The sequence below is a fragment of the Mauremys reevesii genome, linkage group 21 (genome assembly GCF_016161935.1).
Source record: "Mauremys reevesii isolate NIE-2019 linkage group 21, ASM1616193v1, whole genome shotgun sequence".
Lineage (NCBI taxonomy): Eukaryota > Metazoa > Chordata > Testudines > Geoemydidae > Mauremys > Mauremys reevesii.
Window position 1 is genome coordinate 10,236,776 of NC_052643.1, and position 50,574 is coordinate 10,287,349.

Sequence of the window (50,574 nt, forward strand, 5' to 3'; positions counted from 1 at the left end):
GCTCTCAAGTTAATTTCTAATAGATACCTGTCCACATGACAAAATCCCGATTCACAACCGACACCCTGATTGGTAGTCTCAATGGAAGAGAAAGAATTCAATGGCCAAGATGATTGAGTTTCCTACTCACCTTAAAGGCGATTCCCTCCAGGTCAGGGTTGCATCTCATTGGTGGGGAACTGCATGGGGGCAACTTGCATTGCCATGAGTTGTCTGCTAACTCTGTGTAGCTTTGAGATCACAGCTTGATTGCAAGCTACACATGCGCATACACCCACGGTCTCCCCCCCCCACGTGTGTATACACACACACACACACACACAAATAAAAGACACATTTAAGTGAGATTTATAATTTCAACTTTTTTTTTTTCATTTTGTTTTTTAAAGAAAAATAATCCTCTTTAAACACAGAGCATGAACTAAAAACCTCCTGGGGACAGAGTTCCCCGTAACTGGAGCACAGTGTAACTAAACTGTACAGCGTAAGAGCCCAAAACAAGCATACAGATAACATACAACATTTCTTTATAAGGAGATAAGGTTTAGGACTCCTCTTTATCATTTCTCCCCCCAAACTACCTACTTCTACCAGCAGGTATCTCAAACCCCTCCCCACCCATCGAAGGACACAGAGGATTTGATAGTCACTTCTGGAGGCAGCTTTTATGGAAACAGCTTCCTTGCACTGACCAAATAGGTGCTTTCTGACATTCTAACAGACATCTGGGATAGAAGTTAGGACTAGGAGGTTTCCAGGAAGGGTGGCTGGGAAATATAGCAGTATCCAGAGATATCCAGAGGCAGCACAGGCTCCCAGCTGCATCCCTTTAGAGACCCCCAATTAGTTCAGCAATGTTTCACAATGTTACTGTTACCCAGGAATAGAGAGTGGGATTTGGACATTCACAGGCCAAAATTTGCCACCGAATAAGCGGGCTGAACTGCAGCGAGTTCAGCCTGCTTATGTGCCAGGAATGCTTACGTCTAGGTCTGGGCTATTATAGGATATGACAACTTGTCCTTCAAACTCTCTCCACTCCCTTAACAATATACATCACACCCGCTGATACAGCCATGCTCTGGAAAAGTAGCATTAGGAATCCAAGATACTCTTAATTCAGAGCTGACAGAATCATGGGAAGACTCTCCAGAATCTTGGGATATGGATAATAAATCTGGGCACAGAGAGGAAGGATGTGGGCATCTTTAAGGGAGGATGGGGGATGAGAGAGGAAGATCATTCAGCAGCAAGGCTGAGGTTCCTTTTGGTAAGAGTTCATTTACGTCCCACCTCAAAGTCAACCTTGACCTTATTTAAATAAAGCTCAAATCTTGTTTAATGTACAGAAAGTTTACATCCATCCCCACTCCCACCCCTAAAAGGCTTCTACAGCAAAAACAATTAGAAAAATAAAATTCCATCCCTGAACAATATTGTACGAAGGCCCATGCCACCAGCAATTCATGCACAAAGATTTTGACCAGGGAACCAGATTTTTGATTCCTCCAAACCAGCATTATATAGAAACAGCAGCAGCAGCAAGATGGACACCGTGTCCGGTAGCTGGATTAAGGCTGACAATATAGTGACAAACATGGGCTCGGATCTTTCAAAATGAAGAAACTCTTCAAACATTTATATACACATGTACACACACATGCACACACACCAACAACAGAGAAGGCTTTGCATCAGCAATAGCACCGCTCCCACCTTGTTCTAGCACCAGATTGAAAGGGTTTGTGATGTTCCTCTTAAGTGATAACATCCAAAAAGTCTTTAAAACTGCTTCAGACAGGGTCACCTAAATGCTTGGCCAGGAGCCCAACCAGCAGCAGATTCAGAAATGGAATTAAGGAGTTTCTGAAACAAGAAATGTGCAAAAGGGAGAAAGGAGGGGCTGGGAGCGTACAGAGCCGTGGGTGCTGGGAACAAAGAAGAAATGCTAGAAAGGGGCAAATCCAGTACTGGAGTTTGGTGGGGACAAATAAAAGCCATGTGACGTGGGGCCGTATGCTAGATGTGGCAGTGGGTAAATGCAGCACAGACTGGGAGGTGAGAAGTGAAACGAATTTCGTGGCATAAGCAAAGTCACAGTGCACATCTATCATAATAAGACACCCAAGGCCACCGTAGTCTATGGCATGCAGTCTCTGCTTAGGAGCACGTGGGCATGCCGAAAGTCAGGACAAGCGGCCATGACCAGGATACCACGTGTTGTTGTGGGTCAGGAGTAAGTTACAGTGTCACAATGGTATGGAGAAGCTTGTGGAATGCTCACCAGCGCAGGGGCACTACCAGTTTTTTGCCTGTATGAACACTAAATACAATCCAAAGAAAGGTCAAAGGGAAACAAATCTCATCACAGTGAGGTTGTGGACTAGCCCAGCATGGGAAACCGTTAATGCAAGTTACAAAGAGTTCTAATCAGCATACTGCATGACCCACTATTTCTGATGCAGTTGCTAGTCTGAATCTAGGCCATTGTGAAGGAGTTGCCTTGTAGACAGCCAGGCCAGAACACCAAAGGAGGGTCCAGACAAAGCTGCAGAGTCAGAGATCCTGCTTCCACAATCTCTTGATAAAAGCCTGTGGCAGCCAGTCAGTCTTCTCCATGTAACGAGAGAGGGGGCTTCGCTGATCAATAGGGGCTGGACGAGGGTTGCGAAGAGAATGCAAGAATAGGTGCCAGACACACAGGGAGAGCAAGACTTGAATTTCTACAGCTCGAGCCACCAGCAAGGAAAAGCAGTTTCTTAAAGAACCTGATCCCCACGATGAGGTGAGATTTTCAGATTAATGGGGAAGTCTCTTATTGCCAGCAGACTACCATGGTGGTTGGGTGTGGAGGAATGCCTAAAGTAAACAGTAGCAGGGCATACAGTGGGTAAGAAACATGGCAAATGCAATTCAGTAGTTCCAGAACAGAAGATGGGGAGAGGTAAGAGGATTCAAGACCAGGACAACAGGAAAGTTCTGGGCAGAGTCCTGTCATGCTTCAGAGGCCTCACCCTTAGTGTTAGCTAGGTCTCCTTTGTGCCACGTGGTTGGGATATAGGAATTTAGACACTAGGGCCAAAATTTTCAGACATGCTTAGTGATTTTGGGTGCCCAACTTGACACCTTAAAGGGACCTGATTTCCAAGGATGCTAAACACTCACCCTCTGGAAAAAAATTACCTGGCTCCTTTAAGGCATTTCAAGTTGGACACCCAAAAAATTGAGACTCTCAAAATTAGAAACTATTTTTGAAAGTCTTGGGCTACCACCATGGATTTTAAAGGACATCCTGGATGCTTAGCTGGTCTGGTGCATCTCTAGCTGAGAGAGACTTGCAGTTTAGCCAAGAAGGCAATACCTTAAATAGTGAATGATACAGGCCTCAACCAACCACGAGGAGCCAGGCCTCTAGAGTTGGGCATGTTATCAGACTCCTCCCCGTTAGAAGTGCTTTTCACACAGTTTCCAAAACAGTAGGTTTATGTGGTTTACAGTAAGAACAAGCTGTGCAGCTCCTGATGTCAGCAAACACACCAGCAGTCAGAACTGCAGCCTGGAGCCCCTGAGGCATGATGCAAGTGCATCAGGGCACATCTTATGACAGTAGTATCGGCACCTCCCGGCAAGGCAAAAAACATGAGTTTGCTTTTCTGATGCAGATGTGCCCAGCTCTACAGCAGCTGTACTGGTTTGAGCAATGGACATGAACTGTTACCAGGAGCCAGAATTGCAGGAAGGCAACTGGCTAGAGAGACCTCAGACAGCATATCGGATGGATGTACACCCCCCCCCACACACACACATACCCCATCCACCATGCAAGAGAATCACAGAGCAGCTCAGGTCCCCGCCATGGGTTCTGGAAACCTTAAGGAGGACATAAAACCATTCATATAGAACGAACCAGGGAGAGTGAGAGGGAGGGAGAATAGGTGCCAACGAGGAAACCAGGCTGGGGAAACCATTTCAATAATAAAAGTCCAGGTCCCAACTTGTCTTGTCTCCAACTTATTTGTTCAATTTCTTCTTATTCCATCACCACCGTCCATCTGAGATTGGTTAATAGGTGGGAAAGATGGGATGAGACAAAGCCAACCAGGTCATTTACATCTTCTCCAGTTCATGCCACAGACTGATTCTTTAGAAAGAAGGTGCAAGGGACATTAGCTGACCTTGAGCCGGGTATTGCAAAGAGTCCCGCTGGCCACCTCCAGCATCACAACAGCCCTTCGATATGTTCTGCTCAGGAGGTGGCAGCAGCAGCTGTCTGGTTCTGTGTCACTGCAGCCTGGCAGGCAGTGGTTGATAAGCAGCATGCACCTGTGGCACGGCCATAAGACACCAAAGCTGTGGTTGAATTGTTCTTGTGTCAGAGTCTCTTGGGAAGTAGGTGATGCCACAGAGAGCCGGGGCAATGCAGGTCAGCGCAGGCTCTGGTAGAGGTAGGCTGATGTGAAGATCGCATTGGCTGTCAGGCTCATGGCAAGGAGACCTCGGATAACTGAGTTACCAACATGACCTTTGCAGGGGCGGGGAGGGGAGGGGAAAAAAAAAGATGCCAGAAAAAGCCGTTAAGCAACTTGATGAAATAACGAACACAGAAGTCTCCCTTCCCATGCCCAACATTTTTATTCGGCTCAGAAGTTGGTGAACCATGTTTCCAGCCGCAATCCAGGCAGGAAAGACTCTGATGTACTTCTCCATTCAACTCTCTCTCATTCCTTTCGAATCTCACCCACTGTTTCCTGACCCAGGAGAATATTGTAGTGCTCAGTGTTTCTCAGATGTTCTGAGGAATAAGGAGACCCTTGTAGTGAAGGCACAGAGGAGATCTGCTGCCTTCTCCCATCTCTGCCAATTCTTTTTGTTTGATTATTGCCAACAGTTCATTCTCTCTCTCTCACACACACACACACACACACACACACACACACACACACACACAGACTGCCACCCACCTCTCCAGCCTGCTAGGTCTTCTCCTTTGGTGGTCGTGTCCACCACACAGGTGGATGAATGTGACGAATTATCCTCTTTTTTGATGGAATTATTACTGCAAATACTCCCTCTTTCCATGACTGACCTCATATCTGTGAGAAGAGAGGAAGAGGCACCATCAGAAAAAAATAGATGCAATGGAAATTATAAGCCTGTCACCAGAAGTGGACAGTGAAACATTACAGAGCAACGCTGCACAACAGGTTAGGACTGGAAGCGAAGACAAAAGCCAAATCCAGGAGCTCTTTGGCATAAATCATCAGTGTGAAACAAACAATCCTCGCACAACTGCAATGGCTGGATGAATTTCGGAAGTCAGAACGTAATTATCCAAGCTAGAATGTGATCAGGACAATTGGTCGAACACCCGTAATCATATGAAAGCACCTACGGGGGGGAAGGGCTAGCTCAGTGGTTTGAGCATTGGCCTGCTAAACCCAGGGTTGTGAGTTCAATCCTTGAGGGGGCCACTTAGGGATCTGGGGCAAAAATCAATACTTGGTCCTGCTAGTGAAGGCAGGGGGCTGGACTCAATGACCTTCCAAGGTCCCTTCCAGTTCTAGGAGATAGGTATCTCCCCAATTAATTATTATTATGATAATCCAAATAATAATAATGGGATCTTAAATAACAAGTGGAGAGGATCTTGGTTTCACCTCTAATCTGAAGGACAGGGCCTCGAGCAGTACGGTGGCCCCCTAATGACACAAAGGATCCAATATGGACTCTCAGCTACTAAAAACCATCAGCACCACTTGGGTTTTCCTTGATGGGCTCCCCTCCCTTTGCCAACTGCTTAGCTTGCAAGCTGACCGACTGTGACTGGACTGGACTCTGGGGAAGAAGTCAGGAACGTACCATGCATTCCCCGCTCGTTGAGGTTCTTTTTCGGGAACGGGGTCAGCTCAGCAGCGAAGACGTTGCTGTCAGGGTGAGTGGGCTCATCCAAGCTGACCGACGTGTGCAGGGCGTCACTCTGGGATGGAAAAAGCAGCAGCTTCTGCCCTTTCAGGTTCAGGCGTGCAGGACTGATGAGGGGCCGGCGGTAACGCAAGGAGCCTGAGCTGGAGGTGATGGACCCAGCCACCGAAGGTGCTGGAGATGGGATTGGGGATGGGGCGCAGCTTCCAGACAGCAGAGAGTAGTACTCTGAAATGGAGACGCGCCGGGGCCGAGAAAGAGGATTTAGGTTGGGAAATGTGGTAGGTGTGTTCTCCCACGGGTCTGCGAGAGGAGGGTGTGTATGTGCCCCTATTCATTTCAGAAAGTCCTTGCCATGCTATGAGTGACAGGAGCACCTCCTATACAGGGGCGGCTCTAGGCACCAGCGGGCCAAGCGCCCGCTTGGGGCGGCATCCTGGGGAGGGCGTCATTTGGCTCCGGTGGAGCTCCCGCCGGCATGCCTGCGGCAGGTCCACCGGAGCCCGGGACGAGCGGACCTGCCGCAGTCATGCTTGCGGCGGGTCCCGTCTTCCCGCGGCTCCGGTTGAGCTCCCGCAGGCATGACTGCGGCAGGTCCGCTCGTCCCGGGCTCCGGTGGACCTGCTGCAGGCATGCCGGCGGGAGCTCCACCGGAGCCAAATGCCGCCCTCCCCAGGATTCCGGAGCCGCGGGAAGAGGGGACCCGCCGCGGGACTGGGGAAGGGCGGCGCAGCGCTCCGCGCTGCTTGGGGCAGCCTACTTTGTAGAGCCGCCCCTGCTCCTATACTACCATTCTTTACTCTGAGTACACACATTTGAAGATCGGGGCGGGGGGAATTCAAAAGTAATTCTCTGCAGTTCCCTAGGTTCAGAGCCAAAAACTATCTTTGCAAAGGAACTTGGGTAAACAAGGCATATCATAGTAGTCCTCAGTTAACTCCATTAAGGCTCTGTCTGTACACAAGTGTTGCAGCAATTGAACTAAGTTGATTTATAAAATGATGCGTTAGAGCTGTGCAACTTCTGTAGTTAGAAAAGGCACAAGACTTCGCTCCATTTAAATGGAGATGGTTTAAATTTACCATTGCCTAACAGAACAGGTTAGAAGGTCAACTCTCCTTTCACTGAACTTTTCACCTCATGCAGCCCAGGTTCAACACACTCCAATACCCCCATTCTTAATAGGTCCTGAAGCAGGCTGCCAGGCAGGCTTCAACCAACCAGACCCACAGCAGGGTGGGTTACCTGCTCCACTCCAGGGAACTTTCCAGGTTTTCCTCCCCCATTCCCAGATGCTTTGGAGAATACATGCAAAAAACCATGAGATTCCTCCAGCATTGTATCTGCCCCCGCCACCAACCAGGCTAACCAGCACAAACACTACTAGACTCTTACCCTTTCCATCCTTTAAGGTTCCCCAAGCCATAGATCAGCTACTTCTACTGCACCATCACCCCAGCATCTATCATGGAACTCAATGGAGTAGACTCAGCTGGGATTTCTGGTACTGTAACCGTGATGTCACATCATAGTTCATGCTGGTGCATCACAATGGGATAACTTGGGAGGGGAGGGGAGAAGAACACTTAGAACAGGGGAGAAAAGGCAAGTTTTTAATGGCCTGACACCCCCTTTGGGTCTGGTCGCTGGGCTCATTCAGTGGCGTTTACATTTTGCATGCAGCTTATTTTTAAATGAGTGACTCTGGCAGGTACTTTGAGACTATTTGTTTGAAGAGTACACCAGGAAAGTGGGGGCTGGGCAAGGACTTAACCCAGACTGCAGCTGCATTTTGATTGTTAAAACATGGGCAGTACAAACTGGATGCAGAGGCAAGGGATCTAGACGGAGACAGAAGTTCTGTCTGGGGTCAGAAGTGCAACAGACAGGTCACCGGTATGACGTGGCAGCAAAGGAGTTTGATAATCAGTTCCTTGGACAGGAAAAAAAAAACCTAAATAAAAGAGGAAAAGGGCTGCAGATGGAAAGCTTGAAATTATTCAGAGTGATCTCAACTTTTAAATGTTTTCCAATATTTTTGCAGCTAACAAAAGAAAGTGAAGCCTGGGGATACCCACAGTAGCTTTTACCCTTTACTCTTCAGTTCTTCCTCCTCTTCCCATGCCTGACTCATCCCCAGTGGCCCTACAGAACATTCACCTCTCTCCAAAGCCAGGTAACCACAACTGCATACACTTGTTGCAGGGATAAAGCACTCCAGCCCACACATGCACCCTCTTCCTGTTCTCCTCTGCCTCAAGGGTGGATGATGCTACTTCTGCAGCATTCCCCCTCCCTTTTGGCCCAAGAATGGAGACCCTTGTCTCTTACATGGCAGCATGCTACATTGCCACTGAGTGACTAAGCCAATTCAAGGTCCAGTTGTGCGTGTAACATCCCAAGCAAGAGCAGAAGTCTCAGACCACACCCCAGTGGGCAACCAAAGCCATTGGAACTGGCCAGTCTCTGAAGAGGCCAAGGACTGAACAGGCACGGAGAGTAAGTTTCCCTCTTAGCTTTGAGGTGTTGCCCACCAGATTAGGGTTGAACTGCAACATACTTGCACTGCTGCTTCCTAGAGCCAGCAGGGCTCTCTCTGGCACTAAATTTAGACTTTAAAAGGGGTGTGTGTATCTGAAATACTAGATTTTCCACCCCATTTTTTATTCCAATGGGATACTTGTTATGAAGCCATTTGCAATAAGGTTTTATAAAGGGCGATGAAGAAGACTCGTAGCTGTAGCACTGCTGATGCATCACTACACTAGCAAACTGTGATCCTAACTTTGGTGAGTGAGGGGAACGGTGAAGGACTTTAGCAGTGGAGTTGCACTGCAGAGACCTTTGGAGCGGTATGATCTGGAAAAATAATAGCGTTTGGAAGTCACTCTGACCCTCACCCACTCAATAGGCATCATGTTAATGTCAGGTCCAAACCCAAGGAAGGCTGGTCTTCTGTTTAAAGCACTGCACTGGACACTGGAGATTTGGGTTCAGTTCTTGATTCTATTGCAGATGCTGCAGCCCATTGGGTAAGCCACATAACGGCTCCAGGCCTGATCTACAGAATGGGGAAGTAACCCTTCCTAGGTCGGTCTTGTCTACTTAATTGTAAGCTTTTCCGGGCAGGGGTTGCCTTACTCTGTGGAAGTACAGTGTGATGAGGGTCTGAATCACAATTCAGGCTACCAGGCGCTACTGCAATCTTACTAACGATTATTCTGACCTTTCATTGGAAAGTGGGCAGGAGGGAAGAAATAGGGTTAACCTTCTACCGTATGTTTTAGCAAGTCATTTCAACCCCTGGGAGCCTCGGCACTGCATGTTCTCGCCCTTACCTGATGCAGGCGACTCCTTGGACTGAGATCCCTGGGACGTCGGGCGGCTCCCACTGAACAAGTAGCCAGAATCTAAAAAGCAAACCAAAGAAACTCAGCACAGGTGCTAAATACTGTGGCAAGCACCAAGAAAAGCACCTGTATTGTCCAGCCTCACTAACACAGGTGACAAGGGGAGGCTGCAGTAGAGGGTTAATGTACCAGCTCCAGCAGCTTCCTCCCAGGACTCGTGTGCTCTGCTAGAAGGGGCTCTTCATAACCCCTGCAACTCCTTAAATGCATTGCTGGCTCAGTGCTATTTTAGAAAGTATCAATACCAGCAATCGCTTGCATGTGGCTCCCTCACCAGGGAGCCAAGGGCCCTTAGGTTCGCATTTCCTGCCATGCATTTGCACCACCGGTTGGCTTGTCACTATCTTAAAGGATGGAAGGTAGAGAAAAGATTCCACCTTCTCCTGCACAACTGAGCATGCAACTCTCTCTCTCTATAGATTCACATTCTAGTGACAGAATCACATGCATTTCCATCTGTCTCTCTGGATGTGCAGCGAGGAACCTATGGTAAAGATCAGCTAAAGCAGCTAGAACCGAGAGAGCCGAGTGTTATACCCCAAACCTCAGTCCTTACATTGTCCTTTGGGACAAAGCTATTTAAATAAATATTGTCTGAGGTGCCAAATGGGTTTGGAGACTGAAAGCCCTGTTATGCGCAGAAGAGCTGCAGGGTAGACAGAGCAAGCTTCCACGCACTGCTCAGCCCTTGTGCCTCAGCCTGGTGCAAAGCCATGCACAAGTATGGACCACACAAGGATGGTGGAGCGGGATTGGGGGGCTGGGGTGGGGGGGAATATATCAGCTGCATGGCAGATTTGCACCTGCTGTCCCCGGTTGTAAAGGACTAGGAAGAAGGATGCTGTGCAAAAAGCCACTGTCCTGCGGAAAGGTTTTGCAGGGCTGTTCTTTCAGCTGCTCCTGACGGATCCAGGAGAGCTGCTAGTAGCACGAGCCAAACTGAACAAAAGCGGCTCGGCTGCTCTTACCACTGTGGTGTTATTCTAGAACCCATCAGTGGCTTGGCCTCTGACCCTTGATAATCACTCACTGACAGGGCACGGCAGAGCTTTCCTTAGATGGAGAGTGGCGTGTCCTTGCTGGTTTCAAGAACAATTTAGGCCAAGGTTTAATGCACTGGTGGGAGAGAATCTTTCAGCAGCCGTATAAATCTTCCCTGCACCGCACAGACCCCTGTCAGAGGCCCTCCCAGCCAAGCGGTAGAAAGCTGGGAGAGTTGGGGATTGCAGGGTTGTGGCTACGGCTGTGTTTGTGCACGATAAAACCAGACTTAAAAGATGGGCCAATCCTCTGCCCCATCAGTTTGTAGTGAGAAAAAGCAACTCTACCCGCATGCAGATGTACGCCAGTGAAAAACAGGTAAAATCAGGGTTAGTTTACACAACGAGTTACCGCTTAGCAAGCTGGTGCGCTGCAGATTCACGCCCGCCATGCCGTGCAGTAACTGGTCATGTAGACGAACCCTCAGTCTCGGACGAGGAGAAGCCTACTTAGTGACTTTTTTGTTCAGTTACTTTAAGACAAAGACAGCTCTACACGTCTTTCCACAACCACTATCGTAATTAGCTCACGCTCCCCCCCGGTCATTGGCCCAAGAACTGAACTCTTTCACGCTTAGAAGATACCACAATGGGTGAAGGTTGAGCACATTGGATGGGCAGCGTGCAGGGGAAATTTGCATCACTGCTGCCTGGGTTGCACTTATTTTAGACGTCTTCAAGCTCCAGAGCCAGCAAGTTTGTACCTTTGACTGGCACTGAATTCACATTAAAAAAAAAACCAACCAAAAAAACAGTGCAGCTTTGCAGCCTGGTTCTCCCCGAAATGAAGAGATTTAAACTGTAATTATTATTATTTAAACTCAGCAGCTCTTTTCACCTGCCTCGTCCAAACACGTTCCTTAAAAAAAAAAAAAAATACAAACCCTCCAGGAAAAAAGAGTGGGTGTGTTGGAAGCGTACACTTAAATTGAGACAGACCCGGATCTCAACAGTGAAATGGAGACCACAGGCTGGGGCACTTGTTAGGGTGTTTAAAAGACCTCAGAGACACTCAGAACTCCTACCAGAGTGAGTCTGGGACCGGGGTATGGAATACAAGACCCCGCTGATGGCTGTAAGTTCTCCCCAGACTCGTCTGGCTCCAGTTACAGCACACCGGTCCAGACAACAGATCTGAGCAGTGTGTTTTACGCTTCTGCTGCTAAGGAGGATGGGAATGCCCCACTCTAAGGGTCTGACTTTTATTAAGCTTCCTACCTCCTTCCCCCCTCCAAAAAATACTTCTAATGCATTGTACAACCACCTGTGGATGAAATATTTGCCTTCCCCCCTCCACCCTCGAACAAAGGCAATTTGATCTCCCATGACAGCTCAGATGGAACAGGGCTCCCACTGAGGGCAAGGACCCACACTACATTGATTGCCATCCAGCTCCCAAAGAAAAATCTCAATGATTGATCTTTCCTTCTCTTCACAAAATGTGGAAGAAAAACTTTTCTAAGCTGCCCTAAGAGACCTGGATGCCCCTTTTTTAGGGACTGGAGACCAGAGTCTCTGAGGAGGCTTTGAGGACAAGATCTAGCCCACCCAGACGTCTTGAGGCAGTGATTCTATAAGAGCACTATGTGTTAGGGGAGAGAGAAGTTAACAAGCTGGTTACTTCCTGGCTTACAGCCTTACATTTCACTGAGGTCTGAAGGGGCGAGCAAGACTCAGACCTGGTCTATACTAGGAAATTGGGTTGGTATAGCTACATCCCTCAGGGGTGTGAAAAATCCACACAGCTAAACGGACCTAACCCCCAGTGTAGACAACAGTAGTTGGACTGGAGAATGCTCCCATTGACCTAACTACTGCCTCTCGGGGAGGTGGATTACCCAGGTCGATGGGAGAACCCATGGTGCAGCTGGGCCACTACGGAATTTTTCGTGTAGATGAGCCCTGAGTCAGGGAAAGCTGGAGCTTTAAAAAAAAACCAGGAGATTGAAAAGTGACTCTTGCTTAACAAAGACAGGCTCAATCTGACAGCGCGTAACAAGTTAACATTGCAACGTTACTCTCTGCAACCTACCTCATACATCCTTTGGAGGGATGGTTCAATGGTCTACGGATCAGATCTGCAACAAACAATTCCCTGGGTCCACAGGTTCAAATCCCAGAAAGGTTGACTCTGCCATCCCGGCCTTTGCTACTGGCCTGTTACTGAGACAGACACTGACTATAAGGCAGGATCTTCTGTCCAAGGGAGGGTCCCAGCAATTGCAAAAGAGTTGGGAAGACTGACCTACTAGGGCCCCATAAGACTGATGGGTGACTCCTGGTATTTTTAAATGTATTTATTGTTTTTATAATGTTTTCTCAGTGATGCTTTTACTCTAGGAATAAATGTGCTTGCTCAGAACAGCAATTTATGTGACTGGTAAATCACACCTGTCATCGCCCTCGGAGAGAAAGCAAAGCATCAGCGCTGGCCACTCGGCAGTCTGGCTTGCTGGGGGTATTACAGTGTAAGGCAAGGGGCTGTGGAGCCTTAAAACCCCTGGTCAGAAGGCAGTGGAAACAGGGTCCCTACCCAGAGACAGGCGATGGCAGTTCTGAGTCCTGACTGGGCACTCCTGGAGTGGACCACGGAGGGAGGAATATGGGTGCAGTTATCCCCGATACTGGAATAGCCTGCTGTGGGGCTGAGACAAGCAAGCCCTGTGCCTGCAGCTCATGGAGAGCTTTGGGTTTAAAGACCCTAAAAGAGACACTTTTGAAATACAAATCTGAGTGACTGATCCTCTCCTCACATGATTTTTGTGATTACAGATACTGAGAACTAATAACTTTCAATCTAATCCACTGCTGGGGAATGGAACTCTCTGGAAAACACAAAGAGAACCTCTAACTAGAAACATTAAGCTGGTCAGTCAGTGGGGGTGGTGGTCTTTATTCCTGCTTCCCACACCTCCACGAACTCCACCCATAGCTACTCATCTACCAAACTAAGAGCTTCTTTGCTCTATCTAGGCGGTGATGATACTGAAGTTAGTTGTCTAGTATTAAAATCAACTGCTTGAGCAACAGCCATGGCAGAGCATTGTATGGTACTCTTCTGCACTACAGGGACTGCAACCATCCAAGGATCAATGAAAAGCATTTACGCATAACCCTTATCAATCGCTGCCACATGGGCATTAAGAATTAGCTTATGTGCACAAATGCTAGCTTACAGGCTCTCTGTTGCCCTTGAAGAATCAGTTGGATGGCAGGCTGACCATCTTAGAAGCAAGTACTATGCTATAAATGCTGTGCCTACGAATCTACGAAAATCTATGAGATACCTCATGTAAGACCTGCAAGGAGAGAGTGTGTATGCCCAATTCGTCACTGCCCACCAGCGCGCAGTTATTTATTCCGAACAACCAGCATTCATCACTGAAGCTAAGTCTACACTGTGTGTGTGTGTGTGTGTACACACGTACGTACACACACCTAAGATACACAACTTCAGCTATGCGAATAGCGTAGCTGAAGTTAGAGTATCTTAGGTCAATTTACCTGGCCGTGAGGATGGCGGCGAGTCAACCGCTGCCGCTCTCCCATCGACTCCACTTCCACCTCTCGCCGCAGTGGAGTTCCAGAGTTGACAGCAGAGCAATTGGGGATTGATTTTATCATATCTGCTCTAGATGCGATAAATCGATCCCCAATAGATCAATCACTACCCGCCAATGCGGCGGGTAGCGCAGACGTACCCTCAGTTTGCACTTTTACTAGCAACATCATAAGGTCCACGACAATGACCGCTAACTAGACTTACTAGTCTATTAGGCAATGGGCTAGTCACATTACAGTGGGCGGGATTCCATGACCCACTCCCACTTGAGTGTGAACACAGCTATACGTTCATTTCCATCAGGTGTAGAAGTGTGGTGCACGCCTTACCTGTCCTGGCTAGGGAAGGGATGGTGCCCAGCGAGAGGGCCCTGTTCAGACGTCCAGGGAGCGAGGAAGAGGAAGCCCTGCGTGGGGATCTGAAGAACTGCTGGTTCGTCAGCTGGAGGATGCTGGGGGGCGTTGGGATAAAAACAGACGGCGAGGAAGCGGAACAAGGGAAACCAATCCCAGAGCCATTGGGGAACAGAGCAACTGAATCCCCGGAAAGAAACCTGTAAATGACATGCATGACAGATATTCAACAAGGGATAAATCCCAGCATCCACTGCTCACTGTGCTCTAACAGATGCACCGAGAGTGCAAAGCGACCAATCTCCACACACTCAGCAGTGCAGCTAAGTATGGGTTGGTATGGGCTTGGTGGGGATGCCAGCATTAAGCGAATGCCTCATCAGTCTACACAGGGAACATAGCACCAAATTCATCAGGAGCTGGCATCAGGCAGTGCCAATGTGAACCCCACAGGCGCTGTATTCCAGCAATACCAAGAAAACCATGTCCACCTACCTCCAGTCAGTAGAGGGGCTGGCTACAAACTAGTTAAAGGAGTTCACAACAAGCCAAGATGCTGGGCCTTGTTTACATGAGTCAGTTGCACCTGTTAAACTAAAGGGGCACTTTTAAACTGGTTTACTTACAACCAGTGTGGACACTTTCTTCAGTTTGAGTGGTTTATTTTGGTGTCACTTGAATCAGTTCCTAATTTATTTAGGCTAAACTGAAGTGTCCGCCGCAGGAGTTTTGACTGGTTTTAAGTCAGGGGTTCTCAAACTGGGGGTTGGGATCCCCTCAGGGGGTCATGAGGTTATTACATTGGGGGTCACGAGCTGTCAGCCTCTACCCCAAATCTCATTTTCCTCCAGCATTTATAATGGTGTTAAATATATAAAATGTGTTTTTAATTTGTAAGGGAGGTCGCACTCAGAGGCTTGCTGTGTGAAAGGGGTCACCAATACAAAAGTTTGAGAACCACTGTTTTAAGTAAACCAGTTTAAAATTGCATCTTCAGATAAACAGGTGCAACTGACTCATGTGGATAAGGTCTTACTCTATAGGAAAGGATCTTATAGAAAAGCAACATTGTTACCCGCTTCAGCAGTGGCCCATCACCATCAGCTCTCTCCCTTGACTTCCAGCATGGATCACAGCATTCATAGTAGGTTAAATTAGAGAGCTGCCAGTTTGCGCCTCCTGTATTTCGAAGTATTGCTTTTTGCTGCAGTCAAACACTGCAGCAACGTGACTAACTGATTTATTCAGGCCAATACAGAATACTCACAAGTCTAAGACTATAGGGGTTAACTCTTGCTGATGAGCAAGGGAGCTTGTATTTTTCTTGGTTCCTGGACACTGACGAGGGTTACACATTTTCGGCGTGTCTACTGATCCATTAGCCCGTATCTATCAATACCGAAGTTTCTCAGCATCCAAACTGAAGATCTAAAAGAAGTTGATGTTTAGACTGGGGCTCAAAGCAGTTGGTGGGCCAGATTTGCCACTGGTTTAATGATCAGCTAAGAATCTGACCAGATGTTGATAACTAGAATGCCTTATGAAGGGCATAAAAATACAGTACCAATGGTGTGCACTTGGGATTGCCATGATGTTCATGGGAGCTAGGTGGTGAATGGAATAGCTTCCATCTCTAGAGTTCAGAGTGAAAAATCTCACCTCTGGTCATGCTAAGATACTGAACATTAATGTGGTGGGCTCTTGTTTGCTAGCACCTCAGTTCTCTAGCCAAGTTACTTTTATGACCGCAAACTACTCTACTACCTGAGCACCTCACAACCCTCAACACATTACCCTCACAACATCCCCCGCGAGGCAGAGAAATGCTGCTCTGCTAATTGTACAGATGGGTCAGTGAGGCACAGAGAGACTAAGGGACCTGCCTGCAGGCACACAGAGACTCTATGGAGGAACAGGGACTTGAACTGAGATCTCCCAAGTCCTAGGCTAATGCCTGAATCATCCTTCCTCCACTCCTCCTTTAGGTGTTGCAGTTCATACTGATGTGCACTAGCAAAGCTATGCAGTGGGAATTGTGCTCTCCAGTGTTGCACATTGCTTGATTGGCTCACATCGCTTTATCAGTCTCTCTTACTTTCATGGACATACACACACAAAATATTGGAGTTCTCCATGTGGAAAAGTTTAGAAAATTTAAAAGTTCGCCTATAATCCAGAGCAGTGATTCTCAACATATTTACCATTGGGGGCTGCATATGCAGCTCTGTGTGTGTTAAGCGGGCTCCATCCACGCAACATATATACTCCCTGTATGGCCCTGGTCACATGGGCCACAGCTGTGTACTGATTGGGCGACAGATTGAGACCCACTGATCCAGAGCAACAACAGCCCTGGTTTCATGGGCTGCGAGTACCATAGGCTGGGGAAGGCTGTGCCTCCCCAAACAGCCAGGTGTGGCACTGCCCATGCTCTGCCCCCAGGCTCCCCCATCCTGCTTCTACTCAATGTTGCTCGGGGGGGGGCAGGGAGGGGGTTCGGCTGCATGCTGCCCACCCTCCTGTCGCTCCAGGCCTGGGGGAATGGGGGTGTTCAGCCACATACCACCCGCCCTCCCGGGCTGTGACTGCCCCTCCTGGTGCTCTGGGGCTGGGGCCGTGCCGCCCACCCTCCTTCCTCATGCTCTGGGTGCAGAGCCTCAGGTGGTAGGGACAGGATTGGGGACTAGCCCCCCCCAGCTGGTTCCCCAGACCACCCATGCCTGGTCCCCTGGACCATTTCAGAAAGCTTCCAGCCAAGTCTCAGGAGGGTAGAGGACAGTGTTCCAGGCCTAAGAACATCAGAGGAGATGTAGATTTAAAGACAGACATACCAAAAATGCCAGTGTCAGATATTGTAAAATAAAGCTCTCACAACTATATAACAGGGTTCTATTCCACAGCTGGGACTGCCATGCCACAAGGATGCGTTTTGGTTTCTTTAAATAGGGCAACACGACAACTTTCCCAACATTTTCTCCACAGGATGACTCCATACAAATAAATATGCAGTTAGCAGAACTGCATTAGATGTCACAATTCTAGCCCCTACCTTTACATTGGTTCATAGCCCTCTAATCAACCTAACAAACCATCTATCAAAAGTTACTCCTATTTCCGCCCTCTACCATTCCTCCTGGCAATTTTGAAGCACCAAGGGTCATCAGAGCCCCTGGACGTGTACGCATAACTCAGGCGATCTAAACAGCATCAGACACACAGAGTCAACTATGGAGCACGCAGAGTTCTGGTCTAATCACACTACAAAAAGTGATGGTTACGCAGGCTCCAATATCAGAATCATGGGGCAGGCGCTTAGGGCTATTCTACACTGGCAACGCTAAAGCATCGCCGCGGCAGAGCTTTAACATGGTTTGTGTGGTCGTGGCAGAGCGCTGGGAGAGAGCTCTCCCGGGGCTCTTAAACAACACAGCAAACCACCTCCATGAGGGGCATAGCTACCAGCGCTGGTGTACTGTCTACACTGCCACTTTACAGCGCCGAAACTTGCTGCGCTCAGAGGGGGGGTGTTTTTTCACCCCCCTGAGCGAGAAAGTTGCAGTGCTGTAAATTGCCAGCGTAGACAAGCCCCTAGTTTCCGGTGGCTTTTTAAAATTGTATTTTTGAAAGATGTCACAGGAAAAACCTGCTTTATTCAAATTTTATACAAGATATCCCCATGTTCTATTGCAGGATTTGTCAAACAGTTAAAAATGACAGGAGAGAAAAGCAAGGGGTGGTGAGAAGCAAACTGTCAATACAATGAGGAGTAATGGGAGAGACAGTGCAATGATGTGACATCAGAGCAATCTAGCTGCACACTTCAGGCCCATTACTTAGAACATCAGAAGTCTGGGGACTCTCAGATTTTAAGAAAGTGACTTCAGAGCGAAGTGATGTAGCCTTGTAGTTACACTGACTGAACATCAACTTGTTAGAGAAATGTTACATTTTTGTAGTGCCTGCTTGCAGAGGACTTCAGAACTCTGAAACATCTAACCCAGTGGCTCTCAAACTTTATTACTGGTGACCCCTTTCACATGGCAAATCTCTGAGTGCGACCCCCCCTTATAAATTAAGGACACTTTATAATATATTTAACACCATTATAAATGCTGGAGGCAAAGCAGGGTTTGGGGTGGAGGTTGACAGCTTGCGACCCTCCCATGTAATAACCTCACGACCCCCAGTTTGAGAACCCCGATCTAACTAATCTAGTCTCAACATCTCTGTGGAGGTAAAGTATTACTCCCACTATAGATGGGAACACAGACGCAGAAAAGTAAAGCAACTTGCCCAAGGTCATACAGGAAGCAGAACAGGGAGTAGCTACCAGAATTCCCTGACCCTGTGCTCAGACTTATGGTGATTTATGCTACACAACATTTTGAAACAAACGAAGCACATGCCATTCTCCTTCATGGATAATGGGGTGATAGTGACAATACAGCAACAAGACAAATTTCTCTAGAACGAGCAGGTTAATTTTAAAAGATCACTGCACTTTAAAGGATAGAGTCAACAGCTGAAATTTTCCTCTCTTTTTAAAAGCAATCTGCAAGTATGGGACAAACGCTCAACTATCCAACTAGTTTCACTGCATCAGCCAACCTTACAGTAACCTTCTCAGGCTGGACATGTGTTTTAATAAAGGTGAGCAGCTTATTAGTTAACCAAAATCTTCCCTCTGCTTAGATTCCCGAGGGCCTAGAACAAGATGCGGTGCTTCTCAAGTCTAGCTTTTACCCTTTAATGTTCCCACTCCCGCAACCCACGCACCCAGATCCAAGCTCCAGCTGTGGAGCTGAAACGGATGTACACAGCTGGACCGGGATGGAAATGAAACAAGACAATGAATCAGTGGAAGTCGCCCATCCCAGAAAAATACCCACCGTGCACAAAGTGGCCAGAGCAGCAAAGAACAAATCCAAGTCATCACACGTGGTTGGTCAGGGTGCTTTCTCCTACCACCACACCTTGCTAAGTTTTGGGGCAAAGGGTTTGATTTTGGACAGCTCCCCTCCGTGCCTGAACACAGTGTGTCCAGCTCACTGGCTGCTGGAGCTCTCTCACTTGAGAAATTTGAAGAGTGTTTTCACAGTCATTTGTCACTTTCAGAGTCCATGACTGGGATTTAAGCGACTTAGATTTCTCCCTCCTTTTCTTCACTGTGCACTTCCCTCCATGCGGCTCTACAGCCTTACTGCGTCCTAAACCTCACCCAGGCAAAGGGTCTCCAGTCTCCTAGACAGTGGAATCAGGGAGGGAAATTACACCCCTTGCCCCATATTGAAACGGGAACTCTTCCTGTCAAGGAGGACAAGAGTGGCCAGATAATCCGAGTAGAGCACATGAGCGCATCAGGCCCCTGGCACTGACCGATGGGGAGGAGAGTTCAGAAGGACTCTTGGTTTGCCTGACTGTGAACAAAGTTAGGTCCTCTGGCTGTTTTAAGTCAACAAGCACAGCGCAGTGTATGCAAAATCCTGCCCCTTCTACTACACCCATCGCCGTGGCTTGTCCAGTGGTAACGTCTTCCCCACAGCTATAGCGAGGAGTGAGTTAGGCAGTGCTCAGGAGCTAGAGCGGAGGGCCTAGCATGGAAACGGGTTTCCATGCCTGAGCAGTAGAGCGCTCACCTAAGCAGTGTATAGAGGCAAGTGGGAAGGAAGAGGAGGAAGAACAGAGTCACTGTGCAAGCAGCAGCCACATCAGCCCCTAAAAACGCAGCAACGCAGGACAGAGCTGTGACCTCTTCTCTCTGCCTCCCCAGGGGTTAAGAACGGGCTCTGAACTGTGTTGCTCCATGCTGTGCACGTATCAACACTTGAGCAGCAGTGGCGAAGTGATGAAAAAAGGCTTTGGAGTCAAACGGGTGTTGGAAATAGTCAGGGCCCTGAAGCCGTTTATTTTAAAACTCAGTGTCACGAACAATCATCTAGTATCTTGAGTAGTGTTTACAGTGATTCTAAAATTACTAGACAGTCAGCCACAATTCTACTGTACAGGTACTTTTAAATATCGGTTAAGTAAAACGCTGCCTGATATGGGACAGTATGCAGGACTGGAAGAGCCGCCTCTCACCAGCAGGACCTACTCTGTGCCAGACCCTTTCCTCGATCCAGAACAAGGCCCACAAAGGGTGGATTTTTGATGCCATCTAAGGGAACTGCACAGGGACGAACTGTCAACCCCAGGGCAGAGAGGGAGATGGGAGCAGTCAGTGTTAGCATGTGCCAATGTGGACCCACTCCAGTAACTGGACTAGCACAGAGTGGGAAAAAACAAGGCAACATGCAGTCAAGGCCAGATAATCTGCTTTTTCCACATATGCCTGCTCTGCCCACTGGAAAGAGCCATATACAGTCAGCTTTCGGGCTCCATCTACCCCGGCATAAGTGATCCCTACACATTTCACGTCCCATCAAGGTCCACCTACAAGGATTCCGCTCTCCCTGAAGTCATCCTCTTTTAGGGGACGAGGGGAGATGGAGCATGGCCAGAAAACCGCCTGCCCCATACTCATTCACTACCCTTCCTGAGCACTCACATTCAGCACTGAGAGTTTTGGCTTCCCACCTGACCAGCAGCACTGGATGTTTTAACGCGCGTGCGTTAGGTGTAGTGAATGGCCCCTTTGGGGAGGGCGCAGGTGACTTCTCCATCTCCTTCTCATTGCTGCTCTTCAGAACTGAATACTGTCCCTTTGGAGAACATCCGTTACTACTAGGAAAGTCTCAAGCATTAAGCTGCACGTTTCACTCTAGCTGTGCGCACGCGGGATGCTGGTCACAAGCAGCTCTTAAGCCAACCCACACCCCCATTTCATAGACAGTCAAACAAGCTGGAGCAATGGCACCAGCTATTATATTAATATAATGTTTTTGAATAAAAGCATAAATAATTCCGCTACATTACAGCCACATACATATCTGCTGCAGCGTCTAACATGATTATTAGCATCACACAATTTCAGCTTGCTTTAAAGTAAGAAGAGCACACATTAAAACAAAACACTGCAACAAAAAAAAAGGTTACATTTCCCTCCTTCCCCCCATCCATCTGGCACACCCAGCTCAGGCACCCCACAGACTTGTACCAGGGAGGGGAAGGAAAGGTTAATAGCAAGGGAAAGATGGGATATAAATATGCTGAAGTAAAAACTGCAAGGAGGTCAATTAACATGCAAAGACTCAAAGCACGTTTTGGAAGGAGAGGAGCAGCAGCTGGGTGCGTCTTCCCTGCTGCAAATCCTTTGCGCTCTGTCTTTCCCTGCAAAGCACCTTGGAAATATAAAGCACCATCCAAGTATCCTCTCAGGCCCAGTCAGCCCCGTTGGTAGGTAACAGGACAGAAGCACTAGCCCAGCTGAGGCAGAGCCATTTAGTGTTGTAGAAGTTAGTGTATTCAGGGAAAGGCATGTCTCTGTCCCTTATCAGTCCACTAACACTGAAGCGATTGTTCCTGCTGACAAGCAGCTGCCTCCTTCAGCCTTGGAAGGGAGGCTATAGAAGGAGCAGAGTTCACAGGCAGAGTTTGTCAGAGGGTGGCCAGGTTTAGACTGATGCACAAAGACAGCCACTATTTCTCACCACCCACTACTCCGGCATGTTCGTAGCATCACGCTAATAAGGCAGAGTCCTTCCTTGCCCCAGTTTGCATCCTGCACTTGGGTCTGCTGGTGTGCCACCAAAATGAGGCAGATAGAAGCACAGAGCACCCGGGGCAGGAGGTTTTTAATTTGGGAACAACTATACTGCTGGGTACAGGCACATGATCACGTTTGTGTGCACAGGCCTGCAAGGCTTTAGGAATCTTCAGGCAATAGCCCTGCTTTGGTGGCTGATAAAACAGACCACAAGCTTCCTTGCTGACTGATCTACAGTCCAGCTGAGAGGAGACACAGCAGGAAGGTTAGGGGAGCAAAGCACCTTAATCCCTGGTCTGGCCCACGGTGGTGAACAGCCCAGATGGCATTACGACTTGGGCGTTTCAAGAATGACCCTATGAAAAGGCAGCGTTGTGGTTTATTAGCTCTAGTGACTGCAGTTCCAAAGACAGTCAAAGCATCTGCAAGCAGTCAGGCTGCAACAAGAGATGAGAGCCTTCCACCCGGATCTAACTGCACAAAAACACCCAACCACCCACCCAGTATGGATCACCCTGCGTATGGAAACAAGCATCCTACAAGCTACAGTGAGTTAGGCAAGATTGGCACAAGGAGGACAGATTAATTTGGAGTCTTCCAGTGAGTCAGTCACTGCCAGTTTGATTTCACTGCATTGTGCAATTCCATTAAAAAAAAAAATTACTGATTATTTCTAGCCATATGCAGCAGCACACACCTGCCAAGATACCCAGAAGCGTGAAAGTAACATGACAGTGTGTTTGATGACAGCCTCTAAGGCTAAAATAAAACTGCTTCCAGTATTTTCCAGAAGCTTGTCTTGCCTTTGAAAGTTTTGATTGGAAACTTTTAGGGATCCCAAAAATCTGGCTAAAAGCACTCTGGGCTCTCTATCCCTTCAGCAGTACAGCTTAGCAGGTACCCAAAATACCTCTCCATGCACCAAGATGTTAAATTGTCAGGGCATGTATAGTTCACACTCCCCCTGCCTTGGGATCATTAACCCCAGTTTGAGTTCATGCTTGCCAGCTAGCTGTAACCGACTATCCAGATCAAGGGATTCCGGCCATCCACAGTTTAAAGATTGATTAGTGTCTCGGCTGCTTCCTGGTGTCTAACTTCCCCTGCACCCTCACCCACCCCCACAGCAGCGTATCGGAGGAAAGAGAACACAGCTAGAGATCAAGCACACTGGATGCAGGACGACAAACTTTCGCCAGCTTGCTGGCCGTGTTTAGAAAGGTGCCAGAGACCTAGTGGCTAGAGGCAGGACACATCTGAACAGTTAGAAACAAGGGCACCGTCAAAGGGAATTGAGAGGGCAAGAAGCCTGCCACGTGACTGAGGCCCAAGCGAAACCTCAGCTGGAAAACCACCGCCGAACCTTCGGGCACCAGGAAGAAAATGGGTCAAACGGTTCTCAAAGGATTGCTGCTTGAGCATCTCCTTGCCAGCTGGGGAGTCAGGCAGGCTGATCCTTGGAGTGAGACCTATAGGGCTGTAGCGCTGGTCAGAACAGCCTCAGCCACTTTCCCTGCTCCCACTGGCAGCATGGCAGGCTCCTGGACAGAGGAGGCGCTCGAAGCAGCACCGGAGAAGACAACTCCCCTAAGGGAACAGGCACGGACAAGTGGGCAAAAGAACTTCCACCCTTCAGAGAGCGGCGGCAGCAGCAGCGCGATACGGATTGCAGCAGCACTAAGAGGCCATTGCCCTGCAGTGGTCTGGATCAGCTGCTGTGGCTGACGGCTCAGCAATAGGTTTGATTGGCATTGCAATCCTGGGATGGGCTCAAAACAGGTAAGACTCATCTTGTTTGAGCGAACAAGCTCCATCCCAGCAGGTACTTGGTGTATCATTAGCCATGGAGCCTTTCAGCTCACATGGGGCCAGCGTGAACTCCCACAAGGACTTCATTAGCTCTTGAACTGGATGCGCTGGCAAGAGCTCACAGCCCTCTTTCCTGGAATGGATTTGATGCGTTCCCTTAGCACGAGGGTCCCCACATCACAGCCTTTCCCCAGCACCCATGCTTCCACCTGACCCTGGGCCAGCACCCTTTGGACAGCCACACGTCTGCCATGCACAGCGTGCCCTGTGGTTACACCGGGATGCCAGAGAGGGACAAGCAACCTAGAGTGAAGAACTGGGAACGGCTGTGCAGTCACAGCCAGCGTGTCTGGCAAAACCACAAGGGGATCAATTCCATACCAAGCGCTCACTGACACCAAGGAGAAACCTAGCCGGGCCACTGTCCTGAGCACAGTGCTCTGTGCAGCACCATGCCTCTGACGAGCTGGCAGAAACACGCTCAGGCAAATCATCTGATCCTTGACCTGCCAGCCCTCTGCAAACCCAGAAGGGGTCACCTGCTCACACCGGTGGAGGGGCCCTGGTCTACTGTGGAGAAGGAGGAGGAGAAGGAACTGGGACACAGCAAATGAGCAGGTGGGATTAGCTCTTTATCCTGCAAGCTACAGTGCTTTCCTCACTCACCACCTTGTTCTGCACTCGTCTCAAAAGGTTCCGCCCCCTTGCCCTGTTCCCCTCTGCACACACATGATGGCTACCCACTGTACCGGCCTCTCCTGAGCTACAGACCTTACTGGGATAAAGGGCAGGCCATGCACAGCACTGCCCATTTAGTCAATCCCCCCGCCCCATACCATGAACAACAGTAGGGCACTGAGCACCCATTATTCACTAGCCTTGGTCAAGGCATTCAGGGGCAAATGACCAGGAAGCTGCAGACAGCTAGAGACAAGAGTGCCAGAGCAACCTCCTTTAGGTGCCTGTATAACTGGAGACTGCTGTGGGCTTAAGAACAGAAGTCCGAGTTGAACACAAGAAGCTTTAGAGGACAGATGAGTAGAAGTGCATTTGCGAAGCTGCCAGAGCCTTGCGGCAAAAGTGATGCTGCTCATGCAAAGAGCTCACAGACGGACACCTGGCAAGCCTACCAAAACCTGCTGGTGTCGTCAGAGACCCAGACGTGGCCACGAGATGATAGACATTAGCAATGAAGAGGGGAGATTATTCCCTTGGTAGTTCATTAAAGAGGAAATCTGAGAACCGGAAAGTCCTCTGGTTCAGAGCGGCCTCACAACATGAAATGAACAAATTCACAAGGCTAAAAGGAACCTTTCAGCAAGGCAAGGACAGAGGCTGTGGGTCTCTAGCCAGCTAAGGCAGCAACGCAGCAGAGGGAAAACTTGGCTCTCGCGCCATACAGACTTTGCTGGAGACTGAAAAACTTCCAAGCAGGGAAACGGAAAAGCAAAATACTGGATACTCAGCTCAACAGGACTTGCATTTTTATGCAGCTTAGCTGTGGACGGAGTGAACCTGAGTCAGATCTGGTTCAATTGCCAGTTAATTTATTATATGATTTTACCCAAGACAGTTCTGATGATCAATACAGCTATAGTTACTGATGCATTTGCAAGGATTTATTAGGCAACCAGTTGGCCTGTAAGTGACCAAGAACGGCACGAATTGGGAATGACCACTTCGTTAAATGTCCATGTCAAAGACTAGGGACTGTACCACATTCATAAAGGACATGTCAGCAGACACGTGGCTTGTTCCACTTCTTAGATCAAATTCCCTCCCGCTACAATTCCATTTTGGAAGGAGAAGGAGCACCCATGTCTCTGGGAATCTCTGGCTTGAGGGGGTGACACAAGATGGCTGTGGACAAGCTTCTTCGCTCCTTTCTTCCCCTGCCAGGAGCACTCGCAATGCCTTGCAGCATTTGCTTTTAAAAAGAAGCCCTTTAATGCAAAGGATTGTGTCCCCCATGACAACTGAAGCCCTGCATGGCAATCTCAGACAGCCTAAGAATCAAACCACTAATAGAAAGCAAGGCCCTCACCCTGGCAGGTGCCCCATAGGTCGGGGTTGAGCAAGGCTGGCAGAGTAGGGAGAAGCTTGTCTTTGCAAATGCTGGGGCTACTGTGGATAAGTAGGTCTTGAGTCTCCAGAGCAGCACCTTTTATGAGCACCAAAGTTGCGTGTGTGCGAGGGCAGAGAAGGGATTTGGATAGTCAAGTTACCTGAAGAGCCCAGCAAAAATTCTCAACAAGAGAGATCTTAGGGTAAAGCTACATGGCCAGGCTCTGTGCATGGGCTTCCTGGAACAGTCGCCGAACATGGTCACAGGAGTTGCTGTGACAGCTGCCCAAGTTACAGCCGCACTGCTGTTTCTACAGGAAAGAGGATGGCTGTACATTCCAGGCAGCAGCCAGCGGACTTGGTTTGGTCTTACTGGAGATTTCATCAGACCAGCTCAGCATTACAACTCTGCTGTCTTGGTGAACACTGATTACAAGCAGAACTGCAGTGAATAGTTAAACAGACATGAAAAATTGTTTTAAAAAACCTCTAGCTTTCTGATATTCCCTTATATTTCACCATTTCTCTCACTCTGAGTAGCACCATTGACTTCCTTGGTGGGAAATGCAGATTCTTTCTAGCAGGAGCTCCATTCTGATTGAGAGTACAACAGGGGAGATACTCAGCAAACACACACATGGTAAAGCAGACCACCATTTAATCTACTGTCAGGATGGCAGCTCCCTGCACGGTTTCATAAATATAATGCAAAAAGTAAGTAAGTAAGTAAGTAGGTGGAATCTTAGGTAATGTTGCAGTTTCCCTTTTAGAACCCACCTTTTCCTGCAAGGCCTGTGTCCTACATAACCAAATGCAGGGGAACCCAGACCAGACCATCTAACCCGTGGTGGGTGCCCAAATTGTTCCTCCTCGAAACACTCCGCCAAGAGAAAGATCCTCCCTTCCCCAACGCCCCTCAGCATTTGGTTCTCAAGATTTCATTGTGACCCTACTGGAAAGAATGCAGCAGATGACATTTCATGGGCTCGTTTTTTTGGCATGGTTAACCCTTCCCCCACCTCCCAACTGCCACAACTCCAAAAAACCTAAGCACTTTCCTTTAGGTAACACCAGCTAATCCAGATCTGTTTTCATGCAGTCCCATTGAATTAGTAACCATCCCCCTGGATTCCACCTCTCTGGCACTTCCTCCCAGCAGATGCCCTGAACGCAGATGTCTTGAATACAAAAGAAGACACTGAACGGAGTAAGGCTTATGGTTATGTATGCTGGAAGACTGACTGTACCGCACAGCGCCTCCTAGTGGTGATTTGTGGCCTAGCATGTCCTCCTCCACTGCTAAGGCTACAGGAGCAGAGGAGAACTCTTTAATGAATAAATAAAAATTGTGCTTCCATTTAGATCTTCTTTACAACCCCCCCCCCAAAAAAAACCCCAGAAATTTGGAGATACAATTTTTAAACAGCTGAAGATTTTGCACCAGTCAAGATACCCTGAGTTAAATAATCTTTAAAAGCACCTCTGTTTTCAAGTTATTAATAGTTCCAGTAAAAAAAAGCACCCAAGGGGCTCTTCCTGTTCAGAGTAGAAGCCAGAGCACAGCAAAAGGACATGCGGTTAGGTGAGGCTACACAATGGAGGGTGTGTGGAAGCAGGTTATTTAACAAGTGTGTCTCATCCCCCTCCCCATTAAGGATCAGCCATGCAGTGCGAGTACAGAGAGGTTAAAATGAATCCAGGAGTGCGTTCCCGTCAGTGTAAACTAAAAATGATCAGCACCATTATGAGATAACGTGGCATAGCCCTTGGGAGACTCAGGGCAGAGTATCCCTCCATGACTAGCTAGGGATGGACACGCAGTAAGCGGAGCCGGAAGGACAGAAGCAGCCAGAATCTCTTTGGCTGGAGGAGCAGAATGGGGATGAGGCTGCATTTATGGAGCAGTCTGTGAAGCAGCTGGTGGAAGATTTGGCTCTGGGGTTGCGCAGGGGTTGGTTTGCGCACCACTGGCGGAGGTTTCAGGAGGAGGGAGAATGGAGGCGGCAGAAGCGGCTTCCTTGGCTAACGGAGGCGGCAGAAACGCTATGAGCAGCTGGCTTGGTGGGAAGCGAGAGTGGAAAAAGGAGGAAAAGTCTTCACTGCGCTTCTAGGGGAAAAATAGAAAGAAAAAAAAAGAGGGGGAAATAAAGAGAAGAGAGAAGCACCAGTCGCACAGAGTTCGCACGGCTTTTTTCCTCCTTCCCCCAGGGTCACTGCTCTGGCTCTGACCTTCGGGGCCGGTATCTCCGTTGGCCCGTTGACTTTCGTGTGGCCACTGCTGCGGTGAAGCCCACCAGGCAGCACAGGGATGTGGTGCCGAATTTGGCCGTGTCCAGCCAGCTGGGTGTGTCCGCCTTCAGGTACTTTTCAGCCAAGTGCAAACCCATCACCAGGAGCCACAGGACCGAGGCGAAGGCATCGATTCTCCGCAGCCTGGAATGCCAAAAAACGAGGCTGCGCGTCAGAGCAACACGCCTACAAACCAGCCACCCAGAGCCAAGCCAGGCACGGCCCCGGAGGGAGGCGCTGAGGGGGCGAAGTAGGTGGCAGCCTGGGATGAACAGACTGAAGCAGGTTATAAGCCACCTCCTAATAAACTGTCATCTGCAGGGCCCCCCACCTGCCCCGATAAGCTACTGCTCCATTCATTAGACTACAGTACAACGAAGAGATTCGTCCATCCTTGGTAATTCAGGCCACGGTCATATTGGGATTATTTAAGACCTTCCCCCCTCGCCCACAATCTAGATCTTTCAGAGGGTCCTTTGCAATCTCAATAGCATCCCAAGAATCCTCTCCCACAACCCGAGCACTGAATGGGAGGCCACCACCACTCATAACATACACAGGCCTTTTAATCCGACAGGCGGGTAGGCATCACTCTAGGCATAGAGAGGCTCACTCAGTGCCCTAGACAGAGGCAGAACTAGAACCCAGGTCTCCCAGTTCAACTGGCTTGGGGGATGGCTTGTGAGCACCGCAAGGGGACAGGAGGCCAGTGCTGCCAATTGCTGCATTTCCAGCCCTGTGCTGAGCCAAGGATCAAGAGGGCAGAACAAAACCAGAGCCCCCTGCTGAGAGAGTGCAGAGAATCAGCCCCCCCATCGGGATCTCGAGAAGCCCCCAGATGGACACAGAAAGCAGACAGGAGACCCACCTGATCCGTCCGGCCAGGAGCATGGCTAACAAGCAGGTGGCCAGCCCAAGGACGACGACTGCAATCTGATGGTTCCTCCCATAGGTCCAGGCGACACTCAAGTTCTTCACCATTTGCTCCGGCAGCAGGTGGAGCAGCTCCCACCAGCCTGCAACTCCCAGGAGAGTGCGATTCTCTGAGGCCGCTGCGGGGCTTGCTCCAGTCCCGTTCCTGATGGCAGTGGGGCCAGATTCCATAGGAGCAGAGGCCGCGCCTTTGAGTGAGAAGGGATCGCCTGACCCATACGAGGCCATCAGGACAAGGAACACACAGCTGAGGAAGGTCAGGAACCGCAGAATTATCACCTGAGTCGGGGTGCTCATGGAGGAAGAGGATGAGCAAAAGCTCTGCAAAGAAGAAGGAGAAATATTTCTGGTCACAAGCAAAATAAGGGGGGGGAGGAGGGGGGAGAATCCTCAGACTGGTGCCAACTAAACATTTCTACGTTATATCGACCTACTGAGCAACTTGGCCTAACCGCGAGCCCCTGCACAGGACTGGAATAACAAGGGGCTGCAGAGAGGGGTATCAGCACTGCAGCTGGGGCGGGGGAATCGCAGGGGATTGTAGGAGAAGGGCCGATCCCTCAAGTTATCACTCCTGCCCCTTGCTCAGCCCCACACTTGCTTCCCTACACTTCACAGTTTCCATGTGGCAGGGCAAGTTGGTTCTTTCCACCCCTCCCTCCTTCCCTCCAGTTGGATGGTTCCCCACACATCATCCCAGTAAGATGCAAGCGACGCACAGTGAGGGGTGTTGCAATCCCCCAGCCGGGCACAAACCCAATGCCAAACGTTAGAGACCAGCTCATCAGGGCCCAAGAGGGAGAATTATACTGAGACAGATCTGGGCAGACATTTAGGGCATCATCAGCGGGACAGACAAGCTGGCAGGGGACTGTGATCACAAAGGACTCACCATTAACCCCTCTTGATTTATTTACAGCTGCAACATCAAATTCAGCCCAAGACCAGAGTTTAGCCCGGTGCCCAGCTTAAGCCAAATGTGATCCCATCATCCCACTCAGCTTGAAAGCTGAACCCATCAGAGCTACCCGAGCAGACACACGCATTTCCAGCCCCGCTCCTGGGGCTGATGCCGACGTGCAGGGTTCACTGCACTGCTCTCCTCGCCACTCACCCTGCCACCCGCAGCCACATACCTGCATATAGGGCTTGTCGGTCTCCCGGCGTTTGAAGTGGTGGCTCAGCAGCAGCGCCCGGAGCTGCCGGTTCTGGTGCTTAATGTAATATTCCACAGCGGCCTGGCATGGGCGGCACAGCTTGTAGGTCTGCTCCAAGTGGTGCTTATATACCTCGATCTCCTCGTCGTATTTACCCTTGGGAGAGAACAGGGAAGCAGATCAGAGGCACCGAACCCCAGCGGTCAACAGAGGGCACCATCGCTCTTCCACCAATGCACAGATCCCGATCTCCATGCTATTGAGCATCTGGGTACCAGCCCGGAATTGTAACTCAGCTGGGATCAAGCCACCCAGCTAGCCCGTGGGAAATGCCTCTCAGCCCCACACAGCCTGGGAGAGACAGACAGCACCACGGCACAGCAGCCTTTGGTGGTTTATGGGATATGGAATGCCATCAGCCATGAGCTTGCTGATTTCATCAGCTAAGGGCCACACCTAGGGGGAGAGGTGTCCCATACCTGTAAACAGGGGCCCCAGCTGGTACCTGCCCACAGAGATTTCCACTCAGCCAAGGCAAGGCAGCCAGACAAGCTGCTTCCCCTTCTGGCCTAGGTTCAGCAGTAGCCACCGGCGCAAACCCCCAGCTCAGATCAGTGCAATAAATCATCATCAATGGTTGTCAAAACAGCCCGTGCGAAGGGCGCATTTATCACTGTCACTGGAGCGGAGACGTCGCTCATCATGGCAGATCCCAGGGCTCTTTCAACACCATCTCCACTCCCAGGCTGTTCTGGGCTCCCTGCCCCAGCCCCGGCAACGGAAGGTCAGTTTTCTCCCAAACTTGGGTCCTGTTTCACCAGAGGGGAGCGAGGGTGGGCCAGCCCCTCCCCTGCCCACATGCTTTATTGAGACTTGCAGGCTGGGCTCCTATCTCAACCCTACAGCTCAGCAGCAGCTCAGGTGCAGGGCAGCGTGGGAGAAATCTTACCCCGCCCCAAGAACAAACGGGGCCTCCATTCCCCAGGGCTGTCTACCAGCCCCACTCCTTTTACCCTGTGCAGCTCGGAATTCCTGCTTCACAGCTATGATGACACACAGGTGGCCCTGACCACCACAAGAGCACCACTGCCCACAGGGCCCCAGGATTAACAGCGCCTCGGAAAACAGAACAGACCCAGGCTGTCCTGATTGAACTCCGGCAGGAAAACATGCCCACCCCAGCCCGTCCTTCCTCTCATCACCCCCCTGATCTGTCCCCACTCCCAGCACGGACCTGCAGAGAGATCTCGAGGATGGGAGGGTGCGACTTTGCATGGAGGCTTCTGAGCACTCCCGTTACTGGGAGGAAAAATCCAGGCACGAGGGTCACCTCTGTGTGCAGGTCATTTTTGGGAGGGCTGGGGGAGGATAGGGGGCAAAGGCAAAGCGACTTGCTCGATGTCAAACAGCAAGTCAGACCAAGGTTCGCGATGGCCCTGGGATTTGTCCAGGGGAGATGGGCACCTTTGTCCCAACAGTTACAAGACACTGGGAAGGAAGCCACAAAGTTGTATAGGAAAGTCGGTTTCTGGGCTAGCTACTCCTCTTACCGTGGCCCACAGCAATGGGAGGGTGTGGTGACTGTGAAGGGGACAATGCTATTATTACTTTGTATCCTGTTCGCACTTCACCACGTTCACAAGTGAGCCACAGTCCAGGGACAGGGCAGCTCTCGGCTCCGAAAACGCTCCCCAAAGTTCTGTCTCATTAACGTCTTCAGCAAAGATGGGAAACATGCCAGATTCCTCCCTCCCCCTATTTGATGGCTTCGTCCCCGGCACAGCTGCCCAAGCACTTCAAACCCAGGTGCATCAAGCACCCTGCAGACTTCGCTGCAAATGGCCCATGGCCAGGATGAGGCTGTGTGGAAGGTTTAATGCTCCTTGTTCGCACCGCCAACAGGTTGCCAAGTGCTGCCGTTTACTGCTCAGTCAGGTCAGAGCAGGTGTTTATTACTGTGCCGGACACAGGTAACTTTATCCAGGGGGAAAGGTGCATCTCCCTGGCCGTGGAGGGCCTGCTCGCTGGAGCGCTGTGCCAAGGGCTCCCTCTGCTGGCACATAGCTAGAATTACGTAACATGAGAGCGCTCTGCAGGCGTGGGAACCCAAGGGACCGGGTGGCTGGAAATTTGGCAGCCACCTTCGGCCCCTGCCTCTCTTCCCTAAGCTGGAGAGGAACAGTGTTCTGGAAGAGTCATCGCACAGGCATGAACTGTGGGAGGTCTTGAGGATTTGAGCATCAGGCTAGAGGGCACAAGAGAGCTCTGCAGCTCACAATGTTACTACACTGACAAAGCTCTTGGGAGGGCTATGTGACCAGGCATCTCTACAGAAGGCAGCACCATCCAGAAGGGCAGCCAGGAAGCCCACATTCTCTCCCTGCCTCTGCCACTAACATGCTACTCGGCCTCAGGCAAGTCACTTCACCTCTCTGTCTAAAAGACAGGCGAGAATGATACCTCCATGGCCTTTGTAAAGCAATTTGTAACGGCTGAATGAAAAAACGCCATGGAACTGCCATGCATTATCGCCGGGGTCACAACCGTCTGGACTGAGATGCTTTGGGCTCCCATCAAGAGACACTCTGAGGAGCTGTTCAGCTGCAGCGGGCCCATCACATTACTGCACAGCCCCTCTTTGCAGGCTTGCACAGGAATAAAGACTGAGCCAGCAGTTTATATGCTGACCCCACATGTCTAGCCAGTGTGGAACCAGCAAACTGTCAGGCAGAGGTGAATCAACCACAGAGGAAGTGAAAACTGCTGTTTCAGGAGCAAGAGCACAGAATCTGCATGAGACAGAGACAAGAGAAACTCAAACACCATGAAACTGCCAGAAGGCATCCTCATTAATCACAATCCATGGGTTCAAACCTGCGCCCCGGGAGACATCCTGATTAAGCAGGTTCCAATCACATGGAATAGATTGGATAAGAAAAAGCCTATGGAGTAAAACTAACCCACTAGATCCTGGGATTGCAACCCAGGGGGCCCATTGCATGGAACAGAATGAGGCCTACTGCCCTAGATACTTTGCAGGAACAGAGTTAAAATAAGAAGCTGTGGGGGAGAAGCTCACGCCAGAGCTGACCATGGCTCCCCCACGCTCCACTGGGTAGACAGCACTGATGTCAATCAGCAGCAGAGCTTCCTAGAGCTGCAAGGGCTGCAGCCTCATTGTCCCACGCAGGCACGAAGATGAACCTACTACTCCCAGGAGAAAGGTCAGCTGGACTGCACTGTTCTTTTTAACCTCAGTAGCAGGATCAGAGCAGCTCAGCTGAGGCCCTGTAGAAAAGGACAGTGCACTTGAGAACTACCACTGTGTTGTTCTGCCCATCACATCCCACAAATTTAAGCAGGGCGAGGTCCGGCCAGTATCTAGATGGGAAAACCTCCCAAGGAAACCCAGCCTATTGGCAAGAAGTTATGTTGGCTGTTCATTAGGTGGTGCCCTTCCCTCTGTGACTGACATGGTGTTGTTTGGCAAGTTGGACTAAACGTTACAGTCCTAACTACGCTAGCGATCCCACAGCAACCTTTGCAAGGTTAGGGGGAGGTGGCTCCAGTTTCCTGGACATATTCTAACTCCGCTAATTCAATTCTTCCCATCTACAATCCCCCTCGCCAATTCCAAATCAGAATGGAGAGTCTTCTTCACTCCCGCTCCTGAACTGTTTGCACAATGTCGCTGTGCAGCACTGGATGCAGCATTCCACCCTCCAGCTGAGCGAAGAATCCCTCTCCCCCCATTACCAACCTCCTGGAGCCTGCTGTCATTTGTAAAGCCTTACACAAAAGGCTACTCATGCAAAGTATTAAAGGGAGGGAGTTCAAAGAGCTGCAGAAATAATTGGAAGGCTGGAGGGATTCACTCAAGGGAAGATTAAAAGAAGACTACAAAAACCGTTTGGCTAAGTGATAGCTAAGGGTGAGGGGAGAGACATAACCAGCCCAGTAACATGTGCCGAGAAGGGAGAGGAACTGACCTAACGAACGGGGGTATATGGGCTAAAATTCAGAGACTCTGGCTGAAGACTGGGGGGAAAATAAAGAACACCCCCCCACCCACCTAAACAATTAAATCTATTAGGCCTCGGGGTTGCAAACACACTGCCCATTCCATATTGCTAATTGGGTCAGTGGGGTTCTGGTCCGGGAAAGGTTTAGAACCACTGTTCCAGGCTGTGGCACAGTTTCCATAGGGAAGTGATAGAAGTATCCCGGCTTGCCTCATTTCAAACCGAACAGGACAATACTCCACGAAACGGACACCCAACAGTCTGAACCCCGAATAATAAGGGAGGTGAAGATATGAAGTGGGGCTGAGTTTAACATCGGGGAAATTCCTCCCCAAGACAGACTCCGGGGGTTGCACTACCCCACGGGCTCCTTGCTCAGAGTTCATCTAGGATTCTGCCATCAGCTCGGAGCACTTCGTTTTCGTAAGGCTCTGGACAAAAAGCTCTTTGTGTAGGTGGGACAGAGTAATTCCCTGTCTGCATCGTCATGCAGTTGCCATGGCTTCCCGGATAACTGGGGCAGGCACTTGACACACAGACACCGCTCACCGTTAGAATGAGCAGGGGATGAGCTACCTGCAGGGCGGGGAGGAGACAAGAAACAGCCCTGCTGTCTGGAAGATGCAATCCATGGAGGAATCCAGGGCAGGGACAGCAGGCTGCTCCAGTGGAATTGCTGAATGCCATGCTCAGGGATCAAATCAACAGATTTGCCCTCCAGCTCCAAGGCACACATCACTCTCTGGAGACACAGGAGGGGGCTGTGGGGGCAGACAGAAAGGGTCTTGGTAGTTCAATCATCTTACAATTGCCCAGAGCTTATTGAAACGGTAGTTCAGGATCAAAGGCTGTTGGTTCCTCCAATGCAACAGAGTGGGAACATAAGATGGATGTTATCTTTACCCTAACAGGATAGAGAGAGAGTCGGTCCAAGCCAGCACCTACCTCCTCCCTGGGTGCAAAGGACGCCAGCTGCTTGATCTTCACGGTCTGATGGTTGTTGCATTTCTTGCACAGCAAGATCTGGCTGCTCACCCACTGCTGTGGCTTGGTGGGGTCACAAAAGGTGGTGGCACCTGACACGACGTGGTTGAGGTGCTCCATGTACTGGGCAGGAATGGGCTTGTTGTAGTCGCCGTTCTGCCAAGCAGCAAAGAAAAGCATGAGCTCATGAGTCCACCCTCTGCAAGAGTTCCACTGTCAGTGCCCGGCCCCATACGACAAGGAAGAAATAAAACCAGAGTAAGATCCATTGCTCTTCCCCCTGTTCTGTACGCCACTCCCAGCTATTTTACAGGCCATGCTGCAGGGATTCGTGCATGCTCCTGGGCCATGGATTGTGTAGTGTACACACCACTCAGGGGTGAAAAATCAGCACCATACCCCACATTTCACTAAATGCCCAGGAGCGGCAGCAGGGGACAGAAGGGCCCTATCAAAAACATCCATAAGCAGCTAAAGGTTACCAAGCACCCATGCCCACACAAAGATCGCTCTGCAAATGCCACTGCATATCCTGTGACAAACGTATTAGCCCAGCACCTCTCAACCCTCCAGTCTACAGCAGCCCAGCATCCACCAACCCCCAGCTGGCAAACAATGAGGTTCAATCCAGAAGACGAGTCTCCAGGCTTGTTCACACTACGTGCCGGATTGGCGGGCAGCAATCAATCCAGCGGGGGTCGTATAGACGCGACAAATCAACCGCTGAGCGCTCTCCCGTAGACTCCGGTATTCTACCAGAACGAGAAGCGCAAGCGGAGTCGATGGGAAAGTGCCAGCTGTCACGGTACTGCAGTGAAGACACCGCAATAAGTAGACCTAAGTACGTCGACTTCAGCTATGCTATTCACGTAGCTGAAGCTGTGTATCTTAGATCAACCCCATGCGGTAGTGTAGACAAGCCCTCCCACGGCACAGAGCATCAGGCTATAACCCAGCATGCAGATGTGCAGGCCACAGACTAACATCTGGGCAGGGTTTCTATCACGATTTTAGGGCCAGTCAACATATAACAAAGTGTGCACACCTCAGAAGTGGGAGAGGTTTGGAAGGAAAAGAAGATGCAGCAGAGATGGCTTCTTTTGCCGTCTGTTTGATGAGCTAATTGTAGAGGAATGGCTTTAACGGAAGGGAATACATGGAAGGGCAGGAAGGGAGTCAAAGTGCCTCAAGGTCAGACTTTAAGGAAATCTTGGCTGGAGACACAAAGCCAGGGGAAAGATGGTTGTGTGGTTGGAAGCAAAGGACTGGAGATCAGGAGACTGGGGGGGTCTACTCCTGGCTTTGTCAAAGACCCACCATGTGACCTTGAGCAAACCCTTTGTGCCTCGGTTTCCCCCACTGGAAAACTGGGCCCGACCCTACTGACAGAGTGGAGGGTGGGGTTTAATCTCTCTCTGTAAAGAGAGACTCTTTGAGCGTCTTGGCTAGAAGGCCCTGCAGTTAATCCTACAATAAGGCCATTTTCTGTTGCTTATTACTCCAGGTATGTCTGCCCAGCAGCAGGGAGGTGTAATCCCTAGCGCAGGTAGGGCATATGCGCTAGCTCGGGTCGAGCAAGTGCCTAAAAACACCAGCATGGCCATGGCAGAACAGGCAGTGGCTTGGGCTAGCCGACCAAGTTCAATCCTACCCAACCCTCTAGGTACATACCTGAGAAGCAGCTGCTAGCATGTATGTGTCTACCAGCACTGGGCCTTACACCTCCCCGCTCCTGGGTAGACATACCCTCCTGCAAACTCTCAAATTCAGGCTGAAGTTTCCCAAGCCGGGTGCCTACCCCCGGCTGAATTTACTTAATTTTTAACAAAACAGCTAGAAAGGTTCAGCCATTTCAGAGAACGAGGTTAGGGGGAAAAAAATCATCATTTTATCCATGTCAAAAAATTCCTACAGCCATTTTGTTGAGAAAAATCTAGTGCCTCGATGCTTTGGAGCAAGGGCTTGAAATTTAACAGGTTCTCCCTTTTGCTGTGCCTGTGAAATTCACTCATACTTGACCAAATTATAAACTGTTGAAAAAATCTCAGTTTACATGTGCTCAGTAGAGACTTGTTAGTGTATGGCAGCTAAATTCCCTGCAGATTTCATCTGCACTGAGTATGCTCTGTCATAAGGGACTGAGCCAGGATTTCCCTGCAATTGCTGCTCCCACAACGCACAGCCCCTCCCAGCAGCCTTCTGGCCAGGCAGCCCCTACGGTACCTCTTGGAAGCCATTGTATTGTTCACAGTAGGGACAGTCCCAGCAGTTGCGATTCCCGTATGGCACCACCGTGTCCTGGTTACAGAACCAGCAGTTCACAGTCATGTGTGTGGGCTTCTTCCTGTTAGAAACAGAAACAAAAGGCTGTCAAACTGAGTTGGGCCAGCGAGCTAGAAGGAAACAGGGCAGCAGCCTATTTGCTCAAATGGGAAAGTACAGGTGTGTTTTACGTACGAGTGAGACTAGTAACCAACTTTCCCCACCCCATGCAGCATCAAAGTAACATCAGGATTTGAATGATCCTTCTTAGGAGGGGGCAGAAGACTTGATAGATGAGTAAAGGCAACTCCAGCACTGTCCTGGCTACCATCATTGGTGTTTGCACAAGGAAAGTACCAACGTCTTTGCCTGGAATCCCGCTCAGAACTGCCTCTCATGCGCCATCCCCAGTGTCGCTAGCATCAATGCAACTGGAGGATGCATGACAGTATCTGCCTCGGCTACAGAGTCCTGGCACACGTTCGCATCTGTGCTCCAGTTTCCACGGGAAAGGGAAGCTTGGGTGATATTGGAAGCTGCTGTGACCATCACATTCTATCGGGTCACGTGTGGGGACAGCAGAAATACAAGAGGCTAGCTGATAATCGCTGTGTGCCCAAACTGCTCGGCGCACCTCACGTTAAAGGGACACGGGTAGATCAGATTTGGCCCAAAGTTCAGCCATTGTAAACGGAAGCTTTTTACACAGCACTAGGCAAATGGATGGGCCAGGAGGACTGAAGGATTAATAGGTCTTTGCTAATTCCTACGCAGTGTTCCCATGATCTTAAAACAAAAGTCGGAGAAGGCAATTTTTGCTCAAAAGCCAACTATTTACCAATCCAAACCCACTACACTGGGCTGGTGCATGAGAATCAGAGAGACTAAGCAGAACGAAACTGACTGGTCTACTGTAACTGTGCAAGCAGAGGGCTACAGCAAGGAATTCATCGTCATAAACAGGGAACAGCTAATTAGACTGTCAGGCAAGGTGCTAGATTGGCAGCCCTGGAGACTAAAATTATCCACCCACAAGACAGATCTAAAGCACTGGGCAGGGGGCCTTCCTTTGTCAACACTCCTTTGTCAGCATCTCCTTTAGAGGCAAGAGAGGAGTTAATTCTCTGTGCCCTATTCAACTTGTGGTGTCTCTGCCAATAAAAATGCAGTAGTGAGATTTCTGAGATATGGATTCCTGCCCACTGGGAACTAGACTGTCATGTAACCAATGACTGTCAGAAGGAAACAACTTCCAATCCCCATCTTTCTGTGCCTGGGTTTGAACCATCAGCCTCGAGAGGACAGGTTCTGCAACCCCAATCCCTTGAGCCTTCCAGTCCCCCTATTTTAGAACAATCTTGATAAAATAGGAATCTCAACAAGTTCAGCCTCCTTCATGATGCGGCCTGACTGGAGAAGACCACAACAAAGGCTTTGCTTAAAGTCTCCATATTTGGATCTCTAGGATCTCTCGGGTAAAACTCGCTGATTTGGTCTTCAACCAGGAACAGAGCCAAGAAACAAGTTTCACTGTAGTTCAAAGCACAGAGTTAATCTGTTCGGGTTTATTAAAGTCAGCCAACCAGGTCTGGGAGCACAGGGACAGCTGTTCAAGCCAACAGCCAATCAGTGACTGTGTACAACAGCTGTCTAGAGTGACAGGGCCAGCTGCTACCCAATCAAGAATAGCAGTATCTAGTTATGCCACGCAATGGCAGTGTCACCAATGGACAGCGCCGTGGGAAGAGCTCCCCATGGCGCACTGCAGTAAACACTTGTGTCTTATTTTATCCCACAGGGTCAATCTGTACCCAGGGAGGCAGAGGGGTGGAGTTCTCCTTTGACGCTTGTCCAATATGCAAAAAAACCACAGGAGCTCCAGCTGCTATGAGAAACTTCCCGTCCTTCTGCTGTGTGGAATCTGCTCTCAGCCTCCAGTCTCTTTCCTTTTCAGTATTTTACCAATAAGACTTCTGTCCTGGTGCCCAGTGGCGAGGCCGCTGGGGGGGTGGGGGGGGAAGTGAGGCAATTTGCCCCACGAGAATATAGTATTCTATAGTATTGCAACTTTTTTTTTTATGAAAGGGGCCCCCAAAATTGCTTTGCCCCAGGCCCCCGAATCCTCTGGGCGGCCCTGCCCAGTGGGTACTCAAATCTGCATTGGGTTATAGGCAGAGCCAGGCATCTGTGTAACTATTATCTGGGTGCTTATCTCTCACTCAACACCACTGTATCTGCGCAGCTACAGCTAGACAAGCATGCAGGACAGGCGCTTGAATGATTAAACTCAAGAAACGTTCACTGGCCATTGGGACCACAAAACAAGGTGAAGTACCTATCTGCCCTGCCCTTCTTCTGGGCAGCAGGCAAGATGGTTGGACCAGATACTCAACTCAAAGAAAGGGGTAGGGGCTTGGTCTGCTGATAAACGCCAATCTGACAACCAGCAGGGGGTGATTGCCCACCTCAGATGGCTACTCTATAAACAAATACAGAAATCTGCAATTAAAATAAATCAGTCCAATGGCTGGGTGACAGCAACAGACCAGGGGATGGAAGAGTCAGAAAAACAGCTCCAAGGAACAGCCAATGGAAAGGGGACGCAGGAGGACCTGAGATTAACTGACCTGTGAAGAAAAGCCTTATAGAGCATTCAGGGCAGCCAATGGATTTGCTTAAGGAGGCTATTCTTGAGCCAAAAAGGCCCTGCCCCCAGCCCAGGTACGACAGACCTTCCGACAAAGTAAACCCCAACTAACCCCATTTAGGGGAAGCATGTTCTGTAGCCCCCTCCGATCCTTTCGAGTGAAATCCACTGAACAAACAGGGTGACCCTCAGTGACAACAGCCTTTTTGCAGGCCTGGAGATCACTAAGTCTCAAGGAGTTGGTGGGGGCTAGGGGGAGGAGGGTGGTAGACAGGTTTCTTCTACCCACCTGTGTTTACATACCCTGCGCTCACTGTGAATGAAAGCTGCCTGGCCACCCACTTCAGTTCTCTTGGGCAGTAGAAATGCCATTGGAAGCAAGTAGAGGGGAAAAGGCTCCTCGCTGCTCTGCACATACCCAACACCACTCTCTGCAACACAACCTCATTGCAAGACACAGATGCCTTAGGATCCCCAGGAAAAGCTGCCTTAAAGGTGAAGCTGAAAATCTGCCCGAGCTCTTCTCGCAGCCACCGTCCACAGTCAGTCAGCTGGCCACAAAGGCCCATTTGAACTACAGCAGTTGGTGGAACAGGAGCAGAAATGCCCATCTGCAGGCATCTCATTCACACAAGCCCTCAGGACAGAGGCAGAAGCCAACCCACCCACAGCATTGGCACTCGTTCATTAGTGGACTGTGGCCAGCTCTGCTGGGACCCACAGAACAGCTCCCTTTGAGTCCTGGATTATCCAGCAGCCCTTGCTGAGGGATCATACCAACAACTGCAACCTCAAAAGCCAGCACATAACATGCTTATAAACCCTCCCAGTGCCTTAGCGTGGGGTCTATGCCAAGAGATCAGAGCCGAGAAGGTATTCTCTGAGGATACCAACTAGGTACAGATGGCAGGGCTGGGCGCTTTCTTTCCCTTGCCCCTTTTCCCACCTTCGCACCCCTTTTAGCCTCCAAATCCCGTGACTGTGACTCCTGCCATCTTCCCCCCCCCCCCACTTCTCCCTCGGTGCCTCCAAGATTGCTTTCCCTGCTCCTGCCTAAGAGACATGGCCAGGGATCAGTCACAGCAAAGAGCTCTCTGCTGGCCATCCTGGCCTCGTGTCAAAGGGAGCGCTGCTGGCATCGTTACAGAACTAGTTCTGTTAAAGATCTTCTACACATTCTCTGTTGACGGGGAACTGTTCCCTCCACAATCCACAAAGGACCCTGCTGCAAGGGGAGCTACCGACTGAAGGACTTGGGCGAATCTCAGAGAACCAGCGAGAAGCAGCAGCCACTGCTACCACCAGTGATGAGTTTATAAATGTTAGGATACGAAATGCTAGCTAGACGGCAGGAGTTAAAGGGAGTGTGGCAGGGACATGAGTACACCCCCTAATACAAGACACTCCTATTTGGGACAGAAGATTTGGCAGGACCATATAAAAAGGGGTTAGCTTCAGCTCTTGAGTTTTTCCAACCCCACCGAACAGTGCTGCTTCTCTCTACCAGTGGCGTGGAAAGTCATACAGCTGGGATAAAAATGCTGCCCTACACCAGAATACCCATCCCCATAGTGGGCTCTATGGCCATCAATAGAGTAGGTTGGGGAGGAGAAGAAAGAAAGGAAAGAGAAACAAACACATATTGAAACCAACAGTCTATTGGTTAGCAGGTGTAAATGGGAGAGTCCTGGAGATTTTGGGCCAGAGAAAGATGGTCTTCTTCACTGGTGAGCATTCTGGATCAGACACACAGCAATGTTAACCCCAAGCGTTCCAAAAATCACAGGTACTCTGTCTTTTGGTTTCTGAGTCCGTAAGGTACACTCCGGTCACATTTTCAAGCTTTTCTTTGCAATCATGAGGGCTGGCTTTTTTAAAGATGAAAACGGATTCTCATGTAATCACAAACTGGAACATTAATACACCAAATATCTCAGTCTATGAGAAATGATCAGGATTCATCACTGAATTTGGTCCGCTGGTTGGATCATTAGCTTCCCCAGCCCAGGCCAGGTACTGACAGGGCGTGAGACAAGAACGCCCAGGCCCCCCACACCAAATACCATGAAACTCGTACTAAAATTGCAAGAGCTGGCTACCCTGGAGATAGTAAGCAGTCTTATTTGCTGCCTAAGTTATAACTGAGTGGTCTCAGTTCCCAGGTGTGCACCTCTCAAAAACACCAGCACAACTGGTTCCCTTCACGGCAATCTCAGCAGAGCACGCAACAAGTAAGTGGGCATGAGACTTCGATCCCTAGCTGGTGTCTCCTTACCACAACATTAAAACATTTGTCAGCAAGCTTGCCTAGCAGCTGTTGCGCTGCACCTGCTTTATGGTTATGATGAGGTCGTTGGTCCCCAGGGCTGAGAAGAGAGCATGAATCTCACACACACAAACACGGTGATGTTTTGTTAGGGGGAAAAAAGACACACTCTGAACCCCAGTGGAAACCCTAGAGAAGACAAGGCAGTCTGTAGTCTTCTTATGAATTAGCAGGTCCAATTAAAGACTACAAGGGAGCCTAGGGTTTACCTGGACCTGCCAACTTGTGTGAAAACCACACAGAGTCTTGGCTTCCCTAGGATTTTAGCTCATGTTGGTTAATGCTAGTTAAGAGCGAATCTTCTCCCCTGCAGCAAAGAGAAAACCACACAGAGAAAATCTTCAGAGGTTAAGAGACCCATAGGTCCATCCCTCCCACCCACCGAGATTTATTTTATGTTGTAAATATTTTAATGCCCAACGTGCTCAATTCAAGACAGGCATTGAAAGAACACTGTTAAAATGGCCAGGGGAGAGAAGATGCCCTTCCTTTAGATTAGGTGGCCAATCCAACACAGGCTACTGGCATTCACCTTTCAGCAGCCAAGCAGACCACCATACAGGAGTTTGAGGTCCACGTGAGGCACACTTCAGTCTACATCTGGCTCCTCCAGACAGGCGTGCTAGAGAGCATGCTCCTCAGCCCTTTAAGGATGATCTAGTACTGGATGATACAGGCACAAAATGGGAGTGTGGTCTATTGGCCTGCCTCTGAGAAACTAGGAGAAAAGGCGTGCTTTCGTCCCATCCAAAGGTTTGCTGGTACCAGAGACTACAGAGCAGAACTGGATTAATACGTACACAAGCACTTTCTACTGTGGAAAGAGCATGGAAGTTCTGTTCCCACAAACATGCTTCTGTTTCTCACCTCCAGATTTTGCATCCTTATCAGGGTGGGGGAACGGCCACAAAGGGCTAAATATGAACCCTTCCTTCACACAAAGGATCAGGATTTCTCCAGCTCCTCCTGCTTATTCGGGATAAGAAGCAATAATCCCCCTTGTGTGTCCCTGTAATCTGTTGCCATGGAAATGGGTTCAAAAATCAGAAGATCCCAACCTCATGGAGGGGATGATGGTTTGTGGTGAGAGCGTGTGGGTGGGATATTACCCATCTAATTGCAGGGGAGGAGTGAGGGACGAAAACATGGGTACGGAGAGATTTCCCTAGGCTGGACTCCAAGGGAACTGTTCCAAGGTTCTAGAATGACCCAAGGTTGGATCAAGTTTTAAAATGTATTATTTAACAAATTTACCTTTTTTTTGGTGTTCAATCTTTCCTAGAGGCAGCCACACCCCTCTGATCAGAGCGTTAATGCTACATTTTAAATCAGTGTTCTCAATCCCCAAGACTACACCAGTCTCCCTGAGTACCCCCTCCACACCAACCCCTCCCACTTCCAGCGAGGATTGAAATTGCTTGAAAAACTGTCCCTCAATGGAAATATGCTCCCAAGTACAGTAACTTGACTGGAAACTGATGTCTACACTGCAGCTAGGAACCTGTTTCCTGCTGCAGGCAGAGCAAGGGTAGACATGCCCAGTGACCTAAGTGTAACCTAGGTCTGCAGACATTATGCAACAACGATAGGTGCTAACTACTCCATTCATCTCACTGGGATGGGGTCACTCAGAAACCCAGGCTGCCCTGGGGGTGGCCCATTAGCAGCAGGGGTTTCAGAGTTAACAACCCATTAATTTGAATGGGACAATTCACACTTCTTCCAGGTACAGTTCCATGCCCCCAGCCCAGTAGAGAATTCTGCAGAGGCGTTGCTGCCACCTCATCGGCCCTTTCATGCTCTGCTAACAGCACCCCCAAGAAACTGGGAAGCGCTGGTGGAATAGTTTTTGGAATACTTCGTCCCGGCAGTGCTCAGCACAGCTATGTTACCTCCAAACAGTTCTGAACACCAGTCCCCGAGAATGTTTTCAGAACATGGATAATTTCCCTGTACAGAAGGGGCTCAAAAAAAGCTACGATTCTCTGGATTCCACAAACACATTCCACCTGAACCACTTAAGAAAAGCAAAGTCATTCCACTGCCTCAAGGGGTACTTTGGCTAAATCAGCACCAAGAATGGCCATGGAACATGGCTTATTTCATGGAAGATGGCTGCAGGCCATCAGTTTCGTAACCTTAATGTCAAATTTAAAATTAATTTAACCTTAATGTCAAATGGAAATGTCAGGTCCTGTATATGGGGGAAAACACTGATTGTTGTCCTAATTGTTCATTTATATAAAGCCTACATGTTTTAGAATAAACCTGAACTATTCTGCTGTAGGTGCCTTATCTCCATTTGAAACTTCAAACTGTAAATGAACCTTACACTGGTCATGGGGACAGTCTCCTACTCCAATGAAGCACTTTATGGGTGACAAGACGGCCCAAGCTTGCTCTGTTACACGTGTGTCTTGTCAAAAAGCACATATCAAACATTGGTTTCAAGTTATGTATGGCATGAGTGTACTATCTTGGCATTGCTTTCCCTAGTGGGATACTGTTACATTGCACTTATACACCACCACCCCCACTCCCTGCAAGTCAACCAAACAAAAGTCTGCAAAACAAGCAAGTATCTCTCGCCTCCCCCATTTGCCTTTTTTTTTTATTAAATTAATATTGGAGCCGGAAAGAAAATCTCAAAGCCTGAGGCCAAGTCTACACTACAAACTTACTTCGGTATAAGTAGGTCGCTTGGGGGTGTGAAAAATCCAAACCCCCTGAGCAACGCACTGACCTAACACCCAGTGCAGATAGTGCTATGACATAGGAGAGTTTCTCCAATTGACATAGCTACCGCCTGTCACAGAGCTGGATTAACTATGCCAACGGGGGCTCTCCCATCAGCATGTCTTCACTAAGGCCAGGTCTACACTCATTTTGGTATAATTTATACTCCCGGGGGAATTCTGTGCCAATGCACAATGCAGAATTAATGTTCTGTGAAGAATTTTATTTTACCCTGCAGAATAGATGCTGTAGAGCTGCTAGATCTTCCCAGTGTACACACCCCTCCAGCATGCCCCAAATACCCTCTACCGCACTCCCCAACTGTACGCCCCCCCTTCCAACTGCCCCTCCCCCTGCCATTGTCCTCTGTTTAGGAACTTGAAATATGGTAACCCTATGGGGGCGGGGGGGAAAATGAGAATCAACTAAGAGATCAGAGGGGTAGAGTTTCTTCCCCCAAGATGTGCCCAGCTGGCATGTGTGACACACCCAGACTAAGGCACTCAACAAAAGCAGAGGGGTTTCTTGAATTCTCTACTCATGGGGAAATCTTTTGTTGTCTGTATTGTTACAGACATACTTGCTGACAGGTAGTTTGAAATAAATCATCAAAATAATTGAAACTGGAGTGATTATATTGACAAATAAAACATGGAGAATGTTAAAACATTGATTGCAGAATTTTTAATTTTTTGGCACAGAATTCCACCAGGAGTAAACTTACATTGCTCAGGGGTGCAAATAAGCCACCCTCCGGAGCAAAATAAGTTACACCCACCTAAGCACCGGTGTGAACAGTACTATGTCAGCAGGAGAGCTTCTCTGGCCAACATATTAAATCCACCTCCATGAGAGGTGGTAGCTATGACAACGGGAGAACGCTCTCCCATCAGCATAGAGCATCTTCACCAGATACTGCAGCAGAGCAGCTGCATCGGTGCACTTCTAGTATAGATTAGCCTTTAAGCACTATGCAGCTGCAGCTTTTAAGTGTAGAGCTGCCATGAGACTTGGGTAAATAGCTTGTTGGCTGGCATTTTTTGTTAACTATATTACAATAAGATATCTACTGGAGGAAGGGAAGACACTTTCGATTTTATGAATTTACATATCTCCTATAATAGCCAAGTGCTTGGTGTTCAGATATGGAACACAAAGACAGGAAATAGCTTTGGGGATGGGGAAAAAATGTATCTGGCTATCCCCTACAAATAACCGCTCCCATAGAGCTCAAATTTTTGCCCATTTTGGAATTTTGTTTCCTAGACAGATACTGAAATTATGGAAGAAATTAACAGAGACAGAAATGCCATTGTCAATTACACTCTTACCCATTCTACCATACACAATTTTACCTTCAGGGGCGGCTCTAGCCATTTCGCCGCCCCAAGCACGGCAGCACGCCGCGGGGGGCGCTCTGCCGGTCGCCGGTCCCGCGGCTCCGGTGGACCTCCCGCAGGCATGACTGCGGATGCTTCACCAGAGCCACGGGACCAGGGGACCCTCCGCAGGCACGCCTGCGGGAGGTTCACCGGAGCCACCTGCCGCCCTCCCGGCGACCGGCGGAGTGCCCCCCGCGGCTTGCCACCCCAAGCACGTGCTTGGCATGCTGGGACCTGGAGCCGCCCCTATGTTTACCATAACACCCAAAAGTCCCAAGAGCAACTAAGGCACCATTGTGCTTGGCACTGAACAATCACATAAAGACAGTGTTTGCCACAAAGAGCTTATAACTAGACTTGACATAATTTGATTTTTTTAAAAATAATTTTGACAAATACCAATTTTTAAGCATTTTTTCTACTTTTATCAATTTAAATTTTTACAGATGTGGAAAATGAATGGGGGGTGGTCAGACATTATTTAACAGCAAGAGACATAACTACTTTTGGAATTTCAAAGTTTTATAACGGTTAAAACACAAGTTGTCTACACCGCGTCAAGATCTACAAAGCAAGTCGCCTTAAATCGAACTAAGAAGTGCAGAAGCAGCATTTTTCTTAGCAGTAAATGTTGATAATCCAGGGAAATATTTTTTCCCCACCGTTTACGGTGAAATGGACCTTTATAGCCATTTGCTGATAAGCCTCCTTAGAGCCTAACTACCTCGGGGATCAGGCAGAGCCGTGGCACCCGAAACAGGACAGTTCCGCCGGTTTACGGGCGGCCTGCTCTGGGTCCCGCCTATTCCTCGTGAGCTTGAGCATCCATTACCCGCCCGTCCTACTCCACCCGTGCTGTGCCGAAGCTCTCCGAGGCCGGGGGGCTTTTCTTCATGGCGCCTAACCCCCCTTTCGCGGCCTGTGCTGAGAGTGACAAGCTCGGGGGAGTGACAAGTCTCCTCCCTTGTTTCGCGGAGGGCTCCGGGCTTCCTACCGCTTTATTTTCTCTTTGCTCCACCCCCCCCCATGGAGTCACCCACATGGCAAGCGCGGTCCCCTCCACGTGTCGTCCCCCCGCCTGCCCGGCTCCTACAGCCCGGTCCGCCGGCAGCGCCGAGGCCACAGCGAGCGCCCGGGATCCAAGTCCCCGCGTTCCCTCGCCAGGGGAATCCCCTTCGGCCGCAGCCAGCGTGCGTCCCCGCGGCAGGGAACCCAGGCACCCGCACCAAGGGAGCCCCGCGTGGCGGGGAGTGAGGCAGCCGGGAAAGCCCCGCGCCCCGGCGGGAGCACGTCTACGGGAGCAGCCCGGCGGCCGCGGGCCGGCGCCACGGGAAGAGGCCGCCCCTTACCTCCGCGCGATCTTGTAGAGCAGCAGCCCGGCGGCCGCGCAGACGGTGACCCCCAGCCCCCCGGCCAGGCCGGCCACCGGGCAGCCGGCCAGCAGCGCGCCGACGGCCTCCATTGCCGGAGCGGCCCGCGGAACGCCGGCCCGCCCGCCCCGAACGCGGAGCAGCCGCGCGCCGGGCCCCTGCACGCGCTCCCTCGCCAGCCAATCCTCCGCCGCTGACCTTCGCCGCCGCGCTTTGTAAGCGCCGCCGGCCGCCCCTCCGCCCCGCCGCGCGCCCGCCGCTCGGCCAATCAGCGGCGGGCAGAGGCTCGGCGGAGGGGAAAGCGTGCCAGTGACTCATGCTCCGGAGGGCCCCCCCCCCGGCTGCTGCGTCTGCAGCGGCTGGAAGGCGGAGGTGGGCGTGGGAGGGGGAGGCTGCCGCGTGAAAGGCCAACGTCGTGCCAGGAGGGGCTGCGAGTGACTCGCTGGGGGGAGAAGGCGGCGCGCGTGTGTGTGAGTGATTCCAGCGCGCAGCGGCGGGCAGGGCCGGAGGAAGAGGAGGGCAGCGGCCAGCGAGCAGCGGGGATGGGTCGTGCCACGCGCGGGGAGGGCACAGCGAAGAGGCGGGTTGTGGAAGGTTAAGATCGTGCGGAGCAAGGGAGGCGGCGGGGAACGGCGTGTTACTGACAGGGGCGGCCAGCGTGACTGTCCCTCTCAAAGTCAAACCACTTTCCCGGCCTGGGTGGCAGATTTTAATGCCGAACATCCAACCTGCGGCTGGCAGGGGCTAAGTCTGTGCATTGCCCTCAGCTCGGACTGAAGAGGGGCCCTGTCTCCTTTCCTTAGGGGCAATTTTACATTTTGTCTACTAGCCTGGGACGTGCCAACAGTGGAAAGGTCCAGAGGTGCCGCCCCCTCCGGTTTTCAGCCTGGCAAGGTAAATCCCGGTTTCTCAGTAAGCTTCTGGTCTTGGAGAGAAAAATGACATGAAAGCAGGCGCGTTTTGCTTGACAAATGCAGGTTAGTTACAGGTCGCCTCTACAGCAGCCCAGCACTGACTTTCAGAGCCGATGGCTAGAGCCAGCAATTTGATTGAAGAGTAACTGGGGCAGGGCCCCTTCGCTCCTGCCTCTGCCCAGAGACCTTTTTCCTGGTCAAACACCACGTGCAGTGTATTTACAATATTAGTTGACACTACCCATCTACTCTATACTATACCCCTCCAGTGGTCCTGGAGAACCCTCAGCTACTGGGGCAAGCAGGGAAAAGCGCTTTCTTTCTTTCTGGCTCCCCGCACTTCCTTCCTGTGCCTTTTGTACTATCTGCCTAATTAGCCTCTCAGTTCTCCCCAGCCCATCAGTTCAGCACAGGTCTTAATGAGGTCTACTGTGGTGTAGTGAATTAGAGCTGCTATGCCCAGCAGTCTGTCACACACCTCCCCCCCTCACTCTCCATCCCTTACTGGAGGTGCCTCCCTGTGGAGTCTCTCTATCCCTAGGTTGATTATCTGGGTCACCTTTGTGGAGTCTGGTCAGTCTCCACCCACAGAAATCCCACTTCAGGGGAGGAGGATACCCCCACAGCTCAGGCTCAGCCCACAAGTCTTCACACCATGGGCACTTGGGGGGAATTGCTCACAAGATTCTCTCTCTTTGTATCTGGCAGTGGATCAAGGTTACTCCCTTTATCCTCCCTGATCACTCAGGGCCTCAGGTTCTCCTAACCCTCAAAATTATGCCTGGGTTTTTTCTCCTTGGGGCTGTATGGCAGGCGACTTCATAGGTCCCCCAGCCTCTACTAAGGAGTTGGGGCTATTTCCCCTGTACCTCCTTCCTCAATTCCTATCCTCACACCCTCAGTTTCCAGAAGGACTCTCCTTTCCTTCTGACTTAGGCTTTGTTGTCTAGAGGCTTCTACTGCTTCTCCTTTCGGCTCATTCTCTTTTCTCTCCCCTCTAGCTTCCTTTTCCCCACCCTGGGATTCCTTATACTGCCTTGTTTCGCTAGTGGGAAGGGGTTCCAGTCAGTGCCCAATACAACCGGATAGGACAGCCCATCTACTACCTTGACCTGTTTCCAACAAAACCTCCCACAGAACTCAAGGGGCACCCAGGCCATGGGGCAGCACTTCTTATCCTCATGGACTCACTATGTTCACAGTTGCTCCTAGAACAGGGGTTCTCAAACTGGGGGGTGGGACCGCTCAGGGGGTTGTGAGGTTATTACATGGGGTGTCTTGAGCAGTCAGCCTCCACCCCAAACCCTGCTTTGCCTGCAGCATTTATAATCATGTTAAATAGATAAAGTGTTTTCAGTTGATAAGGGGGGGGGTCACATTCAGAGGCTTGCTATGTGAAAGGGGTCACCCATACAAAAGTTTGAGAACCACTGTCCTAGAATCATCCAGTGAGACTTCACCAGGTCCCTCCAGACCAAAGAGCAAGCTGAGGCTGTATCCACAAGGCCCCTCCTGAGTTTCCTCCCCACCATAACTGAAGTGTAGACAGTTTGTCCATTGCTTCTCTCTAGTTCTGGCCCAGCTACAAAACTCACCAAACCACAGTCCATGTACAGGCAATCCCTTTGTGTGTGTCCCTGTCACATGTCTCTCTTCCCTTCCTGCTGAGGGTCTCTGGTCTGCCTCCCATGCTCCAGACCCCTATACGGTTGTCCTCCTTTCCTGGGAAAGTCCGCCTCTTTGCATT

The 50,574-nt window shown here is 50.0% G+C and overlaps 1 protein-coding gene across 2 annotated transcripts; it reads right to left on the minus strand.

Moving 5' to 3' along the window:
• Window positions 1–342: 342 nt before the first annotated feature.
• Window positions 343–48,089, minus strand: TMEM201 (transmembrane protein 201). 2 transcript variants are annotated; one of them, XM_039508971.1, is made up of 11 exons: window positions 47,893–48,089; window positions 37,414–37,534; window positions 35,152–35,346; window positions 30,164–30,340; window positions 28,963–29,348; window positions 28,035–28,238; window positions 14,264–14,487; window positions 9,261–9,332; window positions 5,860–6,150; window positions 4,962–5,093; window positions 343–4,522 (listed from the first exon to the last, which is right to left on the minus strand). In XM_039508971.1, the coding sequence occupies exons 1-11, from the start codon at window positions 48,003–48,005 to the stop codon at window positions 4,425–4,427; spliced, it is 2,013 nt and encodes a 670-aa protein (XP_039364905.1). In that variant the 5' UTR covers window positions 48,006–48,089; the 3' UTR covers window positions 343–4,424. The 2 variants fall into 2 exon arrangements, with proteins under 2 accessions (XP_039364905.1, XP_039364906.1); XM_039508972.1 differs by lacking the exon at window positions 5,860–6,150.
• Window positions 48,090–50,574: the final 2,485 nt, after the last annotated feature.

What these genes read in the sequence shown, in the direction of transcription:
- TMEM201 (XM_039508971.1), bottom strand. Translation starts at nt 48,005, where the DNA reads ATGGAGGCCGTCGGCGCGCTGCTGGCCGGCTGCCCGGTGGCCGGCCTG. An exon ending in CCTTTGCACCCAGGGAGGAG is followed by an intron (nt 30,341 to 35,151) that starts GTAGGTGCTGGC and finishes TTCTCTCCCAAG; the next exon opens with GGTAAATACGACGAGGAGAT. An exon ending in CTCCTGGCCGGACGGATCAG is followed by an intron (nt 28,239 to 28,962) that starts GTGGGTCTCCTG and finishes TTGGCATTCCAG; the next exon opens with GCTGCGGAGAATCGATGCCT.